The sequence below is a fragment of the Lissotriton helveticus genome, chromosome 6 (assembly GCF_964261635.1).
Source record: "Lissotriton helveticus chromosome 6, aLisHel1.1, whole genome shotgun sequence".
Taxonomy (NCBI): Eukaryota; Metazoa; Chordata; class Amphibia; order Caudata; family Salamandridae; genus Lissotriton; species Lissotriton helveticus.
Window position 1 is genome coordinate 957,265,565 of NC_136067.1, and position 72,089 is coordinate 957,337,653.

Below are 72,089 nucleotides of genomic sequence, written 5' to 3' on the forward strand. Positions count from 1 at the left end.
ATCCAGCCCCCTATGGGGTAGACAATGCTGGGGGTAGTGATAGGCATTCAGACCCCTATGGGGTGGACAATGCTGGGGGTAGTGATAGGCATCCAGCCCTCAATTGGGTGGACAATGCTGGGGGGTAGTGATAGGGATCCAGCCACCTATGGGATGGACAATGCAGGTAGTGATAGGCATCCACCCACCATGGGGTAGACAATGCTGGGGGTAGTTATAGGCATCCAGCCCCCTATGGGGTGGACAATTCTGGGGGTAGTGATAGGCATCCGGCCCCCTTTGGGTGGACAATGCTGGGGGGTAATGATAGGCATTCAGCCACATATGGGATGGACAATGCTGGTAGTGATAGGCAACAACCCACCATGGGGTGGACAATGCTGGGGGTAGTTATAGGCATCCAGCCCCCTATGGGGTGGACAATGCTGGGGGTAGTGATAGGCATCCAGCCCCCTATTGGGTGGACAATGCTGGGAGGTAGTGATAGGCATCCAGCCACCAATGGGTTGGACAATGCTGGTAGTGATAGGCAACAACCCACCATGGGGTGAACAATGTTGGGGTAGTGATAGGCATCCAGCCCCCCATGGGGTGGACAAGGCTGGGGGTAGTGATAGGCATCGACCCACCATGGGGTGGACAATGCTGGGAGTAGTGATAGGCATCCAGCCCCCTATAGGGTTGACAATGCTGGTAGTGATAGGCATCCACCCCCCTATGGGGTGAGCAATGCTGGGGGTAGTGATAGGCATCCAGCCCCATATGGAGTGGACAATGCTGGTAGTGATAGGCTTCCACCCACCACGAGGTGGACAATGCTGGGGGTAGTGATAGGCACCCAGCCCCCTATGGGGTGGACAATGCTGGGGTAGTGATAGGCATTCACCCACCGTGGGGTAGATAATGCTGTGGGTAGTGATAGACATCCAGCCCCCGATGGGGTGGACAATGCTGGTAGTGATCGGCATCCAGCCCCCTATGGGGTAGACAATGCTAGGGGTAGTGCTAGGCATTCAGCCCTCTTTAGGGTGGACAATGCTGTGGGTAGTGATAGGCATCCCGCCCCCTATTGGGTGGACAATGCTGGGGGGTAGTGATAGGGATCCAGCCACCTATGGGATGGACAATGCTGGTAGTGATAGGCATCCACCCAATATGGGGTAGACAATGCTGGGGGTAGTTATAGGCATCCAGCCCCCTATGGGGTGGACAATGCTGGGGGTAGTGATAGGCATCCAGCCACCTATGGGATGGACAATGCTGGTAGTGATAGGCAACAACCCACCATGGGGTGGACAATGTTGGGGTAGTGATAGGCATCCAGCCCCCTATGGGGTGGACAAGGCTGGGGGTAGTGATAGGCATCCACCCACCATTGGGTGGACCATGCTGGGGTTAGTGATAGGCATCCAGTCCCCTATGGGGTGGACAATGCTGGGGCTAGTGATAGGCATCCAGACCCCTATGGGGTGGACAATGCTGGTCGTGATAGTCATCCACCCCCCTATGGGGTGGACAATGCTGGGGGTAGTGATAGGCATCCAGCCCCATATGGAGTGGACAATGCTGGTAGTGATAGGCTTCCACCCACCATGAGGTGGACAATGCTGGGGTAGGTATAGGCATCCAGCCCCCTATGGGGTGGAAAATGATGGGGTTGTGATAGGCATTCACCCACCATGGGGTAGATAATGCTGGGGGTAGTGATAGGTGTCCAGCCCCCGATGGGGTGGACGACAATGCTGGTAGTTATCGGCATCCAGCCCCCTATGGGGTAGACAATACTGGGGGTAGTGATAGGCATTCAGCCCCCTATGGGGTGGAAATGCTGGGGGTAGTGATAGGCATCCAGCCCTCAATTGGGTGGACAATGCTGGGGAGTAGTGATAGGGATCCAGCCACATATGGGATGGACAATGCTGGTAGTGATAGGCAACAACCCACCATGGGGTGGACAATGCTGGGGCTAGTTATAGGCATCCAGCCCCCTATGGGGTGGACAATGCTAGGGGTAGTGATAGGCATCCAGCCCCCTATTGGGTGGACAATGCTGGGGGGTAGTGATAGGCATCCAGCCACCAATGGGATGGAGAATGCTGGTAGTGATAGGCAACAACCCACCATGGGGTGAACAATGTTGGGGTAGTGATAGGCATCCAGCCCCCTATGGGGTGGACAAGGAGGGGGGTAGTGATAGGCATCGACCCACCATGGGGTGGACAATGCTGGGGGTAGTTATAGGCATCCAGACCCCTATTGGGTTGACAATGCTGGTAGTGATAGGCATCCACCCCCTATGGGGTGAGCAATGCTGGGGTTAGTGATAGGCATCCAGCCCCATATGGAGTGGACAATGCTGGTAGTGATAGGCTTCCACCCACCACGAGGTGGACAATGCTGGGGGTAGTGATAGGCACCCAGCCCCCTATGGAGTGGACAATGCTGGGGTAGTGATAGGCATTCACCCACCATGGGGTAGATAATGCTGTGGGTAGTGATAGGCATCCAGCCCCCGATGGGGTGGACAATGCTGGTAGTGATCGGCATCCAGCCCCCTATGGGGTAGACAATGCTAGGGGTAGTGATAGGCATTCAGCCCTCTTTAGGGTGGACAATGCTGGGGGTAGTGATAGGCATCCCGCCCCCTATTGGGTGGACAATGCTGGGGGGTAGTGATAGGGATCCAGCCACCTATGGGATGGACAATGCTGGTAGTGATAGGCATCCACCCACCATGGGGTAGACAATGCTGGGGGTAGTGATAGGCATCAACCCACCATGGGGTGGACAATGCTGGGAGTAGTGATAGGCATCCAGCCCCCTATAGGGTTGACAATGCTGGTAGTGATAGGCATCCACCCCCCTATGGGGTGAGCAATGCTGGGGGTAGTGATAGGCATCCAGCCCCATATGGAGTGGACAATGCTGGTAGTGATAGGCTTCCACCCACCACGAGGTGGACAATGCTGGGGGTAGTGATAGGCACCCAGCCCCCTATGGGGTGGACAATGCTGGGGTAGTGATAGGCATTCACCCACCGTGGGGTAGATAATGCTGTGGGTAGTGATAGACATCCAGCCCCCGATGGGGTGGACAATGCTGGTAGTGATCGGCATCCAGCCCCCTATGGGGTAGACAATGCTAGGGGTAGTGCTAGGCATTCAGCCCTCTTTAGGGTGGACAATGCTGTGGGTAGTGATAGGCATCCCGCCCCCTATTGGGTGGACAATGCTGGGGGGTAGTGATAGGGATCCAGCCACCTATGGGATGGACAATGCTGGTAGTGATAGGCATCCACCCACCATGGGGTAGACAATGCTGGGGGTAGTTATAGGCATCCAGCCCCCTATGGGGTGGACAATGCTGGGGGTAGTGATAGGCATCCAGCCACCTATGGGATGGACAATGCTGGTAGTGATAGGCAACAACCCACCATGGGGTGGACAATGTTGGGGTAGTGATAGGCATCCAGCCCCCTATGGGGTGGACAAGGCTGGGGGTAGTGATAGGCATCCACCCACCATTGGGTGGACCATGCTGGGGTTAGTGATAGGCATCCAGTCCCCTATGGGGTGGACAATGCTGGGGCTAGTGATAGGCATCCAGACCCCTATGGGGTGGACAATGCTGGTCGTGATAGTCATCCACCCCCCTATGGGGTGGACAATGCTGGGGGTAGTGATAGGCATCCAGCCCCATATGGAGTGGACAATGCTGGTAGTGATAGGCTTCCACCCACCATGAGGTGGACAATGCTGGGGTAGGTATAGGCATCCAGCCCCCTATGGGGTGGAAAATGATGGGGTTGTGATAGGCATTCACCCACCATGGGGTAGATAATGCTGGGGGTAGTGATAGGTGTCCAGCCCCCGATGGGGTGGACGACAATGCTGGTAGTGATCGGCATCCAGCCCCCTATGGGGTAGACAATACTGGGGGTAGTGATAGGCATTCAGCCCCCTATGGGGTGGAAATGCTGGGGGTAGTGATAGGCATCCAGCCCTCAATTGGGTGGACAATGCTGGGGAGTAGTGATAGGGATCCAGCCACATATGGGATGGACAATGCTGGTAGTGATAGGCAACAACCCACCATGGGGTGGACACTGCTGGGGCTAGTTATAGGCATCCAGCCCCCTATGGGGTGGACAATGCTAGGGGTAGTGATAGGCATCCAGCCCCCTATTGGGTGGACAATGCTGGGGGGTAGTGATAGGCATCCAGCCACCAATGGGATGGAGAATGCTGGTAGTGATAGGCAACAACCCACCATGGGGTGAACAATGTTGGGGTAGTGATAGGCATCCAGCCCCCTATGGGGTGGACAAGGCTGGGGGTAGTGATAGGCATCGACCCACCATGGGGTGGACAATGCTGGGGGTAGTTATAGGCATCCAGACCCCTATTGGGTTGACAATGCTGGTAGTGATAGGCATCCACCCCCCTATGGGGTGAGCAATGCTGGGGTTAGTGATAGGCATCCAGCCCCATATGGAGTGGACAATGCTGGTAGTGATAGGCTTCCACCCACCACGAGGTGGACAATGCTGGGGGTAGTGATAGGCACCCAGCCCCCTATGGGGTGGACAATGCTGGGGTAGTGATAGGCATTCACCCACCATGGGGTAGATAATGCTGTGGGTAGTGATAGGCATCCAGCCCCCGATGGGGTGGACAATGCTGGTAGTGATCGGCATCCAGCCCCCTATGGGGTAGACAATGCTAGGGGTAGTGATAGGCATTCAGCCCTCTTTAGGGTGGACAATGCTGGGGGTAGTGATAGGCATCCCGCCCCCTATTGGGTGGACAATGCTGGGGGGTAGTGATAGGGATCCAGCCACCTATGGGATGGACAATGCTGGTAGTGATAGGCATCCACCCACCATGGGGTAGACAATGCTGGGGGTAGTTATAGGCATCCAGCCCCCTATGGGATGGACAATGCTGGGGGTAGTGATAGGCACCCAGCCCCCTATTTGGTGGACAATGCTGGGGGGTAGTGATAGGCATTCAGCCACCTATTGGATGGACAATGCTGGTAGTGATAGGCAACAACCCACCATGGGGTGGACAATGTTGGGGTAGTGATAGGCATCCAGCCCCCTATGGGGTGGACAGTGCTGGGGGTAGTGATAGGCATCCACCCACCGTGGGGTGGACCATGCTGAGGGTAGTGATAGGCATCCAGCCCCCTATGGGGTGGACAATGCTGGGGTAGTGACAGGCATCCAGCCCCCTATGGAGTGGACAATGCTGGTAGTAATAGGCATCCACCCCCCTTTGGGGTGGACAATGCTGGGGGTAGTATTAGGCATCCAGCCCCATGTGGAGTGGACAATGCTGGTAGTGATAGTCTTCCACCCACCATGAGGTGGACAATGCTGGGGGTAGTGATAGGCATCCAGCCCCCTATGGGGTGGACAATGCTGGGGTAGTGATAAGCATTCACCCACCATGGGGTAGACAATGCTGGGGGTAGTGATTTGCATCCAGCCCCCGATGGGGTGGACAATGCTGGTAGGGATAGGCATCCACCTCCCTATGGGCTGGAAAATGCTGGGGGTAGTGATAGGCATTCAGCCACCTATGGGATATACAATGCTGGTAGTGATAGGCAACAACCCACCATGGGGTGGACAATGCTGGGGGTAGTTATAGGCATCCAGCCCCCTATGGGGTGGACAATGCTGGGGGTAGTGATAGGCATCCAGCCACCAATGGGATGGACAATGCTGGTAGTGATAGGCAACAACCCACCATGGGGTAGACAATGTTGGGGTAGTGATAGGCGTCCAGCCCCCTATAGGGTGGACAATGCTGGGGGTAGTGATAGGCATCCACCCACCATGGGGTGGACAATGCTGGGGGTAGTGATAGGCGTCCAGCCCCCTATAGGGTGGACAATGCTGGTAGTGATAGGCATCCACCCCCCTATGGGGTGGACAATGCTGGGGGTAGTGATAGGCGTCCAGCCCCCTATAGGGTGGACAATGCTGGTAGAGATAGGCATCCACCCCCCTATGGGGTGGACAATGCTGGGGGTAGTGATAGGCATCCAGACCCATATGGAGTGGACAATGCTGGTAGTGATAGGCTTCCACCCACCATGAGGTGGACAATGCTTGGGGTAGTGATAGGCACCCAGCCCCCTATGGGGTGGACAATGCTCGGGTAGTGATAGACATTCACCCACCATGGGGTAGATAATGCTGGGGGTAGTGATAGGCATCCCGCCCCCTATTGGGTGGACAATGCTGGGGGGTAGTGATAGGGATCCAGCCACCTATGGGATGGACAATGCTGGTAGTGATAGGCATCCAGCCCCCTATGGGGTGGACAATGCTGGGGGTAGTGATAGGCACCCAGCCCCCTATTTGGTGGACAATGCTGGGGGGTAGTGATAGGCATTCCGCCACCTATTGGATGGACAATGCTGGTAGTGATAGGCAACAACCCACCATGGGGTGGACAATGTTGGGGTAGTAATAGGCATCCAGCCCCCTATGGGGTGGACAGTGCTGGGGGTAGTGATAGACATCCACCCACCGTGGGGTGGACCATGCTGAGGGTAGTGATAGGCATCCAGCCCCCCATGGGGTGGACAATGCTGGGGGTTGTGATAGGCATCTAGCCCCCTATGGGGTGGACAATGCTGGTAGTGATAGGCAACCAGACCCCTATGGGGTGGTCAATGCTGGGGTAGTGACAGGCATCCAGCCCCTTATGGAGTGGACAATGCTGGTAGTGATAGGCATCCACCCCCCTATGGGGTGGACAATGCTGGGGGTAGTATTAGGCATCCAGCCCCATGTGGAGTGGACAATGCTGGTAGTGATAGGCTTCCACCCACCATGAGGTGGACAATGCTGGGGGTAGTGATAGGCATCCAGCCCCCTATGCGGTGGACAATGCTGGGGTAGTGATAGGCATTCACCCACCATGGGATAGACAATGCTGGGGGTAGTGATTGGCATCCAGCCCCCGATGGGGTGGACAATGCTGGTAGTGATCGGCATCCAGCCCCCTATGGGGTAGTAGACAATGCTGGGGGTAGTGATAGGCATTCAGCCCCCTATGGGGTGGACAATGTTGGTAGTGATAGGCATCCAACCCCCCTATGGGCTGGAAAATGCTGGGGGTAGTGATAGGCATCCACCCACCATGGGGTGGACAATGCTGGGGGTAATGATAGGCATCCAGCCCCCTATGGGGTGGACAATGCTGGTAGTGATAAGCATCCACTCACCATGGGGTGCATAATTCTTGGGGTAGTGATAGGCATCCAGCCCCCTATGGGGTAGACAATACTGGGGGTAGTGATAGGCATCCTCCCACCATGTGGTGGACAATGCTGGGGGTAGTTATAGGCATCCAGCCCCCTATGGGGTGGACAATGCTGGTAGTGATAAGCATCCACCCACCATGGGGTGGATAATTCTTGGGGTAGTGATAGGCATCCAGCCCCCTATGGGGTAGACAATACTGGGGGTAGTGATAGGCATCCCCCCACCATGTGATGGACAATGCTGGGGGTAGTGATAGGCATCCAAACCCCTATGGGGTAGACAATGCTGGTAGTGATAGGCATCCAGCCCCAATGGGGTGGACAATGCTGGGGGTTGTGATAGGCATCTAGCCCCCTATGGGGTGGACAATGCTGGTAGTGATAGGCATCCAGACCCCTATGGGGTGGTCAATGCTGGGGATAGTGATAGGCTTCCAGCCCCCTATGGGGGCGACAATGCTGGGGGTAGTGATAGGCATCCAGCCCCCTATGAGTGGGGGTAGTTGTAGTGGTAGGCATGAGGCCCCTATGGGTATGTATTGTACTGTTGATAGCCATCCCGCCCCTATGGATCAGCTGTTGATAGTGTACATTATTTCTGCATCCTTATGTGTGTGCGACATGTGGCGGGTACGTGTTGTTTGTTTGTGCGGTGGGTATCTGACTTACCGTCTGCGCCGTACTTGTCTGTTTCTGATCCGGTGATAGATGTAGAGTACTGGGAGGACCAGTGCGGAGGGATTCATGGTTGCTTCGTCTCAAATGTGTTGATTGTTGCTTCAACTCGTACTGGGTTCTGGCTCGCCCGTTTCGTAGCCGTGGATCATGTTGTGGGGTCATTCGTACCCGAAATGCAGCTCTTCCGGATGCTTTGACGCACTGCACGTGTCAACCTGCTCAGCGCAGGAAGTACGCAATGTACTTGTCCTGCCGGAAACTGCTGTGTATTTACGCCTGTGTGACTCGAATCGGTGTCTCCGATCCGCCTTGGCCGGGTAACTGCAGCTGTAATCGGAGCGTACGGCTCAGTCGGGATTTTTGCACTGATACGCATCGCACTGCTTCACCCGGACGGACCGGCTCCAGGACGGAGTCGGTCGTAAGGTAAGTCTCCAGCCAACTCTTTCAGGGCACTTTGGCCGAGATCGGACTCGGCCCCTTTGAGTCATGAGCGTGTTGGTGTACACATTGAAGGGAATTCACTGGCTGATGAAGCCGCCAAGGCGACAGTGCGAACTGCTGCCATTGCTGCAATCACTCGTTCTAGCACGAGGATAGACAGAGACATACTGATAGCTGTCAGCGTCTCAAAGAATGGCTCTGCCATTCTGAAAGGTTTTCCACTCAAATATTCCTATAAATTAGATGCGCAAAACACACATTATGCTCAAATTCCAGGGGTGGGGGATAGAGTTATACCAAACATGGATTGCAGATTAGGTTTAATCCTAGCTGCACACAAGGGTCTGGGCTCAGCACATGCAGGAGTCATTGCTACAATTTTATTACCAAAGTGGCGATTCTGGTGGCCGAGTTTGTCTAAACAAACAAAGCCTTATGTCTTAAAGTGCGACATCTGCCAGCAGATGAAAGCTTCCACCGTAGCACGGCCACCACAAACACCCTTACTCATTTCAGACATACCTCTCGCATGTGTCTATTTGGATCACTGTGGCCCCTTAAATTCAGACAGGGCTTACTAGTACATCTTGGTGACAGTGGATTTTTTCTCTAGATTCTTGTGAGTTTGGCCTCAGCTCTCGGCTGATGCTCATACTGTTATAAAGTATTGATGAGTCTTCATCAGGACCTACGCAGTTTGCACGTTACTTTCTGACCGTGGCCTGCGTTTAGCTAGCGGGCTTACAAGGAAGCCATGGAAAGTATGGGCGTTGCCTTGTGGTGCTTCTCCCTCTACCCTCCCGCGGGAAATTCATTGGTGGAGAGGACAAACCGGGGCCTAAAGCAATCCAGAGAGCACTAAACAATATGCCAAGAAAATCCTTGGGAGGACATACCCCCTATGAGATCCTGTTTGGGACAAGAATGTGGGTACCTGCCCTCGATTGTGCTAGCACAGTGGCGGATGTAAAACCATTTGAATTGAATGGTCGTTTGGCTGTTTTACAGGAACTCAATGAATTCCTGGCATTACAAAGCAATGTCTAAGTATAATGCACCACCATTAGGGAAGTAAAACCAGTTCCAGCAAGACCTGTCTGGGTCCCGAAGATTGGGGACCTGGTCAGGGAAATTATTGTTGAAAAGATGGAGTTTGGGTCATCCTACCGAACACCTGTACCTGTCACGGTGGTTCAAGGAACAAGAACAGTACTTCTTCCTCCTTGTGCCGGCAAATAAGATAAGGTATTTTGTCCTACTGAACATTTGAAAATTCCACACATATTTAAAATTTCAATGAATGATTTCATTACCCCGAGTACATTCTCTGATTATTGGGAAATTGAGACTGTAAACATTATGCTCTCAGATTTAGAACAATCTGTTGCATTTTCTTTCAGGGAATTGTATGAAGATACTGACTTTGACAGTATGATTTCTTACCAGCATTTTGGTCATCATTTTTTGCACAGAGCTAGTGTTCCTTGCACTGTCAACACTTATCATCAATGGGAACATTGCCCGACAACACTGAAAGGTAGTTCTGTCACATTTGCATGGAAATTTGCATACTTTTCATGGTTTAATACATGAGACCCAATGTCACACTACTATAAGCAAGTACTGACGAATGCACTGCGAAGAAAATGATGCTGACAAGCACCAAGCTCATATATTCAGCGCCTTTTATCTCCCAAATGTCCATACCATGGTTCGACTATTAGAGGGACACAATAGACACAAAGTCTATCGGGGGGCCAATGAATGGCAAGTTCAGAGATCTGAGGCTTTATTTAGAACTTGCCTCATACCATTACAGATAATTGTCCAGAACAGAACAGTAAAACAGAGTACCTGCTTCAGGTTTGCAAAAATAACAGACTTGAAAACATCAGGCATCCCCTTCCCCACACCTATTGAAGGTTTATTTCATGACACACTGATGAGTGAGGAGGTACTGGGTGCAATAATACAGAATGGTACATGCAATTAATCAGCTCCCAATTGGAAGTGATGGTTGGTTTGGCCTATTGACACAAATAGGTGTCAGTCAAGATTCAAGGGTACCACCGGAGGAATTAGTATCCATAGGCCTGACCCATGCTATGTACTCACTGACGACCCAGGGGTAGTGATTTCTTATAGTGTTGAAAAGTTGTGCCTAAAATGGCTAAACACCTCAACACTACAACAGGTGAAACAACACTTGTCCCTTCTGTCAGGCAACATGCCAGGTCCCAAGAATCCTCATAAAAAACGCTTCTTATATGCCATCTATAATGAACTGTGGAAAGTCTCCCAACAGGATGCTGCTGAGAGATTACTTGAGATTGAGAGGATTAACCTAGAAAAGGCATTGGCTGTGATAGACAATGGTATGACCACACTTTCTTTGCGTATTGCGTCCTCGGCAATTAACATAATGGAACAAGATTTGTCTATTTTACAACACAGGCAATCTCAATTGCGCTCCATTATGAAATTAAGCTGGACGCTACAATCAGTGCATTCTGGCAAAGTGCCATGGTGGTATATTAACAGCTCAAATCTGTTTTCCGCTTATAATCTGACCAACAGAGAGTTGACCATGGCACGCAGAGAATCAAAGTACACCATGCTGCTCATTGAAAGATTAGACGTTACCTTTTACAGTAGCAGAGTCACCTTTTACGGAATGGTTAATTTATGGCTCTATCATACTGCCAAACATGACATTCCAGTTCCAATTCTGCCTTAGATACATCCAAGCAGGCAGGTAAGAAGCATTGGGTGAAGAGTACACACAGGAAACCTGGGAGCTACCGCATTGATATAGGTGCAGAAATAAGGACACTGAAGTTTTCTTAAGTGGTACAGACTGTGGGAAGGCTTAACAGAGCTTGTAATGCTTTGAGCATATAATGCTTTGATGGCAAACTTATCTTGCTATTTGAAAGGCTCCCCAGCTGCCGTAATTCATCCAGTTTTCGAGTTGCTTTCAAATGGGAATTATTTAATACTGAATGATCAAGGCTATTGTTGGATGGCTCCAGGCATTGCATATCTAGTCACAGTAACCCTCAGGGTTGTTTGATACAAACAAGTATTGTTTCCCCCGGCTCGCACAGTTAGGGAGGCACCACTGTGGCCTTCATTGAATGTTTCCAGTATACGGTTTGATTCGCTGAGCAGACTGAAATCCATGTTGTTTTAACAAAATGTGGCCTTAACTTCAGCCAGAGAGACTTTTGATCTCCAGGTTGCAAGGTCTTCAGCAGAGATGCAGGCCCTGGTCCGTACAAACTTCCCGATCAATTTCTGAGAAATGGTTCATCACATCTTTAACATGTCTGATACTAGTGGGATCGTACACTTACTGAAGCGCCTTGGATCAGGTCTCTTAACCACCTTTCAGACCATCTTCGGAGTATTTCCAGCTTTCATACACTCCATACTTGGAAAATGTTTTTGGAGGTCTTCCTTTGGTCCTGCTATCAGTAGTGGGCATCCTGGTTTTAATCCTTTTGCTTTGCAATGGACATCTCAATCCCTCAAGAAATGGAGAGAATGCTGCTGGAACGACGTTGTTGTGAGTGTATGGTATTCTACCTGACTATGCCTCGGCTTCGAGAGCTGAGTGAGCATTGGTTTCTGTCTTTCAGACTGGCCTGGCTAGACTGTGGTCTGTCTATGTTCCGTTGCCTCTTCTGTGGATTTGGCTGCGTGTTACACCTGTAGCTTACACTTCCATAGGTTGCGCCACTGGACATAGATGTGCTACTGGAGCCCTTGCAAGCCCACGTATAAAGTTGTCCACAGCGTATTCCCATGTTGATGACGGTATTTCTAGAGCCTCCAGGGGATGCTTCCGCACTTGTTAGAAGGAAAATCATCTCTGCTCCAAAGGTACAGGCATTGGTTCCAGGAGTGCAGGCATTAAATTATTCCCCTGCAGCTGCAGTGGGATTCAGAGATGACCATCTTTTCTCACTAGATATTATTTTAGAAGTACTGGAGGGATTTCCACCTGCGGATGCAATATTCAGGGACGTTGAGTCTTCGACACAGGATTCATAAACTATCTGGCCTTTCCTGTGCTGGGAACTATTCAGCATTTTTTAAACATTTTCAAAATTGAAGGTCGAAACTGACTTTGTTTTATTTTTCCTTCTCTGCTCAGACTGAGCAATTAGCCTGATTCATCAAGCTAAATTGCACTTGCAAAGGGCAAGATTCTCAGAATATTGCCTTTTGCGAGTGCAATTTTTGCATTTGGGATTCCTCATCCCAAATGCAAAATTCGCTATTAAAGAATTCGCACATTTGCGAAGAATTCCATTTAAGGAATCTCTATTTGAGATTCCTTAAATGCAATTCATGAATCATTTTAAAATTGCGAAATTGCAATTTTGGGCCGCTATTTACCGAGAGGTCAGACCTCGTGGTAAATAGCAAAAACTTAGAAAAATGCATTTAAATGCATTTTTCTAAGTTTCATGTTACACACACACATGTCCTTTGGACATGTGTGTGCGCAACACCAATGTAGATTACATTTCAGGGGTGCTACAGGGTGTCCTTTGGACACCCCTGCACCCTTGAAATCGCATCCTTATTTGAGATTAGCTAATTGCTAATCGCAAATAAGGAATAACTCCCCATTCATTCCTATGGGCCTGTAGGCCCATAGGAATGCATGGGGAGTTATTCCTTATTTGCGATTAGCAATTTGCTAATCGCAAATAAGGAACATGTAGGAATCGCAAAAATGTTTGCAATTCCTACATGAATCCCGTTTTGCAAGTCCTTAATAGCGATTCCTTATGAATCGCTATTAGGGGCTCGCAAAACGGGAGAATGATGAATCAGGCTGATAGTGTCTTTCAAGGTGCTCAGTGTAACAATGACCACTCATACAAGTTTAGCTTTATCATTATTTAGCTGACCCTGTTGGCCATTTGATGAGGAATGGGTGTCATGTCATTTAGGCTAGTTCTGTCATGTAGACCCCTATTACATACATCCACACGACACTAATGATTCTAAACAGGTGACTTATTACCTAGTAGCTTTCTCCTGTCTCTTTGACACCAGGCTCTTGGTATTCTATCATAATCCCAGTACATGACATACCTAAACAAGTCTTCAGGCACGGTATAATTATTCTGTATAAGGGTCACCACTTTTTCATCCTTGGCCAACAGCCAGCTGTGAATGATTGCATTTGTTTTGAAAACATTTATGATTGTTTTCAAAACATGTATGATTGTTTTCAAAACACATTGATTCTAGTGGAATGACACCGGCCAGAATCAGAAAAAAGGTGGCTGTTTCAAGATAGAGCGCTCGCAAAGCTCTCATTCTGGAAAGTCCCTTTCCTCAAGAGAGCTGATCGGCCTCCCAACTCACGGGGCTCTCCCGTCACGCACACCCAACTTCGGATTTGGGATGGAGTGGCCACCCGGAGGGGACTGGCTTCTTTCCCCTCGCCTATGACGCCCCTGATAGAGAATCGGGAATTCACACCAGGAATGGATGAACGGGCGTTCTCGGGGTGGAAGGGAACTGAATGCAAAGCGGCGGGTTACCTCTTCCAGTGGGACAGAATTGTTTCCTTCCCGGACCTTAAAACGAGCTTTGGACTCCCCGAATCGGAATGGGTCCACTACATACAGTTGCGACACTGGCTTCTCCAGTCGGGGGTGTGACAAAAGGTTGGAAGGAAGTTGACCAAATATGAAAAGTGGTTAGTGACCAAAACTTCCGATAAAAAAATGATTTCTGAATTATTCGATATGATACGCCCACAACCCCCTGAGACCCCAACAGCCAGTCAGAAGCACTGGTCATCTGAGCTGGGTAGAACCCTTTCCCTGAAGGAATGGTAAGATATTTATTACAGATCCAACCACACAGCACAGAACACAGCTAGCAGGGATATGGCAGTTAAGCTGGCCACATACTGGTATCTGACACCAGTTCGCCTCAACAAAAGGAATCCTGACCGTAGGCCCACCTGTTGTAGAGGGTGCAGGAAAATGGGTACACTGAAACATCTACTATGGGAGTGTAAAGAAGTGGAGGGCTTTTGGCAAGCAATTTTAGACGAAGTGGACAGACGGTTTGAGACACAAAGCCTGAGATTTCCGGCTTATGTAATACTTGGGCGACCTAAGCCCCTAACATACCCCTTGAGATCTAGTCGGGGAGCACAGATGGGCCTGGTGTTGGGAGCAGCCCTTCAAAACGTCTTCTTGCATTGAGGCACACAGATCAATCCGACATACCTAGGGTGGTTACGTAGGGTATGGTATATTCTGGGGATGGAAATGATTCAAGCCTCTCTCACTAATTCCGTGTCCACTTTTAAGAATGTTTGGCAGCCCGTAGTGTCTCTGTTGGCCACTGAGATGAACGAGATCACATGTCCAAGATACCTTCACCTCCTCCGCCTTACCGAGCCGACCACGCCACTATCAGGCTCTTGAATCCCACCCTAGCCCCTGTCCACAGGAAGGTTTTGCTCCTTTGTAGGCCTAAACCGAACCAGTTCATGGGAGGGAGGGGAGGAGGAGGGTTCGCTGTTCCTGTTTGTTCTTTTTGTCTTGTCCTTTCTTGACATGGCTGCTTTTCTAAGATGGAACACGCTGTTGACACCCACTGAGATTTCAAGGACATCAGTCATAAGTGAAGTTGGACCTGACTCCAGGGACATTGATGTTTCAAATAATGAACCTGAGATAATTGAGCTCCGTGGGGCAGATATGCTGGGGTATGGTCACAGATCTGTTATACTTGCTTTTTTCTTGATGCAGAATGTCTATATAAATAAAGTTAAACCTAAGACACATTGATTCTAGAAGAAACCCTGGAGTGACCACTCTAGTATATAAGACTCTTATTCCCTGTTGCAAATTAGAGGAAATTCCTTCCAAGCTGACATGGGGTCCTGCATGCTGAATCTTCGACATGCAGCAGTCTGACATCCGTTGCGGGCTGTCATCCTCGAAGCAGAGATGGGGTCCTTCATTCTCAACCATTAGGTGAGGGGGCTGGTTCTTCCCTTGGGGTTTTCTTGGCTACATACATATATAGCTACACCCATATACATGCTGCACATACAGATCTAGGCTAGGTACATTTAGGCAAATTACTTATGGAGCGCATTTTACTACTGTTTTTATCTGAAGTGCTTATGTTCATCTGATTAGCACTATGGTAGAAATGTATCTACTATTTACCGTCTTGGTACTTGCAATCTCTTTAGCATGCTTCTGTCTTCTGATTGTCGCAGCACATATGTTTTACACAAGACTGTCGCTGGACCAATAAATACTTATTGAAACATCCTAATCGCCATCCTGTGTATTTTCTGAGCGTGAGCAAGCACAAGTGTCTGAGTGAAAAATACTGTACTGTTTTCCACGATTCCTGAGAAATCAGCGTTGTCATGTTCAGTGGTTGCCAGAAACTACATACACCACTGTAAGATACAGGAGTGTGGTATTGGTACTGTAGAGCTAGCTGGTCTAATGGCTGACATATCCTTTGGGGGTATCCAGAAGCGATTGGGACACCAAACCCTCAGTTTAGGTCATCCAAAATGCGCAGGTCCTGAGGATTCCTAGGAACTACACGACAGTATCTCAGACGAGGACCTTGCAACCTGGAGTTCAAACGTCTCTGGATGAAGTTGTGGCCACATATTTGTGCAAGAGCATGGTTTGCTTAGGGAATCAAATTTTATGTTGGAAACATTTATTGAAGGCCATGGGGCTGCCTCCCTAACTGTGCGGGTAGGTGGAAACAGAACTTGTGTACAAGTGACTCTGGAATCAACCGTCACTAGATAAGCGATGCCCGGTTCCATTCCACAGCAACCTTGATCATTAAGCACCAAATAGCTCCCATATGTGAACAGCCTGAACACAGGATGAATCACAGCAGCGGGGGAACCCTTCAGATAACAAGACAAGTTTGCCACTGAAGCATTGCATGCTCCGTGGAGAGAAATGTCCTTGCAAACCAAGGAGCCATTAACCCCTTGTATGCCCATGACGAGCTGGACTCGTCATGGGACACAGTGCTCCTGTGCCCACGACGAGTCCAGCTCGTCATGGAATATTCCCTGGGAAATCCCTCTGGTGTGGGCACCAGAGGGATTCCCTTTTTACCAAAATAGCCTCGGGATCTGGGGAAGAGCTTCCCCAGCTCCTGAGGCCCCCCCCCTGGTTTCCCTGAAATGATGATCAGCGCACACGTCGCGCTGAAGTCATTTCAGTGAAACCGATACTGAAATGAGCCAAGAGGCTCATTTCAGTTTCCCTTTCAATGTGCTCAGAGGGCTATCTCAGCCCCCTGTGCACGCAGAAAGACAGGAGAGGTATTGTTGGAAAGGGGAGAATCTCCTCTTTCCCATGGTACCCCTGCCCAGTGAATCACTGCTTGGGGATCGCCACAGGAGGGCGATCCCCAAGCAGGGATCCACCCACTAGACACCAGGGAGGGGGAGCGGCCCCTTGGGCAAGGGCCTTTGCTCCCCCCAATTCTATTTGGCACAATGTAGTCTTTTTGCCCCCCCTGGGGGCAGATGGGGGCAGTAACCCCCAATCTGCCCCCCCGGGGTGCAAAAAGCCCACTAGACACAAAGCATTTTTAAAGAAATTTAAAATAAGGGTGGGGGCTGCCCAAAACGGGCATGCCCATGCCCCCACCCCCCCACAATCGTTACAGTCTTTCTGCCCCCCGAGGGAAAGATGGGGTATTGGCCCCTAATCTGCCCCTTCGGGGGGGGGAGCCCACTAGACACCAGGTTTGTTTTTTAGAAAGTTAAAATAAGGGTGGGGCTGCCCAAAATGGGCATGCCCATGCCCCCACCCCCCGCAATTATTACAGCCTGGGGGCAGTAACCCCCAATCTGCCCCCCCCCCCAGGGAGGCAAAAAGCCCACTAGACACAAAGGATTTTGAAATAAATTTAAAATAAGGGTGGGGGCTGCCCAAAACGGGCATGCCCATGCCCCCCCCCCCACAATCGTTACAGTCTTTCTGCCCCCCCGGGGGGAAGATGGGGCATTGGCCCCTAATCTGCCCCTTAGGGGGGCAGAAAGCCCACTAGACACCAGGGATTTTTTTGGGCACATTTTTATTAGGGTGGGGGTCGCCCTAAATGGGCATGTCAATGCCCTCACCCTTCACCCGCAACAATTACAGCCTTTCTGCACCCCTGGACTGAATATGGGGGCAGTAGCCCCCAATCTGCCCTCCCGGGGGGGGGGGCAAAAAGCCCACTTGACGCCAACAATTAAGTTGGCTTTTTTATGTGTGGGGGTGGGGGCTGCCCAGAATGGGAATACCAACACCCCCACCCCCCCAAAAAAATAGCCACAGTGTTTCTGACCCCCTTGGGGGCATATCGGGGCAACCCCACCCCCCCCCCAGGGCAGCAGAAAGCCGACAAGGCAATGATTTGTTTTTAGCAATATGCCTACCTGTGGATTTTGGGCCCTAGCGCAGCCGGCACATACCTAGCAAACCTGTACATTTTTTAAAACTAGACACACAGGTAAATCCACAACAGGGTGACTTGACTGGCTCTCACCAGGTTCTGTTACCCTGAGTCCCTTGCAAACCTAAAACATTTGCCAAAAAAACACATTTTCCTCACATTTCTGTGTTGGAAAGTTCTGGAATCTGCGTGGATCCACAAAATTCCACCCACCCCATGTTCACCAAAGCCTTCCGAGAAAAATGGTAACTCACTTGTGTGGGTAGGCCTAGTGCCCGCGACTGGCAAGGGCCAAAAACCTATTGAGGCGACATCACAATTACCTAACACAAAACAACCTGGTTTTGCAAGGGGGGTCCCATGAGTTTTTGGCCCGGGGCTTGGCGGCCATCTAGGGAAACCTACCAAACCCATATATTTCTGAAAACTAGATACGCTGGGGAATCCAGCGAGGTATGGCTTGCGTGGGTCCCCTAACGTTTTCCTACCCAGATTCCTCTGCAAACTCAAATTTAGCTGAAAAAAATCACTTTTTTCTCAAATTTCTGTGTGGGAAAGTTCTGAAATCTACATGGATCCACGAATTTCATCCCACCCAGCATTCCCCCAGGTCTCCCGATAAAAATGATACCTCACTTGCGTGGGTGGGTCAAGTACCCGCGACATGCAAGGGCCCAAACCCTATTGAGGCAACATCAAAATTACCTATCACAAAACCACCTGGTTTTGCAAGGGGGGGTCACCTGGGTTTTTGTCCCCGGGCTCGGTGGCCATCTTGGGAAACTACCAAATACAAAAATTTTTGAAAACTAGACAGCCGGGTGAGTCCAGCGAGGTATGTCATGCGTGGGTCCCCCAACTTTTTCCTACCCAGAAATCCCTGCAAACCTCAAATTTAGCTAAAACATTTTTTTCCATACATTGTTGCATGGGAACACCATGTCAGCACAAATGTTTTACCACCCAGCGTTCCCCTTGTTCTCCCGAGTAAAATGATACCTCACTTGTGTGGGTGGGCCAAAGGCCTGTGACTAGGAAGAGCCCAAAACATAGGGATTTAGAGTATAGCACCGAGAATTCTAAGCGCTACATTGTTAAAAAAAATATGTTTTTAGCCAGTTCTGCTTTGGACACCCACAAAAGTGAGGTATCATTTTACTCGGGACACTAAGGGGAACGTTGTGGGGTTGGAAATTTGTGCCGGCACGGTGATTCCACACACAAATATGTGGAAAATGTGTTTTTTTCAGCTACATTTGAGGTTTGCATGGCATTCTAGGTAGGAAAATTTTGAGGGATCCATGCAAGCCACACCTCATTGGACTCCCTCGAGTGTGTAGTTTTAAAAAATGTTTGTGTTTGATACTTTCCCAAGATGGCCGCCGAGCCCGGGGCCAAAATCTCTCGTCTCCCCCCCCAAAGCCAGGTAGTTTTGCTATAGGTGATTTTGAAGTCTCCACAGTACAATTTGGGCCATTTCCTGTTGCGGCCACTATGCCTACCCACACAAGTGAGGTACCATTTTTATCGGGAGACCTGGGAGAACGCTGGGTGGGAGGAAATTTGTGGATCCATGCAGATTCCAGAACTTTACCACACAGAAATGTGGGGAAAAAAGTGAATTTTTGGGCGATATTTGAGGTTTGCAGTGGATTCTGGGTAGGAGAATGATGGGGGATCCATGCAAGCCATACCTCGCTGGACTTCCCTGGGTGTCTAGTTTCCAAAAATGTGTGGGTTAGGTAGGTTTCCCTAGATGGCCGCCGAGCCCCTAGCCAAAAACTCCCCTTGCAAAACCAGGTTGGTTTGTGATAGGTAATTTTGATGTCGCCTCAATAGCTTTTTGGGCCCTTGCATGTCATCGGTCCTTGACCCACCCACGCAAGTGAGGTACCATTTTTATTGAGAGACCCGGGGGAACGCTGGGTGGGAGGAAATTTGTGGATCCACGCAGATTCCAGAACTTTCCACGACAAAAATGTTGGGAAAATGTGTTTTTTTGGACAATGTTTTAGGTTTGCAAGGGATTCTGGGTAATAGAACGTGGTGGGAGGCTGTCAAGTCACCCCATCCTGGGTTCCCCTGGGAGTCTAATTTTTCAAAAATGTATAGGTTTGCTAGGTTTCTCTAGGTGCCGGCAGAGCTATGGTTCAAAGACTACAGCTAGGCACTTTGCCCAAAAAGGGTCATTTTTCACTGCGAAATTGAGGTGTGTCCATGTTGCGTTTTGTGCCATATCCTGTCGCAGGCACTAAGCCGACCGAGACAAGTGAGGTACCATTTTTCTCTGAAGACTTTGGGTAATGCAGGGTGGGTGGACATTTGTGGATCCATGCAGATTCCAGAACTTTCCACCACAGAAATGTGGGGAAAATGTGTTTTTTTTACAAGGTTTTATGTTTGCAAGGGATTCTGGGTAACAGAACCTGGTGGCAGGCAGTCAAGTCACCCCATGCTGGATTCCCCTGGGTGTCTAGTTGTTGAAAATGTATAGGTTTGCTAGGTTGCCCTTGGTGCCGGCAGAGCTAGGGTTAAAAAACGACATCTAGGCACTTTGCCAAAAAAGGGTCATTTTTCACTACGAAATTGAGGTGTGACCATGTTGCGTTTCGTGCCATTTCCTGTCACAGGCACTAGGCCGACCCACACAAGTGGGGTACCATTTTTCTTGGCAGACTTTGGGGGACGCGGGGTGGAAATTTGTGGATACACGCAGATTTCAGAACTTTCCACCACAGAAATGTGGAGAAAATTAGTTTTTGGGGACAATTTGTTAGGTTTGCAAGGGTTTCTGGGTAACAGAACCTGGTGGGAGGCAGTCAAGTCACCCCATCCTGCATTTCCCTGGGTGTCTAGTTTTTGAAAATGTATAGGTTTGCTAGGTTTCCCTAGGTGCCGGCAAAGCTAGGGTTCAAAAACTACATCTAGGCACTTTGCAAAAAAAGGGTCATTTTTCACTGCGAAATTGAGGTGCGACCACGTTGCGTTTTGCGCCGTTTCCTGTCGCAGGCACTAGGGCGACCCACACAAGTGAGGTACCATTTTTCTCAAAAGACTTTGGGAAACACGGGGTGGGTGGAAATTTGTGGATCCACGCAGATTCCAGAACTTTCCACCACAGAAGTGTGGGAAAATGTGTTTTTTTGGACAATTTTTTAGGTTTGTAAGGGATTCTGAGTAACACAGCCTGGTGGGAGGCAAACAAGTCACCCCATCCTAGATTTCCCTGGGTATCTAGTTTTAAAAAATGTATGGGTTTGCTAGGTTTCCCTAGGTGCCGGCAGGGCTAGGGTTCAAAAACGACAGCTACACACTACGTAAAAAAAGGGTACATTTTCATTTTGAAAATGTGGTGTGTTCACGTTGGGTTTTGAGCCCTTTCCGGTCGTGGACACTATGCCTACCCACACAAGTGAGGTACCATTTTTATCGGGAGACTTGGGGTAATTCAGATTTGTAAAGCAACTGTTGTTACCTATTGAGTTGTGATCCATTTCTGCCTTCCAAATGAAAGACATTATGTAAAAAATAAGTCATTTTGAAAAATGACCAATTATTCTCATGCCAGTATGAGTATTCCCAATTTTGAAAATGTGCAAATATGTACTATTTCTAAACTCTATAATTTGTACCCATTTCAGAAATACATAGGTGTCTTTCATACCGGTTTTCCATGTATACATTTTTGCACAATAATTGCTATATACCCGATACATAATAAAAAGCAATTGCAAATTGCTACTCAGTTTTTAACTCTGGGTTCGTCTTCTTCTTGGTAAACCTACAAGTCCTATATATCCCCACAACTAGGAAGGTCCAGCAGATATAACAGCATATTGATTTTAAAGAGCTGTCATAATTACAAGAAGTTACAGGTGAAAACATTGACATAAAAGGCTGTTTCTTTCAACTAATTTTTAATTTTTCCAATATTTAACTGTTAGGTTCTATGAGGAAACCTTGATGGATCTACACAAATGACCCCTTTCTGAATTCAAAATGTTGTCTACTTTCCTAAATGAATAGCTTTCCAGGATCCAATACTGCTTTCATACTCAATTTTACCATTAACTGGAAGGAGGTTGAAAGCACTAACAATAGCAAAAGTAGGCTATGTCCCAGAAAAATGGCAAAACTGGGAAAAAAATATGTTTGTTCTCTGACAAAAGACTGTCATTCCCTAAAAGCTGGGAAAATGGTGATTTCAGCCCCACAAACCCTTATTTGAAAACATTGCAGGGAAAAACCCAGAGGCTTTCATTTGTAGCCCGTTTTTCCCATTTTTCTGAAAAAAAACCAAAAATGTTACTGTATTTTGGCTAATTTCTGGGACCCCTTCAAGGGAATCCACAAACCCTGGGTATATTTAGAATCCCCATGATGTTGGAAGAAAAGGACGCAAATTTGGCGTGGATACCTTATGTGGTCAAAAAGTTACAGGGGCCTCAGCACGCACTACCCCAAATAGCCAAAAAAAGGCGTGGCCCAGGAGGGGGAAAAGGCCTGGCAGCGAAGGTGTTAAAGCAATTGAGGCACTAAGAAAATCCTCTGTTTCCACATTCCTGCCTCTAAACCTGAACAGTAATTCCCAATACTCGTGCACATATTTATACCCTAGCGATTCATAACTGCCTCCCTGTTGGTATTGGATATAATAGTGGAATTGGAAAGCTGGGACTGGTAGGGTGATGTAACCATGGAATATCCAGGCAGTGGATGGTGTCTCAGCCACAGTGAAAGGTAATTGATAGTTTTCGCTCCCCTAAGGCCATACCCTCGCATTACGTGTTCTGGGTATGCCCAGACGTGGGTTCCAGGCGTACTGTGCCACTGGATTCAAGCTGGCCTGGCTGATGAGGGGTGAAACCCTGAAACCAATCCCAGGATGCTTGTTTCTGGTCTAGGGAGGACCTGGCTGGGCAGTTCAGGCTGGACTATTCCCATGAGGAACAGGTTCAAGACTGATTTGCATATGGCTGGGTCTAGAACAAGGGTGGCCTGGTGAGCAAAAGAAGGATAGATTTAACCCATATCGCTTGACTGTGGATGAATGCTTTGATTTGTTCCACATTCTGCAGATTATTTGTGTCACTTTTGCTTTCTCACCCTAAGTGCGCCGGGTAAGCCCAGATGTGGTTCCCAGGCTCACTGTGCCACTGGATTCAAGCTAGCCTGGCTGATGAGGGGTAAAACCCTGAAACCGGTCCCAGGATGCTAGTTTCTAGCCCAGGGAGGACCTGACTTGGCAGTTCGGGCTGGACTGTTCCCATGAGGAGCAAGGTCAAGACTGATTTGCATATGGCTGGTTCTAAACTGGGGTGGCACAGTGAGCAAAAGGAGGATGGATTCAACCCAGATCTCTTGACTGTGGGTGAATGTTTTGATTTGTTCCACATTCTGCCCATTATGTGTGTGTTTTTGGCTTTCTCACCCTAAGACAGAGGTCTTCAAACTTTTGGATGCCGAGACCGCCCCTGTCAACATTTTGAGGCAAAAGGACCCCTCCTTACAAAAATTTCTAAACCTGTAGGCAGGGCTATTAAAATTATGAGGCAATTGAGGACCAAATTTTGCTACAGGCTTGACTAAATTGTGTGGGAAGAAAATATAAGTGATGTTATGTGATCCACTGTATTTTGGGATTCCATTGCTTCATTATTTTGACATTTTTTACACACAGTAACACTGAGGAAAGATTTCACCCAATCAGTACCAGTTTATGACCAAAATACAGCAATTAACATCAGAAAGATTTCTAGTCAACCTTTGAGAAGGGCCTTCCACTCCGCAGGAATACGCGCTGCCACATTGGAAGCTCACCTGGCCCTGGCCAGGAGAGGCAGGAGTCCCTTAAAAACCTGGTGGTTTTGTGCAGAGTTAAGCAGTTTACCCATGCAGCTTTCCTCTCACCCCCTTCCTTCCATCTCTCTCTCCTCTCCTAACTCCGGATCCTTCTCTCACTTTGCAGGCCATTTTCTTTCACTCTTTTTTACAACATCTGAACTCTCCCCATTCAACCTCTCACTTTAACAATGCACCTCATCTCTCTATAGCACCTTTCTGACAAACATTTCATTTTTTTATAGAGCTACTCATAGTTTACTCACACTCAGTTCTGTGACCTGCATGGTACACGTTCTTTGTAGCAGACACATTAACCCTCTGCGGGAAACAAACTTTACAACGCAACTTTTACAACGCACTTCCATTATAATGCAGTCATTACATCGCAATATCCCTTACATCGCATGCCATTACAACGCAAACATTACATCGCATGACACTAAAACGCATACCATTACAACGCATACCATTACAACGCATGTCATTACAATGCAGTCATTACAACGCATACCATTACAACGCATAGTACCCTTACACTATCCAAAACTTACCCCAATGTTGCACCCCCTGGAGTTAGAATAGTAATTTTTACTCCTACACTATCCAACACTTACCCTACTGTTGCACCCCCTGGAATGTAATGGCATGCGTTGTAATGGTATGCGTTGTAAAGGTAGTATGTGTTGTAATGGAATACGTTGTAAAGGTAGTTTTGGACAATTCGTTGTAATGGCATGTGTTGTAATGGAATGCGTTATAAAGGACGTTGCGTTGTGAAAAATGAGTTGTAAAGGCATGCGTTGTAAAAGTATGCGTTGTAACGTCATACAACCGGGTAAGAGGAGTGACTGCAGGGTGAGTGAGGTGGCGTATGAATTTGGGTGCAGATGCAAGTTCAGAATGGGACGAATGAATGTTATGTTATGTTATGTTTAAAGGATTTTTACCGCGCACGGTCACCAGTCGGTTTCATGGCGCTCATAGACAAAGCAGGGAGGATAGGCAGTGAGGATTAATCGTAGGCAAGCTGGAAGAGATCGGTTTTAAGCAGTTTACGGAAGCAGGTGTAATCAGGGCAGAATGTATGATTGCTGATGGGCTTGTTTGAGTGAGTTGCCTATTGAGCAGTGAGGGGGTCAGGTGACTGAAGTGTCACATGAGTGCAGGATGAGTAGTGTACTTGTTATGACTGCAGAGTGAGGTATAGGGTGAACAGCGCAAGTGCATTGTGAGTGCAGAGTGATCACTATGAGTGCAGGGTGACCCGGTGAGTGGTGTGAATGCATGGTGATCAGTGTGAGTGCATTGTGATTACTGTGAGTGCAGGGTGAATGGTGTGAGTGCATGGTGATCAGTGTAAGTGCAGGGTGAGCGTGAAAGTGAAGGGCGAGAATGAGGAGCGAGTTGTCTGAATGCAGCAAACTTACAGTCCTATGGTTAGGGTTGCCAGCAGATTATTTTGATGGCCCAGTCGGTAAAAAAATAAGCAGACACCTAAAGCTGTATTTTAAGCACTTATCTGTGCATACTTAGAACAACAAATATAAATGGAAAGCACTTTTAATTGTGTTCTAGGGCTGCCTCAATGATCACTGACTGACAAAGAGAGAAAGACAGAAAAGTCACATAACTAATGCATAGATACTTTTGTATTTAAAAGTCTATTTAGTGTCAAGAGGAGGTCTTTGCAGGCTCTTTAAACAAAAGAGGCAGGCATTTTTCTTTTGGCAACCCTACTTTATATTTCTTTTCATTAAATGCATTCTCACACTACAGCAGTAATTGTAAAGTACAAATGTAAGGAACAGGCACAGTGGGGGCCCAGGGGGTACTGAAACCAGGAAAAAAACTAAGCCTCTGTAATCAGTTTACAAAGGCATGTAAATATGCAAATGGTGTTTAAAGACCTGTGAAAACTTGGGCGTGCTGGAGATGACTCCAGACACTGCCCAGCCGAGCCTAAAGCAGATCGAGTTACACTGCAGCAGCAGCCGGGCTGAGAGACACGAAGAGGGAGGAGGGGGGCTGATGCCCTTGGGCCTGGGAAGAAGTATGACTGTGAAGGCGCGACCCCCTTGGCATCACTCCACGGCCCCCCTGGGGGTCGTGCCCCACAGTTTGAAGACCCCAGCCCTAAGAGCACCAGGTATGCCTAGACGTGGGTCCCAGGCTCACTTTGCCACTGGATTCAAGGTAGCCTGGCTGATGAAGAGTGTTAACCTGAAACCGGTCCCAGTATGCTTGTTTCCGGTCCAGGGAAGACCTGGCTTGGCAGTTCGGGCTAGACTGTTCCTATGAGGCACAGGGCCAAGTCTGATTTGCATATAGCTGGGTTTGAACTGGGTTGGTGACATGAGCTAAAGAACGATGATGGATTCCACCCAGATCTTTGAATGGGGTGAGTGTCTGAAAAGTTTCAGCGCTCCGTCTGTCACCTCCCTGTGTTTGCTTTAAAATGTGGAACCAGCATTTACTGCGCAAAGTACTGAATGTTTAGTATTTATTTATGAGCATTTTCTAATGATACAATGTAACTTTTTTTGTGGGTAAATTGTGCATTATAGGTATTGATACACAAATCAGAATCCAATTGGTGCACAAACTTTTATTTGAACTCTGATCGAAATAAAGAACACAACTTGGAATCATGGAATGAGTAAAGTCTGTTAAGTTGTAGAAGGTAGGGATATTCCTTGATGGATCGGGCCATCCTGTTCAAGATGATGATTCTTACGTGCTCCAGAACACCCCTATAGAATCCCGCCTAACGTCTTCCAGTCGATTGACTCTGAACTTTGAACCTTGCTTTGGGAGGGAGGAATCCAGCAAATAGCATTGCGGAAGCTCCGAGGAGTATACGATGGTGGACTGGCAGTTCCAGATATCAGGTGTTACTACGTCATCCCAACTTATAAACATAAATGTCTGGGTGTTTTCAGACTCCTCGGTGCCGGCATACTAGCTGGATTGGCGTGCAATGGGATCAATGGGCTATCTAGGGGTATTCTATTGGAAGAGCCGCAAAAGGTAATTCCCAGCACACACTCAGGTGGTAGTGAAAGCTTGGCAGGAAGCAACAAAACTGTTGGGTTGGGAGGGCAAGTTGACAGCTCAAACTCCCTTATGGACCAGTGATAGACTGAGGGAAGTGGGACGCCAACAAGGCTTCACCCAAGGGAGTCTCAATGGGATTGATCATTTGGGGGACATCTGGCTGGAGGGGGCAATGAGCTTGTTTGAAGATTTGTAGTCCGAATATCAAATGGCTGACACTGAGCGCTTTTGGTATCTACAGTTGCAACATCCCTGAGTTGCTGCCTACCTGTGGGCAAGCGGATTCCTGAGAGCTCTCCCACTGAGGAACAGCTCCTCCTTGATCCGATGGAGGAAAAGGCCATTTTCTGCGCCTACCGCGAAGTTTTTCATAATTTTCCAGAACCTCTGGCCCACTGAGGGACGTGTGGGAGACAGACTGGGGCTTTTAGAGGATGATGACTGGGCAGAGGCATTGCAGTGCCCTAGAGAGATAGCCATTTGTCTGCGCTTCCGCTTGGTACAGATCCATATTCTTCATAGATCATATTTCTCCAAGACATTACATCATAGATGGGGCCGGTGCAACTCCGACCATTGCTCTATAGGGGGGAAACACCTATCACAAAGCATGTGTTACATCGCATGCGTTTACATCGCAAGCATTACAACGCAAGCGACGTTCCGACGTGGGCCATTACTACGCGGCCCCTTACATCGCACAGGCTTTTTCAACGCATTCATTTAAAACGCATGTGCTGTCATTGTTGTGGAACGTGTGCTTTCGGCTTAAGGGTCGGGTCGGGGGTCATTAGAAGAGACTTCCCTTCAAAGGAGGATGCTCTGTTTTGTTCTGTTTTTAAAACGCATGTGCTGTAATTATTTCAGTCTGCCGTAGCTCCTTTCTTTTCTGTATAAACGAAATATATAAAAACTAACATCTTTTTACACCACAATTTGTTGTAGTTTTTTATTGTATGGGCACTCGGAAACGGGGGGGGGGGGGGGGGGCAGCATGTAATAGTGTCATGAGGGCCGCACTTTGAGGAACATCGCTTCTGATAGAACTATGGAAAAACGCACGGATTTCCAAATGTCAACAAATAATGCAAACTAAAAACAAACACGGAAAGAGTCGCTATATAAGCTCTGACACAAGGCCCTTATAGGATGCTGTGAGGCCAATAAAAACAGTGTCATTTCGTGTCTGCGCCGTCCCATAATAATGACAGCAAAACACAGAGAAAGAAAAATGGAAATGCAAAAATGACAACAATATTGAAGTTGCTTGTGTGAAGGTGAATTTATTTGATAATTTACCGGAAAATTCCAATCTGCATAGCTCCTTTCTTTTCTATAAAATGGTTTAATTTCAAGTCGGATGTCACTGGAGTGCAGGGCCTATTTCTTTTCTTGCCCTTACAAGGCCCTTATAGGATGCTGTGTGGCCAAGTGTTATAAACTAGGCCAGACATGCACGTGATGCCTTCCACCTTATTCTTTGAGATTACATTATAGACTACGCTCGTCATGCGGTGTCATTATTGTATATTGTTCCATTAAGGGGAAGCTTGTTTTATGTTTTTGAATTGATGGCCCGCGCTCCCCAGCCTGTGTCTGTGTGTTTCACCCCCTCCTCTCAGGCTCAGAATGTCTGAGTCCTAACAGCTGATGGATATCAGGGGCTGTCCCGGCGCTACCTTATCGCGCCTGTGATCCTGGTCACATTTCACCTCGGACATCGCCTGTTACAACAAGTTATGCCCTGCTCCAGACCCGGTGTCTGGCTGAAGGCCTCTTGTACTCTGCGCCGCTCGCACGAGGACAGTTCCAAGGAGAGGCAGCATCCCCCATTTATACGTTTGTTTGTTTTTCAAGTTGAATTGCAAATTTGGATCCCCGTCTTAAAACGTGACACTAAAACATGTGCCCTCACGGCCCCTTTAAAGTGCTTCCTTTGTGACCCTTAAACACCTTCTCCCTGACTCTTGAACATGCCCCTCTGACCCTGGGAGAACGAAAAGGAAAAGCACGCGTTGTCGTGACATGCGATCTAGGCTCCTGCGATGTTTTAGCCTTGCCAATAGGAAATAATGCATTGCCGTTGTAAATGCGTGCGATGTAACAGAGGGCGAAGTGTTGCCCTTTGCGATGTAATGCCGCGATGTGTTGGTGCGCGATGTGTTGATGCGCGATGTAGAATTATACATCCCTCTATAGGGTGCAGGAAGGAGGGGTCCTTCTTACATATCATATAGATGTGCCCCGATGTTTGCCACTATTGGAAGGGAGTGACTATGGTCATTGCTGCGACAACGAGTCTTCGGGTCTCACCGGAAGCAAGGTGACATATACTGGGCATTGTGGGGGAGGAGCGGTGGCCTAAACATCTCTGCACTTGGCTCATGCTGACCTTGGCGATTGCAAAGAGGTATATCGCTCACACATGGGGGGCGGTGACACCACCGGGTGTGGGAGACTAAGAGCGTGCTATGGACTGGTGCCAGCTGGCAGATATCGCTGTTTATGAATGTAGAGGCTGCCCCCAAAAATGGGATTAGATTTGGCCCCACTTGGGGGAGTATAGGCAGGACTACAGCCAGGTGATGAGTGTTCTGATGGACCTGAACGGCAGGGCTGGGAAGTAATGACTGGAGAAGGGAGGACTCGCTGGGGAAACTGCCCCACTTTCCAACTATGTGTACTATTGATTGGGTATAACTCTATATATGTGTCAATTGTATTGAAGTCTCCTGCAACTGTTTAATAAAAAAGAGTTAAAAAGAAATGCAAATTACATGTTAGGTTTTAACGTGAGCATAAACTGAACTGGTTTCTCGAGGCCCCTTCTAGTCAACTTTAATAGTGCAGGGGGTTACAGAATACATACACATTTCTACACACACAAGAAATGCAGTTTCTTAAGTCATGTATATATTGTAAAGAATTACAGGATGTCATTCTAAATGCACCGTCATGAAAATAATTCTTGTTACACATATAAGTGTTTAAACATGCACATTCTCATTTAGTCACCTTACAATCGGACACATTTTATGTTAACTTTTCCTGCCACATTAACATATAAATGTTACATAACACTTTATTAATCACATTCTATACACTAATTCCTCAGGTGGAATACTTTAAATATGCAATACTCCACTCTCCTTAGTAAAATGAATCACACTGAATATATTCAAGTGTTGACTACTCGTGATTATGATGCACTTCTACGTTGTCTCAGATGGGAACCAGATTGAACTTCTCCAATCCCCCTGCTGATGGTGAATCAAGCCATCATTCAATCCGGTAATCTTATATCTTGATTTTATCAGATTAACTAAGCTAAACCTCTGTCATGTCTATTGCTGTCCCCTTTAACTCCTCCAAACGCTTCATCTCATTGCAATATTTATTCTGTTTCTTTTCTATCTTCAAATCTTCCCTTTTTCAAGAGACCCCTTTCTCCGTCTTGTATCTCCTGCACACCTTCACACCCACAATCAAGATTACTGCAAAAAGAGCATTAATCAACAATGATCTCAAAATAGAATGAACTATACCACTTCCCAAATCTGCAAACCATCTACCTACAGCCCTGTATCCACGTCCAACTGAATCCCAAACACCTTCTGTTACCAATACACTCACTTAATTATGTAAGTCCGTAAAATTCTTTATGGCCTTCTGTAGGTCCTTACTGTTGTCTGGGACGTAAGTGCAACACTGTTGGACTTTCAACATCTGACAGACTCTGCCCTCTTTCACAAGCAAAATATCTAACGCTAGACAGTTATGTAAAACCATAGCCGTAATAGCAACCAACTCAGTATTTACAAGCAGTGCCTAACATGTTAATCAGGGCAAACTATCTGCTAACAGTTTCTGTAACTTGAGCATAGGCATGTCAGTTCAAATGTTTGAACAGCGGTACTTCTGAAAAGGATATGTCATAATTAGGATAGTAATTTTGAAAATGACCCCGACCATAGAAAATAATCAACAGTAAGCTATATGTAATGCCATATTGTAGTGTAGTTCCTATATCCCTAATAGGCTCTGCGCATTGGAATAATATACACTATCGTTTTGACATAGGACTGAGGTCAGTATGTCTCTATCGAGTATATTAAACTTCATCTTCTTTGTAGAAGTGAAACATATGTGTTACTGGATTTGATTCAGGGAATACTATCCATGAATAGAATATCTCTGTCTGGTGATATTCATGTGCCTCTATCATAAAAACTGCTCTACCACCTCTCGATGTTAGACCATGTTTTATAAGTTTTAGAGTGATGGCTCTCCTTAAATTTGGAAGAATGTTTATAGCATTCTGATCGATTTCTTGGAAACCTGTTAAGTTAAAAGCTGATACGGCGTTGTCGCCTGTAGCACCACCACTTTTGGTGTGGTTAGCCTGGTCGGCCATTGTTTACTGAAAGTTTGCAGAAGAAGTTTCAATGAAACAAAGATAAGGTGCACAATATTATGGAACACTGTATCCTTTAACGTTGAACAAACCAAAAAGCTAATACATAGGATTTTTTTGTCCTACTCAGCTATGGTGGATATTATCCCTTACCCACTCCAGACGTCTACTGGAGTATTACGAGTAAAGGGGTCTCTGAGAAAAGCACAACTGAGTTACTTCACTATCTAGTGTTAAATCAGTGCCTTACCAAACCGTTGGGCGCCATGTAGTGTAGTTCCTATATCCCTAATAGGCTCTGCACATTGGAATAATATTGACTATAGTTTTGACATAGGATTAAGGTCAGTATGTCTCTATCGAGTATATTAAAATTAATTACTTGTGTGTGCCAGCTAACTCAGAGGTCACTAGAAACTTTCTCGAATGAACAAGAAGGGATTAGTTTCTGACAACCGCATAAACATGACAACTTTGTTTTCCTTAGAGTCGGAACAATATCTTCAGAGTGGTGGAAACAATAGATAACCATTTCACTCAGTCAATCGTGCATGCCTTGTTTCTACAGAGTTGCTTAGAAATAAATAGACGGGGCGTTTCAATAAAAAGGGTTTATTGAACAGTCTTATTTCTCATGCAAGAGATATGAACTGCTACAATCGCAAGACAGAATGCGGAGTATAATGCGTACAGTGTAAACAGTAATATAAAATAATACTGTACTAGCATGGTCTGTATCTATGACATATATAAAAATACATACATAAATAACACAGGCTAAAATACTCAACTGGTGCTTCTAAAAAAATCCTACCCCAGTGTACCTAACCTAAGTCTAGTACGAGGGAAGAAGTAGGTGCTGTTTTAGCTATAGTTTAGTTTAGTTGTGTCAAGAATTGCCAAAGGTTTCTCTAGGTTCTAATCAGCTCCATACCTTAGAATGGGAGAGGTTGGTATCTCTTTCCCGGGACTCGATCTCTAACACCCCGCAAGGGGAGTCAGAAACACTGGAGCTGGATTCTCGTTGAGGAGGATGACAGCGTCTGGTCAGTGCGTCAGTTGGGGAGTTGACTTCCTTTGGGACTTGCTGTGGCGAGCCGCGTCGTGCAAGTAGGTAGCTGAACCGCTCCAAACCATGCCTTGTCATAGCAAGTGAAGGTATATTTATACCTTTCAGGTGTTTAGGAATGCCAGTATTGACATAAAAGTTGGGCATAAGAACGTCATGAATGAACCCCTAAGGAATAGATGTTCATGCATAATAAATGAGTTCTTGGAGAAATCAATATCCAAGCAAGGGGAAGTCCTAAAGGCTTAAGAGTCTGGTTTTCCAAGAACTTGTTGTGACGTAGATGAACAGATGTAAGTAGCCATGCCTGTATTTGGGTAGCATCGACTATGCCTAAATAAGTGCTGGATTTCTATGCCTAAATAAGGGCAATGTGAATTGTATCTATATAAGGGCATGAATCTGGAAATTCAAACGGAATCTAAATCGATACCCAGCACTCACTCCACTTTCGTATGTACGACGTTACTATATTCTAAACATGTTGAACATACCTAAAACATATCTACACATGAAAAATGCATTGGTACTGTACACAGAAAGCAATGTTTCATTCTAAGCATATGTTGACATTTGAAATGCAAATTTAATGAATCATGAAAATATACATTTATAAAATGGCTCGTAAATACAGAAGAAAAAAAAGGCCAAAACTATTTCATGTCAGATTACATAAAATTGTTTGTTTATGGACAAGGTCACATATTGTCTCTGGAATTATTCAAAGTATTCTTGTTCTCTATGAATAGTTCTACTATAAGCAGATTACTAGTGCCCAAAAATAAAAAAATACTAATTTGGAAAAATAAAATAATCATAGGAAAAAGTTCCAAAGTTAGTACCTTGTTTTGAAAAAGGAAGGTCAAATTCAAAGTCTCTCAGAACACTGTGTGTCAAAATCAAAAGTCAGTGATAGGTCTGGGAGAAAACATGAACTCTTCTATGTCTGTAAAAAAAAGGTTGTCTGCCATTGTAGATGAAAGTTGGATTATCTTGTTTAGAAGATTAACCGCACATAGATGAGAAGCATTGCCTTCAGCATTGGTCGCATCAGCAATGTTCGTCCCGGATGTTACCTGCACGCCTGATGTTTCCTCTCGTACCTTAGCAGTTGCATTTTGCGTCTGTGAGATCTCAATGAATGCCGTCATCAAAATTGGTAGCCGCTGGGGGCAACATAGAGCATGGGCCATTACAGGGTGCAGCAGAGTATCGATATCCGTTGGCATGACTGATGGGAGTGTTAGACAGATATCTAGCACGAATTCTTCACCGCAAAGCAGGCAGCGTATAACAAAGTAAGATGCAATCTTGCCAGATTGATCTGAATGACAGAAAACATGTGGTATTTAATTCTCGTAGACGAGGTAACCCCAGAATTTGGACGATGCGCTGACGACACTTCATCTCCTGCAGAGTTCTCTCCACGGTGAATTGGGTGTCTCTGGTGATTTGGCTTGCCATATTATAGCAGTAGGAGCAAAAATAGTATCCCTGCAACGAGTCCCAAAAGGAGGGGCAGTCCGCCAAACACAGAGTGCCCGAAGTTTGGAATGATTCCTAGGACTGCTTGAAAAGGTGCTAAAAGTCCGGCAAACACGGTTTTAAAAACATGTACAATACCGCTCTTATCAGACATGTTTAAGATACGACTTAACCTTTCTGAGAAATGTATAGGGCAGTTTGTATTCAAAAGGGCATGGTATTCAAAGGTGACAGGATAAGTTGTTAGGAGAACCATCGCAGGCCCCATGTAAATTAATACCCTGGCAAAGGAGAGAACTGCTTAGTGTGTTTTCACCGTTAGTACTGCTAAAAAACACTTCACGCCCCCCACTCCAACATCTGTGTGTGTATGGTAAGTCCCAGGATGTCTTGATGTATTCTTTATCCAACATTTCATATTTGCCTGCTGGTTTGTGTGTTAGGTAATAGATAAGTGTTGTTTTACATCTTGTAGTGTAGCTTTCTGTAGCCAATCAAGGCATAGCTTCCCTACACTGTATGTTGTTATTACCCCAGGATGCTGTCTTTATGGAATCACATGCCCATTATATGCTCCAGTATTTAAGATCAGGAGTCATAGCATTGGGTTTGAGAGTACCTAATGTACCAGCACTCTTTGTGGAAGTTCGTAAGTTCCTGGAGCACTGGTCGCTTATTGCTAACCGCTGCTCCAGGGACTGGATGGTCCTCATAATAGAAACAGTTAAGGAAATGATGGAGGCGCTGAGTCAGGAAATGACATCACTAGAGGAAAAACTTAATACCTCAACCGCTTTAGAAGAAGCCAAAGCGAGGTTAGATAAAATCAACACAGATATGAAAGACTTTGAGATTTACCTGACTAACAAAAAAACAGAAAAATTGAAAAAGGATATCAGATGGTTTTCCCAGGAGAGGGCTTAGCCCTACCTTAATGCTACATACTATCAGGAATCAAATTAAAATCAGGGATACCAAGGTAATACAAATAACTATCGCAGGCGAGTCGTACATTTTTCTGATACTTTTTCATCAGACTCAGATAATAACACAGCACAGGAGATGAATGATCCCCAATATGATACCCGTCCCTTTTGGGGTAGACAAATTGGTCAACAATCGGCTAGAGGCCAACCTCATTTTTTAGCGAGGGGCCAATACCGAGGAAGGAACAGGAGATGGGCACCAGGCAGAGGAGAGCCACAACAGATGGCCCCTCAACATCAGCAGCCGTACCTGAAAACCAGGAATCACCAATACTGGCGCTAGATGTAATTCATAGAACAAATGAGGAAAGAATAGATGCGTTACCCATTTTTAATCTATCGTCATCTATTTTAGAGCCAGAAGAATGCTCGGTCCTCAGCCGAGGCCTATCATTCGCTCCGAGTACTCGCCCCAACTTGTTTAAACTGCATGAGGATTTATTTTCATTTTTCAGAAAGGTTAGATAAAAAAAAAATAAGGATAGATCCCCTCCTATTGAAGAGGTGAATCGTTCGAACTGCAGGCCTCCATCTCAGTTTACTCCAACTTTAGAGATGGTGGGCCCAGAAGTTCATATTTTTTAACAGAATGTCCTGAAAGAAATAACTAGGGTTGTCAAACATCTCCCCTTGGTACGCAATAATCTGACATTGACTGAATATAGTGCGTTACAGGACATCAAACATAATAAAGATGTGATTGTAAAACCGTGTGATAAGGGTGGTGGCGTAGTAGTTATGAGCAGACTTGATTATGATGAAAAGATCAATCAGATGTTGGCAGTCCCACAGCATTACAAAAAATCCCACCCAAGAGAACTGGGCAAACTAAGAGATAACATTGAAGCAATAACAACGAGAGCGTTAGAGCGAGGTGACATCTGCCAACATGAATATAACTTCTTGAATAAATCTTGTCCAACTATACCAGCATTATATGGACTGCCCAAAACGCATAAAGATGTGGTTAATCCACCAATGTGCCCTATCATAACGACCATAGGTTCAAGTACGGAACCACTGTCAAAATATGTCGATGCATTTCTTTGCCCTCTTACTCAAACATACACCTCATATATTCGTGACAGTGGCGATATTATTGGCAAGCTGGAGGGCATGCCGTTCAATCATGACACCGATATACTAGTGACGCTTGACATTGAGGCGTTGTACACCAACATTCCTCAATGTCAAGCGTTACAGGCAGTGGCGGCACTGCTACAGAGAACCCTGGGTGACAGGCCTGACAGCTTTGGGCTTGAGTGTTTGGAGATTGCCTTAATGAACAACTATTTTGAATTCAATGAGACCCTACATCAACAAATCAAGGGTATGAGCATGGGGGCTTCTTGTGCCCCCAGTGTTGCTAATATCTACATGGGAAAGTGGGAAAGGAAAAATGTCTTCAATGAGGCGGCTCCATTTTTCGACAGTGTCGTAACGGGAAGACGCTTCATTGACGACATTTTCTTTATCTGGAAAGGAGATAGTGACTCTCTAGATGAATATATCCTGTGGCTTAACGCAAGCGATCAAAATCTGAAGTTTACATCCAAAAGCAGCGCCCAATGTGTAGAATTTTTGGAAATCCTTATTTCTGGTTCCAATTCAGTCTTAGAAGTCAGTCTCTTTCGTAAACCGACTGCTAAAAATACCATTCTGCAATATCAAAGCTATCATCCCACAATACAGAAAGACTCAATTCCGTTTGGTGAGTTTTTACGTATTAAAAGAAATTGCACTAACCTGACTGAATTTCACAAACGTGGGGATGCACTCAAATTGAGATTGTTAGCTAGGGGCTATCCAAAAAGATTAGTTAGCCATGCATACAAGCAGGCCAAATACTATAATAGCGACGCCCTCTTGGAAGGCACACATCGTGCCCCTAAAGAACAGATGGTCAGTGTAGTCAACCAATAAAAAACATCATTCAGAAAAGTTGGAAAATTCTGAATACAAATGAGGTGTGTACTAGATTGGAGGAACCCTTGGTGGCCTTTTGGAGAAACCGTAATTTACAAGATATTCTTGTACATTCCAGATCACAAGTTACGAAGGAGATGCGCCAGTCTACCATCACAGGCCTACCCATGGTGATAGGAAACCATAGATGTGGATGCTGCCTGCCTGTGGTCTATATTGGCGAAACGTCTCATGAATTTAGGGTAAGATTCAGCGAGCACAAATCAGCGATACGGAATGGCAGGATTGAAGCCCCCCTTGTCCAACACTGTCTCACTAAACAACACTCGGAAAAAGATGTTAAGTGGTGTATAGTGGAAAAAGTGAAGGGACAGGCAGGGAAGCCCATGGAAATAGTACGTAAGAGAAAAGAATGTTTCTGGATTTTCTCTATGGACAGTGTTAGAAAGGGGTTAAATGAGGAAATCCAATGGAATGTTACAAAACCTTGGTAGTTGTCCTCACTTTAACAAACCTATGATATATAATTGTACAGTCGGGAGGTGATGGCTGCGTTTTTCTGCAGTTGTGATGTTAAGCAGGTGGCTGTATATCTGTTATATAGGGCCATGTGGGTTGGATCTTCAGCCACTGCTTTTTTTCTTAAATATTTTGTAAGATCTTGTGTTTTATCTTTTTAGGAATGACATCAATACAGATAGAACTCAGTTACAGTTATGTCCCTATAGACTACTCTGGGCAATGGTTGAACTCTTAGCTGGATTTGTATTGATCTGCTTGTCGGATTATATTGACAAATTGGTACTTATGCAGGACTTTCCAAAGGATATGTGAATCTGAAATTATGTACCACAAACGTTTTTATTGGAGGTGCATCGTTTCCTTTTTTTTTGCATAGGAACATATATTCTCCTGTATTTAAGATATTCAGAACTGCACGTCATCATCCCGAAATATGATGCACAGATAATAGCAACATTGGGGGAAGAAAATGGTATTCAAGGTGTTTGTAGTGACCCTGGTTGGGCCTTTAGACTAGAACCAACGAAACGCGACAACATGCACAGATAATTTGTGGTGTGAATGTGTGTGAAGTATGTATGTATGGTTTGTGTGTTAGCTGTTCTCTTCCTGGTCATGTTGTGTTTAATATATGAATTTATGAAGTAATTTTCATGTTGCTAAAATTGTGTACATAGGTAATATCTTTTTGTATCTTTTAATAATTATAATGTGTTATAAAAAAAGAATTTCACAAAGGAAAAAGTAATTCAAATGATAAATAAAGAGAATGGAAATGAGTAACAGCTATATGTGTGTTCTGTTATGCCCATGATTATTTGTAAGAGGCTAAAACCCTTAAATAAATAGAGAGGTAATGAGGGAGAGTATATTCGGAGTAGTTGCTACATGTTATCCTTTTCCCCTCTTCTCCCTGACCTGTGAATTAGCACTTTAGAGGGGGTCCCATTACTTTCACAGAGTGCTGTCTTTGAACATATCTTGGGTCTGGCCTATTGACTTTGAAACCTTGAGTTTTGTTCAGGAATCTATCGTGACAGTTATTTGTGTCTATGGGCCAGAGCAACCATTTGTTCCAATCTGGATCTGATCTGTTGTGATGCAAAATATTATGTACGTCGACCTCCCCCCGTGTAGAGCTATTACTCGCAGGTATTGGTATGGTCGGTGTGTTCAAGTCCTTGATCTTGGCTGACCCAAGGCAAGACGTTTGTTGGACAGTGTCATTCAAAAACATAATTTGCTCAGGGATGATACAGGCTCTAAACAAAGCTTCTACCCCCTGCACTAGTCAATCTTCTGAACCCCAAACAGTTTTTGTCTCAATGTTGTCTTTCCAAAAGTCGAAACCCTGTCTAGACAGTTGGGCATAAAAGGCTGCAGAATAAATCTGTTTTGTATTGGTCAACATATTTTTCATTCCTGTTCTGTTTACATTTCTAAAGGAAAACGATTCTGCATTGGATATATCGAACCCTGAAAAATATGGAATGGAATTCGCAAACGTTTTTGAGCTACCCTTTGGAGGTGTAGGACAGTGTTCCCATTGGTTATACATATATACATTTCTAGGCATTGTAGATTTGTACAAGAAATGATGACCATAATGGTTATAACAATACATTTGTTCATAGTCAGATGAACCTTCTAAATATTCATGATTTGTGAATACTGCAGACATCTCTAAATCAGACATCATATTATTAACAGTCTCGAAGTCCTGTTATAAATTAAATTGCGGCCCTAACATAGGTGCTCTGTTTCAGAGGCACAACTCCTTCGTGCCACAGAGACAGGCAGGCCCTTTCATCTAGATTAGCCCTCCCTTTACAATAACGAGCAACAGTGGGCTGTCCCTTATCTGACGTGTGCTCTGGGTGCAGAAGACGGTCCATCCTAAATACGTCATCTCCATGTCCAACAGTGACTAACCTACGTCACAACAAATTCTTGGAAACAGGCCCTTTCTCCAAGAACACTAATTCTTGGAAACAGACCCTTTCTCCAAGAACTCATCTTCCTCTGACCAACTTTACGTCAATCCAAGGCACCTATCCGGTATAAGTATACCTCCCTTTGCCCAAGCAAAGCAGAGGAGACCGTGACTTCCATGGCAACAATCTGCCTGAGACACTGCAACCTGCATCATGCCGCAGCTCCAGCTGGCAGAGGTCCATCACCCATCTTTGGGTGTCCAGCTCGAGATCAGGATGAAGTCCCACTAAGGTAATGGGGTTAGACTAAATCCTAGGGGTATCCTTGGCTCTCTAAGACCTACAGACATGCTAGGTACACTTAGGTACATCTAGTTAGGCATCCTAGGGGTAAAGGCTTTATCTTAATGCATTCTGTATTTCATGTATGTGTTCATTACTATTGCAAAATGATAGAACTATACAATGCCTTTTTATTTAACTGCACTGCTGGCCATAATTCTCTGCTACTGTCCAACAGTTGTCGCAGCACATATAACCAGTACTAGAATAACAACTGTGCAATAAATTTTATTGTAAACACACCAAATGTTTCTTCTATGTACTTCTCTGAGATGAGTGACTGAATGAAAAGTAGTATATTGTTTCCACGATCCTGAGGGATGTGGGTTTTATGTTATGTGGTTGCCAGAAGCTATTCCCTTCTTGTTTTCAAGAAGTTTCTAGTGGCCTCTGAGCTAGCTGGTACACCGTAATTAAGTTTAATATACATAATAGGGGCATACTGACCTCAGTCCTATGCCAAGCCTATCGTGTATGTTATTCCAATGCGCAGAACCTATAAGGGAAATAGGAACTACACTACATGGCCCCCAACCGTGATTGTGGCACTTATTTAACAGTACAATCTGAGTAGTTCAGTCATGCTTATTCTCAGAGACCCCTACTCACAAAACGCCAGAGACGTCTGGAGTGGGTAGGCACAAAATTCTGCCACTGCTAAGTAGGCAAACTTCCTATGTATTGGCTGTTGGTTAATCAAGCTTGCAGGAACAAGTTCCAGAACAATTGTGCCTTTTTAAAACCTTATCTGAAAACCCTTTTTTAGGACATTTTGTTTTCACAACACAATGTCTGCTGAGGCAGCTGCTTCTGTCACTGGGACACAGGTCCCAAACGACGAAGAGGAAGCAAATGCAATACATTTTGCACCCAAAGTTAGGCATACACTCACACAAAAACCCCTCAGACATGGTTTACCAGACCGAGGAGGTACAGTAATATTTATAGAGGCACATTCAGATTATCAAACAGATGTGTTCTATTCTTGGGTTACATTCCCAGCAGTAAATGCAACAACTCAGACTTTTCATTCTTATATACATGAAAAAGTCCCAGCGGTCTACACTCCTTGTGAGGAGATTAAGATTCCGCTCACTAACCTGTTGTAAACATATCTAGGACCCTATTTAAATATTCCCGATTAATGCCCCTATGTGGTTATAACAAATCATATCCTTACAAAGGCATAAGAATCATATCCATATTTAGTCATAGCCAATGCAGTCCAAATACGGCAAGGCTACTCCCATAGACTCCTAGAAAGCACAGTGCGTTCTTAAACAAACCAAGCCTCCAGCAGCCCGGTAATTCCCCCTGCTTCTGTATTGATTTGTCCTAGAACTTCTGGAGTCCTAAAAAGAACTGCAAGTTCTTAGTGAGGTCTTATGTCCAACCTTACGTCAAACTCTGCACCTTCCAGGTATAAATATACGAACAGCTGCCCTAGCAAAACACATGGTGGTTTGGAGCAGATCAGCTATCTACTTGCCCGATGCCCTGCTGTGGCAAGTGCCGAAGGAAGCCGACACTCCCTTTGACGCACTGAGAGAGACGCTGTCTTTTCTCCTGCCGAGAAATACAGCTCCAGTGTTTCCAGTCACCCTTGTGGGTTGCTGGGAGATTGAGTCCTGAGAAAGAGATACAAGACCTCCTTCATTCTATAACCAAGGTACGGAGCTGATTAGATCCTTAGAGAATTCTTGATTCAGATTCTTGGCAAAAACTATCTTAACTTAAACTGCAGCTCACTTACTCCTTCCCACGTACTAGGCTTAGGTTAGGTACACCGGGGTAGGCGTATCTTAGAAGCACCAGTTGAGTACGTTTAGTCATGATTTTATATATGTATATATTTTATCTATTTTAAACACTGTATGGCTTAGTAACCATACCATGCTTTTACAGTATTATTTCATAATACTCCTTTTACTGTACGCACTTTACTTTATGACAAGTATTGCAATTGTGGCAACTCACTTCTCTTGCATGAGAAAGAAGATTGTTCAATAAATAACCACTTTTATTGAAAACGCCCGACTCTCTATTTCTCTGTGCTTCTGGTGAAACTAAGCATGCACGATTGACTGAGTAAAATAGTTATCTATTGTTTCTGTGACTCTGGAGATATACTCCTTATTCTGGAGGGAGCAAAGTTGCCATGTTTATGTGGCTGTCAGAAACTAATGCCTTCTTGTCTATTCAGGAAAGTTAACACCTTCTTGTTTACTCGAGAAAGTTTCTAGTGACCTCTGAGCTAGCTGACATTCACAATTAAGTCTAACATAATTAACAGAGACCTAGTCGACCTCAGTCCTACGTCTAAACTATCGTTTATGTTATTCCAATGCGCAGAGCCTATTGGGAATATAGGGCGCTACATGGCGCCCAACGTTTGCTAAGGCGATAATTTAACGCTAGATACTAGAGTAACTCAGTCGTGCTTTTCACACAGACCCCTTTTTCCCGTAAATACTCCAATAGACGTCTGGAGTGGGTGAAAGGTTAATATCCGCCAAAACTTAGTAGGATGAGAATCCTATGTATTAGTTCTTGGTTTAGTCAACGTTGAAGGATACAGTGTTCCAAAATATTGTGCACCTAATCTTTGTTTCCTTGAAATTTGCTCTGCAAACTTTCTGTCAGCAAAATGTCGGAAGGTGAAGAGGATAAAGAAAGAGATGCTTTAACAGCTCAACTTTTAGCAGAAAACACAAGTCTCCGGCAAGATGACCCGGAGGCTATAATAATACCAGTCAATGTAAGGAATAGTGTAACTTACAAACTTATAAAAAATGGAGTATCACCAAGAGGTGGCACAGTCATATTTGTGGTAGAGGCCCATGAAAATCGGCAGACTGAGGTATTCTATTCCTGGATACATCTTCCAGCAGCACATGCTGTGACACGCGATTTTCACTAATACAAAATAGATGAATCTCCAAAGGAATACGTTCCTTTTGAGGACATTGAAATTCCACTAACATACCAAGAGCACCAGCTCTGGTTTAATGGCGCCCTAAAACATCAAAATCACTTCACCAGGCTCGGTCCACTAGGAAGACCAGGAGCCACATGGCCAGTTCTAGCCGGCTACACACCACATCCTGACATTGAAAAAATGTCAAGCAGAGAACTTTTAGTTAAACTAAAAGAATTAACAAAAGCATATAGACAATTAGTTCAATTGACACTTGAAGGTACAACATGCCGCCAAAAATTGAAAGAAACAGATATAGCAGAACAAACTTGCCAGAATAATTGAAAAATCCTATGAAGAATTAGGTAGAGATAGCTTGGGTGGGAAACCACTAAAGCCACAACTAACTGAAAATCGTGAAAAAACTTTTATTAAGAATAATCTCATTACTCCAAAAAAGAAGTAGGAGGGTAATAAACACACCACTCCCAGAGAAAAACAGTTTCAGTCCAGAGGAAGGTCTCCCCAATGGAGAAATAGATCTCCAGAACGGGGGGGCAAGTCTCCACAACGGGAGCCCTCTGAAAAAAGATACAACCTTAGAGATAGGGATAAATTAAGAAAACCTGACAGATATCAAGATGATGATACACGTCCCTCTCGATCTTTTCAGACTTCCTCACAGAAATCGGAAAGAAGAGGATGGTCAGAACATAAAGAAGAGCGCGTCAAGTCCAAAGACAAGCAACCTGCTCATCAAAGTAAAAAATTACAATTTCCAAAAAAGAAGGTAGCCAGTATTAAAATAAGACATGCCGAGGATTCTGAGGACATAACTGAAGAACGGAGAATGGGCCCAGACAATGCTAGACAGCGCAGCAGAAGTGACCATAGCTCACAAGACCCTGATGAATCTTCTGGAGACAGTGCACACGAATGAATACATTCAGGTGGAAACTGCAGACACCAGAGTTAGTGTACCCCATAAATTATCTGAAATAACATTACGTATAGAAGGGGACAAAACTAGGAAAATAAGAGGTCTCTTTTGGGAGAACCTATCTAAAGGCTATGATATCCTGCTAGCAGAGAAAGACTGGCCACCAGAGTTTGTCAGGGAGTGCCCACATGGCGAAGAAATGATTTTGCCTGCCTTCTCAAATCACATTCCAATTCATAAAAAATACACATATGCTAGAAAATGGGCAGTGGCCCAAGCCCCTGCATTATATAAAAATCATGTAGGGTGGGATGAGGATTCTCCTCACAATAAAATTCAGGGTAGAAGTATTTGACTATCTAGGCATCCGCCTGTCGCATAACATGCAGTGGGCCCCTCACCAAGACAAAATGCTGTTAGCACACAAGAGGGTAACAGGAGCTCTCTTGAAAGAACAGCGCTCCTGTGCAATTAGACCTATAGCCCCTGTCATTGAAATCTATACAGCAAAGGGGGTTAGTTCGGCTCTCTATGGGGCAGAACTATGGGGCTCATGTATTACCAACGAATTGCCAAGATCTGAGAGGAAGTTTTGGAGGGCGATCATGTCACTTCCTCAAGGTACTCCCATGGTTCCACTAATGCTTGATCTAGGATGCCGACCCATTGAAGATCTTGCTAAGTTTCGGCCCCTTCTGCTTTGGGCCCGCTTGTGGCGAGTTCCGGAGCTTGCCAAATATGCGCAAGGGCTTTCAGAAATAATGGCATCACCAGGATGGCATAGAATTAAATGGCTAAGAGACACAAAATCCCTCCTGTTCAACTTGGGTCTAAGCGAAGCCTGGGCAAACAGATCTTCTCCCCCAAAGGCAACGCTCAAGAAGCTCTATTGGAACTGGATCCTGTCCAAACGAAGCACAAATTGCTCTCTGGGTAGACACACGGAGGACTTTTTGAAATTTAAGGACCTACCACTTCGGGAACTCTATTTAGACACCATTGAGAAACCATTTGATAGGGCCCTTTATTTCAAATTTAGAACAGGTACTCTCCCATTGCATGCCTTTACATCCCGGTGGAAATCGCCAGCTCAAACGACAGAGTGCTGTCTAGCGTGTACACACAGACCAGAGACAGTGGCGCATTTCCTGTTCGAATGTCGGGAGTATGCCCTACCGAGGAATAAATGGCTTAAGCATCTGTGCCGCCTTTTGGGGACCAGGCGCCATGAGGAGGCACTACGCATATTAATGTCAGACTGTCGCACCTTGTATGTTTGCACTCTTTCCAAATTTTTATCATGGGCATGGTCCATCAGAAGCAAAAGGCTAAAAGCAACTGTTTAATCTCTTTTTAACCATCTATCCATGAAATGCTTCTTTTAAATGAAGTCGAAACTTTTTAATATCATCTCTAAATTGTTGTATTTTCTCTCACATATGTTAATTGTAATCAAATGAATTAATGTATTTTTATTGTGAAGCTTTTATGATACATTTTATCGAAATAAAGCCTTTTTGACTTGACTTGACTTGACTTGCTAGCAGAGAAAGACTGGCCACCAGAGTTTGTCAGGGAGTGCCCACATGGTGAAGAAATGATTATGCCTGCCTTCTCAAATCACATTCCAATTCATAAAAAATACACATATGCTAGAAAATGGGGTAGTGGCCCAAGCCCCTGCATTATATAAAAATCATGTAGGATGGGATGAGGATTCTCCTCACCAAAAAATTCAGTTAAAAAGTCAACCTACTGTACAGAGGCAGTATCCTGTTAAGCAACAAGCTAAAAAACAAGTCAGGGAGGTCTTAGATCAACTTGAATATCAGGGGGTGATTGAAACATGCACCTCACAAATGAACAATCCTTTGTTTCCTGTCTCCAAGCCAGATGATTCATATCGTCTAGTTTTGGACTACAGACACCTAAACTCTTGTTGCAAAACCTTTGCAGTACAAAACTCACACAGTGCAGCACTAATGAATAACATAGTGCGCAAAAAATAGAAAACGACATTAGATATTTCAAATGGTTTCTTCTGCCAAAACATTGCACCAGAAAGCAGGTATTTGACCGCTTTCTCCTGTATGGGGGCGCAAAAGCAATTTTGTCATCTCCCTCAGGGATTCAAGAACAGCCCAGGATTATTTTCAGCCAGAGTAACAGAATTACTACAAATGTATGATGATGAGGCATTATCTTATGTCGATGACATCTATCTTACAGACGATGACCTGGAGACACACTTGAAAAGAGTGAACACCATTTTACTTGGGTTCGCAGCTGAAGGGTACAAATTCAACTTTAAGAAGTCACGAATTGCCCACCTCACTGTCCTATTTTTGGGATATGAGTTATCAAGTGAAGGCAAAAGCCTAGCGGACAACTTCCTAGAGAAGTGTGCGGTACTCCAAGCTCCAAAAACGCTGAAAAACTTACAATTAATTCTAGGTTTCCTGAATTTCGGAAGAACATACATTCTAAACTATGCAGAGAGGGTTAAACCTCTCTACGAATTAATAAAACCTGATTTCAAACCAATCAATTGGACTCAGAAAAACACAAAAATATTAGGATCAATACAAACAGACATGTTAACTAAAACAAAACTGCAAACACGCGCAAACGAACGCAAACTTGTAATCCGAGTCATCCCAGGAAGATGCGGATTTGCATACCAGACCTCTAATGAGGGATAAACGGTACCAATAGCTTATAAATCACACTTGTACACACAAGCTGAAATGAAATTCAGTTCTACTGAAAAAATTCTGACTGCGGTTCAAACTGCTGTAGCAAAAGAAAGATCCCTAGCCAAAGGGAAGAGCATATCTGTTTTAACAGCAGTATCAGCCCTTGAAGCAGTAACAAGACCAAGCATTCCAAAGGCTAAAGCTTTAGATCCAAAATGGATACAATGGGAAAATTCTCTTGCTGCAACAGACGTTAAACACGCATTTGATCCGAAAATGAAAAAACTAGAAGATCTGGAAAATGAAAATGAATGTCCTCTGTCAATCGAAATTCTGCCTCTCGAACAGTACACCTGTGTAATATACACGGACAGATTTGCACAACACTATGTTGTGGAAAAACAAGTTTACAATGCAGCATGCGCGATTGTTAAAGGTCGCTGGCACTTAGGTAAATTTAGACCGATGGTCACTAAAACTGAATCACTCAGAAACTGTACAGCTCAGTGAGCTGAAATAAGATCTTTAAAGATGGCGCTTGAGAATGCCGATCGCGAATTCCCCACACTAATAGTGTGCAATTCGTATTATTGCGTCCACTCTTACAATAATTTCATGCAGACGTGGATTGAAAACAGTTACAAAGATGAGACAGGTGTCACAATAAAGCATAAAAAACTATGGGAACAAGTAGTTCTTTTACAGAAAGAACTACGAAAGACTCACGTGATACATACACAGAGTCTTCAACGTGATGGCGTTCACGTTGCAGGGAATTCATTGGCTAACAGAGCCAGAACGGCAGCTGTTCAACCGGCTTCCGTAGCTACAAAAAAGCGTTCTGAAAAACAAATAGATGGAGAAACCATGCTGGCAGTAAAAGCCTCATTAAAAGGCGACTATGCAGCATTACCTCTCAACTATCCACTCGACAATACATACATAATTGATGCGAACTCCGTTCCTTTTGCTCGAATCCCTGGAGTGGGGGACAGAGTAATTCCAAACACGAGCAGGAGGGCTTACTTGATTCAAGAAGCACACACGGGAATGGGTCTGAGGCACCAAGAGATCTTGAAATCTCTAATAGAATTGCAATCACAATACTGGTGGCTGAGGATGAGCGTGCAAATTTATAACTTTGCAATGGATTGTAAGGACTGCAACAGAGATCGCAGTTGTGAACCGGACCAGATACCAGCCCAGACACCTCTATTAGACAGCATTAGGCTATCTACACGCAGACATCCATACGGAAAAATGCGATCCCATAAATATTAAGACGAGATTCATTTAGATGTGGCCCCAGCGCTCGGCTGACGCCAGAACTGTTATAAAAGATTTGCGAGTCTTTATCGGCACATACGCAATTGGCATGCTACATTTTGACCAGGGTCCTGCGTTTAGCTCTCGAGCTTACAAAGAGGCCATGGCCAGCTTGAGCATTGCATTGCGGTACTCTAGTCCATTCCATCCTGAGGGAAATGCGGTAGTGGAGAGAAAAAAAACGTGACATAAAGCAATCTATAACAGCGAGGGTATTAGGTTCGGGTGACGGGTGGGTCAAACATCTAACAAGTGTCCAACGTAGTCTTAATAATCTGCCAAGAAATTCTCTGGAGGGAATCAGTCCGTATGAACTTTTGTTTGGTACTAGAATGATAATCGAACATCTCGATTGTCAGACTTCAGTGGTAGAACAAAAAACCTTTGATATCAAAGATTGTTTGGCTGTTTTACAGGACTTAAATGAAACAAGAAGAAGTCTAAGTAGCACAAAACTAAAGCCAACGGCCACTGAAGAAAAACCACCTGTCCCAGTAAGACCTGTCTGGATTCCAAAGATTGGGGATCTGGTCAGAGAAAAGATAGCGGTGAAGAAGGAATTTAGGCCTTCTTACAGAAAAGCAGTACCTGTCTTAGCTGTCACAAGATCAGTAGTAGTACCGCCCCTTGCTGGTAAAAAGGAGAACAGAGTTGTATCAATCGACCTGGTAAAACCACAATCATGTGGCGAAAAATAAGTAGTAGGCCCAGTGGACTCCCAAGAAGTAGCAGAAGACCAAACCTTGCTACAATTCAAGAGGTTCAAACTGAGAGACTAATCACATTTGATAAACCTGCAGTGAATAAAAAAGGACTATGCAACAAAGCCATGGAACTTGTGCCTCTTGAAACCCAAATTGCAATAGCTCGTCAAGAAACACCAATCTACAATGATGTAGCCTCTGACTACACAAATGCAAAGATTAATTAAAATCCGGAAGCAATTCCAACAATTGACAGAACTGCATCTGGCTACTTCATCAATTTCTATGACTTTTCTGAAGATCCAAGTGAACATGAAGAAAAGCCAGCAAATAAAACTTTCAAAGGAAAAATAACTGAACTATTTCATCAACTTGGAGAAACATCTCTGAATTCACTATGGATTGAATTGTGGATTGTGTTAGGTGTACTTTTCCTCCTACTCTGGCTCATTTTGGTTCTAAGCTTGGGAAGATTTATTGATGGAAAATATAGCACAATGGACACAGCAAGTCAGAACATCAACTTGGTTCTCAAACCTCACAGATCTTCTCATATCGAAAAATGAGAACTGTCATCAGTGAACATCACAGCCATTCCTATACCTGGGGGTGTAGCATAGGACATAACTGACTACGAAATGTATGGCCCGGTTGAACTCCTGAAATATCCACATCAGTTCTAGGTTTCATTAAGTGACTTTGTATCATCTAGTACTTTCTCTGACGATTGGGACTTTGAAAATATTAATAATATGATGTCAGATTTAGAAATGTCAGCAAAATTTACAGAACATGATTATTTAGAAGGATCATCAAATTATGAAGAAATGTATTGTTTTAATCATTATGAGCATCACTATTTGCATAAATCTGCTAATCCTAGAAATGTTTTTACTTATAATCAATGGGAACATTGTCCAACACCGCCAAAAGGCAGTTCGAAAACATTTTATGAGAAATTTCCATACTTCTCAGGATTTGATAACACTGATCCAGAAAAGTTTTATTTTAAGATTTTAAATAAGCCAGGAATGAAAAACATGTTGACAAATACTAAACTGATTTATTCTGAAAAATCTTATGAAAAAATTTCTACATTTGGTTTTGAATTTTGGAGAAACAACATTGAAAAAAAAATCATTTGGGGTACAAAAGACTGGCAGGTACAAGGTCTAGAATCATTATTTAGAGCCTGCATGATCCCAGAACATATAATATTCCTGAATGACACAATTCAACAAACAACCTGTCTTGGCCTAGCCAAGATAAAAGACTTAAAAAATCCTGTCTATTCCAAACCCCATACCTGATAATAATAGCACTTCAGATGTGGAGATAGACGTATCTCATATTTTACACCAAAACAGAACAAATCCTGATTGGAAAAAATTGTAAAACTGGCCCACAGACACTAATAACTGTCAAGATAGATTCTTGAATAGAACACAGGAGTTCAAACAGAACAGGCCAGACCCAAGATATTCTCAGAGACAACATCCAGGGATAGTTACAACATACAGTGTAGGAAAGCTTTGCCTCGAATGGCTACAGAAATCCACACTACCTGAAATTAAGCAACACTTGACTTTACTTAAAGAAGGTGCTGACTTGCGAGATTTCATATTGGGACCTCGCAAACAGCGTCAACAACGTTTCATACACGCCGGTATATACGCTGCTTACAACGAAGCTTGGAAAGTAACGCAAATTGAAACTGCTGAAAAAATACGAGAAATTGATCGTATTCATTTGGAAAAATCTCTGTCTGTAGTGGACAATGGGTTAACGACTCTGTCCTCCAGAATTTATTCACTGGACAGCATTGTATCATCTGCTATTGATATAATAGAACAGGATATGCTAATGTTACAACATGGCCAGTCCCAATTACGTTCTATTGTACAGTTAGGCTGGACGTTACAAAACCTCCGTTCAGGCTACGTGCCATGGTGTCTAATCAACACAACGTCATTATTTTCTATCTTTAACCTTACAGATAAACAAATCTCTTTGGCACAAAAAGGAGCAGACTACACGGTGCTGAGCATTAAAAAACTAGGAAAATTACCATTAACAATGTCAGAACGACCTGTCATTCAATGGATAATACATGGTAAAATTACAATTCCGATAACGACTTTTCAGTTTCAATATTGCCAAAAGCATATACCAGCAGGTTTGTATGAAAGGTTGGGTAAAGGTTACATCAAGACAACATGGAATCTACCTTATACACATAGATGTTACAGTGAAGGGACAAAAGAGGTATTTCTTAATGGTTAAAAATGTAAAAATTCTCTAAGCAGTACACTTCTGTGTCAAGGTATTAATTTGTATGGAGCCTGCGAAGGATCCTCAAATAACCTTTCATGCTACCTGCACGGCACCCCTGCTACACAGATAGAGTCTTTTTTCAGACAACTTTCCAATGGCAGTTACGTTATAATAAGTGACCACAGCTGTTGTGGCATGGTGCCAGGAACGGCCTATCTCGTGAGCGTTACTTCCAGGGTCATTTGCTGTATGCAAGTATTGTATCAACACAGCAAACCAGACCAGGAGCCAGCAATATGGCCTTCTCTGAATATCTCGTCTATAAGAATTAATACTTTAAGCAGAATGAAGTCTATTCTTTTACAAACAACTGTGCCTTTAACCTCGTCTAAAGAAACGTATGATCTGCAAGTTGCAAGGACAGCGGCAGAGATACATGCATTATTATCAACAAATTGCCCCGTGCATTTCATAGAAATGTTAGGTCAAATTTTAAACATGTCTGATACCAGTGGCATCGCACATGTATTTAAGACAATTTTTTCGGGACTATTAGCACCCTTTGAAGCAGTCCTGAGCATCTTCCCGAATTTCGTGCACTCTGTGTTTGGCGGCCTGCCTCCCATCTTGGGACTCGTAGCAGGAATTTTATTTTTGTTCCTTCTGCTCCGATATGGCAAATCCAGCCACAAACAAAACTAAGGCAACCATGGAAGAAACGATCCTAGCGATGAGATACCGAGAAAGAATAACTAAAGTACTCGGCTTAGCTCGGCTAAGAGATCTGAATACTACTTGGTTTCTTTCATTCAGACCAATCTGGCAAGATTGCATCCTACCTGTTCTACGATGCCTGCTATGCGGAGAAGAATGCGTGTTGGACGTCTGTCTCACACTACCATCAGCAGTACCTATGGATATCGATGCTTTGCTTGGTTCGGTAACGGCTCATGCAACGTGTTGTCCCCAGCGGCTACCTATTCTGATGACGGCATTCTTTGAGACCTCACAATTACGATTAGGTGACGGTGAGGTACGAGATGAAAGCTGCACACAGGTACAACCTTCTGTGACCATTGCTGATCTAAACACCGATGATGGCTATGCTTCTCATATATGCACTATTTCTACTTTTTCGGACTTGGTCCAACTTTCACCTACTGTTGTAGATGAATTCTTTGCCAGCCTATCTGAGTTGATGTTCTCTCTTAACAACGAGAATAACTTTTGAGCACATAGCGTTCCCTGAACTCTGAATTCGACCTTCAATTTTGAAAAACAGAAACTTCTGAAAAATTGTGGAACTATTTTTTGGCCTAAAAGTGAAATTATTTTTCCGCGTTCCCAAAATATTTACCCTTTTTTGGCACAAGATACTCTGCTTAAAGTAGAACTATTCTTAGAAAACAAGATTTCTATTTTAGAAACTCTAGACACAATATTTTGACTTAGCCTCTAGCACATGTACAATCTTGTCTAAATATGTGATGAAATGGTCTCGACCTTCTCTTCTGTATTAAGAGCCCTTTCATAAATGGAATTTTAGTGATTCATTCAGCCAATATTTCCACATACTATATATGCATTATCTGAATGATACCACTGCTTGAAAACGTACAGTATATTACTAATTTTTCGTGTATACACCATTTCAAATGCATTTTATGTATGTTGGGGTGAGCTGGAAAACACATGCATCGTTATATGTTTAATATTGCTTAGTATTTAGTAATGATGGACATTATACGTGGAGTGGGTGTTGTAAATATATCTAGGACCCTATTTAAATATTCCCGATTTATGCCCTTATGTGGTTATAATAAATCATATCCTTATAAAGGCATAAGAATCATATCCATATTTAGTCATAGCCAATGCAGTCCAAATACAGCAAGGCTACTCCCATAGACTCCTAGAAAGCACAACGCATTCTTAAACAAACCAAGCCTCCAGCAGCCCGGTAATTCCCCCTGCTTCTGTATTGATTTGTCCTAGAACTTCTGGAGTCCTAAAAAGAACTGCAAGTTCTTAGTGAGGTCTTATGTCCACCCTTACGTCAAACTCGGCACCTTCCAGGTATAAATATACCAACAGCTGCCCTAGCAAAACACACGGTGGTTTGGAGCAGATCAGCTATCTACTTGCCCGATGCCCTGCTGTGGCAAGTGCCGAAGGAAGCCGACACTCCCTTTGACGCACTGAGAGAGACGTTGTCTTTTCTCCTGCCGAGAAATCCAGCTCCAGTGTTTCCAGTCACCCTTGCGGGTTGCTGGGAGATCGAGTCCTGAGAAAGAGATACAAGACCTCCTTCATTCTATAACCAAGGTACGGAGCTGATTAGATCCTTAGAGAATTCTTGATTCAGATTCTTGGCAAAAACTATCTTAACTTAAACTGCAGCTCACTTACTCCTTCCCACGCACTAGGCTTAGGTTAGGTACACCGGAGTAGGCGTATCTTAGAAGCACCAGTTCAGTACGTTTAGTCATGGTTTTATATATGTATATATTTTATCTATTTTAAACACTGTATGGCTTAGAAACCATACCATGCTTTTACAGTATTATTTCATAATACTCCTTTTACTGTACGCACTTTACTTTATGACAAGTATTGCAATTGTGGCAACTCACTTCTCTTGCATGAGAAAGAAGACTGTTCAATAAATAACCACTTTTATTGAAAACGCCCGACTCTCTATTTCTCTGTGCTTCTGGTGAAACTAAGCATGCACGATTGACTGAGTAAAATAGTTATCTATTGTTTCCGTGACTCTGGAGATATACTCCTTATTCTGGAGGGAGCAAAGTTGTCATGTTTATGCGGTTGTCAGAAACTAATGCCTTCTTGTCTATTCAGGAAAGTTAACACCTTCTTGTTTACTCTAGAACGTTTCTAGTGACCTCTGAGCTAGCTGGCATTCACAATTAAGTCTAACATATTCAATAGAGACCTAGTCGACCTCAGTCCTACGTCTAAACTATCGTTTATGTTATTCCAATGCGCAGAGCCTATTGGGAATATAGGAACTACACTACATGGCGCCCAACGTTTGGTAAGGCAATAATTTAACGCTAGATACTAGAGTAGCTCAGTCGTGCTTTTCACACAGACCCCTTTTTACCCGTAAATACTCCAATATTCGTCTGGAGTGGGTGAAAGGTTAATATCCGCCAAAACTTAGTAGGATGAGAATCCTATGTATTAGTTCTTGGTTTAGTCAACGTTGAAGGATACAGCGTTCCAAAATATTGTGCACCTAATCTTTGTTTCCTTGAATTTTGCTCTGCAAACTTTCTGTCAGCAAAATGTCGGAAGGTGAAGAGGATAAAGAAAGAGATGCTTTAACAGCTCAACTTTTAGCGGAAGACACAAGTCTCTGGCAAGATGACCCGGAGGCTATAATAATACCAGTCAATGTAAGGAAGAGTGTAACTTACAAACTTGAGAGATATACTCCTTATTATGGAGGGAGCAACGTTGTCATGTTTATGCGGTTGTCAGAAACTACTCCCTTCTTGTCATTTCAGGAAAGTTAACACCTTCTTGTTTACTCGAGAAAGTTTCTAGTGACCTCTAGCTGGCATTCACAATTAAGTCTAACATATTCAATAGAGACCTAGTCGACCTCAGTCCTACGTTTAAACTATCGTTTATGTTATTCCAACGCGCAGAGCCTATTGGGAATATAGGAACTACACTACAAACTAGGATCACAATTTCTGGTTTAATGGCGCCCTACAACAAATAAATAAAACCAGGCTCGGTCCACTAGGTAGACCAGGAGCTACATGGCCGACATTACCCGGCTACACACCACATCCTGACATTGATATAATGCCACATGATGCACTGCTATTATAACACAAAGAGTTGTTAAACTCTTAGAGCCATGACGCAACTCGTCATGAGGACACTTGGCGTCCAGCCCACAGTAGCGACAAATAATACAGCTCCTACACAGAGCACCGCTACTAAAATCACTCCACAACACTCACACACAGTAATGGGTAAACTGCCCAAGAAACGTGAACAGATTCCTTTCTGGGTAACTCAGAAAATTACCCAGTTAGAAGCAGTATTTCTAAATACCACACCATTTGAAAGCATATACTCACTTGTTATTTCTGCTGCTGTTTGGACCTGCGAGGGACTGGGAGTCCTGACTTCACTGCTGTTGGGGCTGTAAGGACGCTACACAAGCGCCATACCGGCATTATTGGAGTGCCGCTGACATCTCCTTTACCGCTGCGGGACTGCGAGGCGATTCAAACAGCTGTAGCCTCTTCCCGCAGCGGCCACGCCCCCTTGCCTGCCGAAGGTATAACCTTTCGCAGCACCCGCTCCGCGGGTGCTACTCACTTGTTATTTCTACTGCTGTTTGGACCTGCAAGGGACTGGGAGTCCTGACTTCACTGCTGTTGGGGCTGTAAGGATGCTACACAAGCGCCATACCGGCATTATTGGAGTGCCGCTGACATCTCCTTTACCGCTGCGGGACTGCGAGGCGATTCAAACAGCTGTAGCCTCTTCCCGCAGCGGCCACGCCCCCTTGCCTGCCGAAGGTATAACCTTTCGCAGCACCCGCTCCGCGGGTGCTACTCACTTGTTATTTCTGCTGCTGTTTGGACCTGCGAGGGACTGGGAGTCCTGACTTCACTGCTGTTGGGGCTGTAAGGACGCTACACAAGCGCCATACCAGCATTATTGGAGTGCCGCTGACATCTCCTTTACCGCTGCGGGACTGCGAGGCGATTCAAACAGCTGTAGCCTCTTCCCGCAGCGGCCACGCCCCCTTGCCTGCCGAAGGTATAACCTTTCGCAGCACCCGCTCCGCGGGTGCTACTCACTTGTTATTTCTGCTGCTGTTTGGACCTGCGAGGGACTGGGAGTCCTGACTTCACTGCTGTTGGGGCTGTAAGGATGCTACACAAGCGCCATACCGGCATTATTGGAGTGCCGCTGACATCTCCTTTACCGCTGCGGGACTGCGAGGCGATTCAAACAGCTGTAGCCTCTTCCCGCAGCTGCCATGCCCCTTTGCCTGCTGAGGGCTATAATAGCAGTCTAGGCTCTCCGCAAAGCGGGACGCACGCGGGAGCGCCCGGGGCTAAGCCCGGGCAAAGGGCGGGCCCTCTGAGGCCCTCAGAGACCGAGTGAGGCCGGGCAGGGCCTACCCTCTTTCTCTCCAGGATATTATAGTTAAGTGCTCTTCGATGGCTCAAAGTCCGGGCCATTTGCCGCTAGAGAAGGCTGGGTGTAGCTTCAGTGGTCCTCTTGATAATTATTTTTCAAAGGCTCTCATTGATCAGGACAGAGAGAATACTTTGGCAGATCGTAGGGCTGAGCGTCGTCGCTCTGTAGAAAACATAAAGAACAAGGGTTCTGCCGGTTCTCCACCCAAAGCCCTTACGCTTACACTCGGATGTACTCCTCCCAATGAAGATCCTCTAGCCTTGGAAAGTTTCCCACTTTTGCTACGAGACTGTACTCCTACACCAATTTGCCATACTGACCAGCCTGTGAATACTATTCTTTTCCCTAGTTCGTCACTGCCTGTTGTTGATTTGCCTATTCGTACCCTGGCCCAGCCTAAACATGCTTCAAATAAACAGAGCAAATTTGTGAAGGCTAAGAGCCATGGCCCACCACCTGCAAAAAGAAGACATAAAGGGGGTTCAGCAAAAGCCAAAGTTAAGCCACTCGGACTTTGGAAAACCTTCTAAAGTTAACACTATAACTGCTAAGCACTCTGTTGTTCCCCAATCTGATACATCAACTTTGGCTCCCTTGTTACCCTTGGCATCAGTTGTACAACCTATGGATAATATTACTCCAATTGTTATACCGGATGATTCATCCCATATGGATGTTTCCACTATTGCTTCACTGAACAATATGGAACATTTAATTAGGTCCTTTATACTACCTATTATAGAGAGGCTGAGGAGGGTGGAGAAGAAGCTTGAAGCAATAGAGGCTGCAGCTAGTAGCAATCAGGGATTATCTACGGTAGTGGTGAGTGAGGGTCCAGCACCTCTAGCCACGGTGTTGACGTGTACTTCCGGCGCCTTAAAGGATTCTGATCAACCTACTAAACCAACAAATTCTAAGCTGCAGAAGGTTCCCTTACATAAACAGAACATAAGCTCAGTCCCAACAACAGCAAATGTAGTAGCAAGGGGTCCCTCAAAACTTCACGTGGGGACCTCACAACAGCCTATAAGGGGTCGCAACGGCAATAACAGGCTTTCGCCTCGTAGAATTCCCCAAGCTGAATTGCCGCCTGAAGCAGCCCCATATGTGGTTGTTCTCACGGGGGTACCTAGCTTGCCAACTAATAAGAGAGAGGGTTTCTTCCAGCTTAAAAACAAAATCATGCATTGGCTAGCTCAATTCAGACCGTTAGCACCCAACATCAATGGTGATATTGTGCACGTTAGACGTCTCCCATGGTTGGGTAGTAGGGCCAAGGATATTGATGGTGATTTAGTAGTTATAAACTTTAGAGACCCTCGAGCAGTTACTTACATATTAAATTGGCCTCAGGGTGAAGGCATTAACTCTATTGCACCGCGTCCTCTTACCTACTTTTATCCGAGATCTTTGGTGTTTCCCCCAAACCACATTGGTGCTCAGATACCCAATCAGATTGCCCCCTTGATGTCCCTTAACACTGGGCTCCCACTAGAACTTTCATATTACCATCATGTTGCTGATCCCCTTGGGTGGAATATGGTACCCCCCAGGTCTTCCAGATACCCTAATAGGAGAATGGAAAACCTGAGACCATTTACACCCTTGGAGACAGCAAATAGGTTCGATATTTTCTCTGGTTTGGATAACTGCGATTGAAGATCACAGAATGACCACTGTTTGGTTGGTCATGCAAATATAATTCAAACGGAGAAAACTGATGGTGGCTGTAAACTGGATGGAAATATACAACAACAAGTGGTGGGGAGCCTAGGATCTGTAAGTCTAAGTACTCCAGTAGCTATTACACAGAGAGCTGAGTGTGATCCAATTCTGAAGTCCATTACTATTGTAGATCAAGCGGTCCATGACCTGATGCCATCTAGGTCTTATCAAGGGGGTGTCGATATTGATTTAGGAGGTGTCCTGAATTTAGGGCAAGTGACTATAGCCCCTGTCTCCCCAGTAACAAGCCCTATAATAGGGGCTAGTAATAGTGTGGTTTTGAAAATGGGGGCATTACTAGTAGGGGACAGTCCAATGCTAGCTAGGGAAAAAATATCTATACAACAAAAAATTACCTTGATATCATGGAACATCGCTGGTTTGAAAAAAAATCTTTCGGACCCTGATTGGTCTAATTATATAGACGCCAGTGATTTTTGCTTGTTCCAAGAAACCTGGCCCTTCGAAATACCACATAGGGTGGGTTATAGGACATTTAATATTGAGGCAGTTCCTTCAGCTAGAGGTAGACCATCGGGGGGGGGTTCACGGTGTGGGTTAGTGTGTCATTAGAGGTAAAAATAACACAACTAAACACTGATTCAGCAGATATACTAGGTCTTGTAGCTAACACGAAGGATGGCAGGCGCATTGTTGTGTTTAATATTTACAACCGTCCATGTGGGCTATCAAATGAATCTGTTATTTTTGATAAACTGGAAAAACTCTTTACAGACTATGTAGATGTGACTAGCAGTGTAATAGTTTGTGGTGATTTTAACTGTAACTTCGAACCGATTATAGGGTTTGGAGATGTTTTTATTGACGAGGATAGGGCTAATAACATTCCCTCTCTATCTTATATGAAGGTTGTGCGCTGCACTACCTTAGCCACCCAGATAATGAGATTGGTATCTGTACATGGTCTGAGGGCCTGTAATGGCCGATTTCCATCAGATTCTCCAAAAGCACCAACCTTTGTTAAAAATGACTCCCAAAGCAGTATTGATTATATTTTGGTATCTTTTGATATCTGGTCCTTCCTATCTGACTTTGTAATTGACCCTAGGTATGAAAGTGACCATCGACCATTGCACTTGACTATAGATCACAGATTAATCTCTAGTACTAGTAGTCCAATGGATTACACTATGCTGGATAATCCAACTATTAATGGCCCTTTGATGAGTAACAATAGGCGCTCGCTCAAATGGGCTAGCCTATTGAGCAATAAAGAGGCATTATCCAGCATTTATTTACTTTTTGCTGATACTTTTGTTAACTATTCGCTCCAACCAGTAGAGGGTAAGGTTTTTATTGACCTACATACTGAATTATTTAAAGCCTTGGTACCTTTTGTGTCGAAAATGCCAAACAAAAAACAACTGAAATAAACTAGCTCTATTGGCATTAAACCCTGGTACAACAAGGAATGTCGTAATTGCAAGGGTTTGCTCCTAGAGGCAATCAAGAGCAAAAAACCATGTGTAATCAGGACCTTAAGACAAGAATATAGGAGGGTGCAGAAAAAGGCTAGAATCAACTGGGACGAGGAATGCTGGGAGATCATGTTAACAGCTGTTAAAGCAAAGGATAATGTGGGTTTTTGGAAACTAGTTGCTAACGAGAATATTGGAGAAAGGTCACGGATGATGTGTTTATTGATGAGCAAACTTGGGTTAACCATTTTACTCATCTGTATGAAGCACCAGGTAGTGAGGTGACTGTTGATGGAAACAGCTCATGGCTGGCCTCACTTGTCAACACTATAGAGTTCAGCCTGGAGGAAACAGAGTTGGCAATTAACGCTGTAAAAAACGGTAAAGCCCCGGGACTAGATAAAATACCGGGGGACTTGTACAAGCATGAGATCAGTGTATGGGCGCCTTACATAAACAAGCTTTTTTATATGCTAGTGGCCGGAGGAAATCTACCAGATAGCTGGCGGGGAGCAGAAATTATTTTAGTTTTTAAGAAGGGAGATAGATATGATCCTTCTAACTTTCGTCCCATTTGTCAATTAGACATTTTACAAAAAATCTTCTTAAGGCATCTTTTAAATCGAATGGATCTGTGGATCGATGAGAACGAGATCTTTACGAAGTTCCAAGCAGGTTTTAGACGAAACACAAGCACGATAGACCAAGTATTTAGGTTTTGTTGCATTTGTTGGAAATATGTTTCTCTACTTAAAGGACATATTTATGTATCTTTTGTTGACCTTAGGGCAGCTTTTGATTTAGTTTTGCGGGATCGTTTATGGGATTGTTTGTTTGCACTGGGCTTACCACCATGTATACTCCAGCAGATTAGACGATTACATGATAATAACTTTGCAAGAGTACGTTGGGGCCCGAAAGGGGAATTAACAGAACCCATACCTATCAGACGGGGAGTCCGTCAAGGATGTGTGTTGGCCCCTACACTTTTTTCTTTATTCGTCAACGACATCCCAAATATTTAGACAAATGCAATAATGATTCCCCAAAACTGAATGGTGTGAGGGTTCCCTCACTCTTATTTGCGGACGATACAATATTGATTTCGCAAACGCCTATGGGTCTTCAAACACTTTTAAATTCCTTTAAAATGTATTGTGATTCAAAAGGCCTAGAAATAAACACAAAAAAAACTAAATGTATGTCCATAAATCCCCATAAATCATTCAAAGGGCAATTCTTTTTAAACAACCAGAGGCTTGAACTGGCTCCAAACTTCTCGTACTTGGGGGTTTCCCTAGATTCAACAACCTCATGGAAAACGCAAATTGAAAAAAGTAAAACTATTTTTAATCAGAGTACTTTTCCTATTATCAAGCGCCATGGGGCAAGTTCAAGCAAGACCATTTCACAAGCACTAGAAGTTTTTAAATTCAAGGCCCAATCTGGTGCTTTATATGGAGCAGAACTCTGGGGTGTAAAGGCAGGTAACATCTTTAGGATTAGTGAAAACACTTTTTATAGAAGGCTTTTGAGATTGCCTAAATGTGCTCCACTTTTACCACTATTTATGGATTTAAACATGAAAAGGACAGACCACATTGCATTACTTAGGCCACTTTTATTCTGGGTTAGACTCTGGAGTATACTGGATCTTGAAGACTATAGACATGGAATCTTGGAAATCAAGAACCTTGATGTTTACACTACTAACCCCTGGCTTAAGTATGTTAAAAATTGGTTTTATCGGCTAGGCCTTGCCCATTTTTGGGATGATCCAACGTGTTTGAGACAAAGATGTAAGACTTTGGTCAAGGAAAGGTTTTGGTCTTATATAACACACAATTTCCAAAATGGTGATTCATGTGGATCCATTACACGAAATTTTCTTGATTTTAAGGACTCTCCATTCTTTGAAGACTTTTTAGATGAGATCCAACCACCCCTAGCAAAAAGCCTGTATTTAAAATTTAGATATGGTATATTAAGAACAAAATCTGAACTAGCAAGATGGGATAAGTCTTCAGGGCAACCAGGAAATGTAACTTGCACATGCTGCGAGTTAAACCAGAGAGAGGATGACAGCCATATATTGTTTTTCTGTACAGTCTACAAACTAGCGAGGAGAAAATGGATCAAACCCTTGTGTAAAGCCTTAGGTATACGTTCATATCTTGAAGCATATAGGATTGTTAAAACAAACACTGGATGTCTGACAGTGTTTTGTCTTAGCAGATTCCTATTAAGTGCTAGTTATACCCGTAAAAATGTGGCTCTTGATCTGTAGACACTAAATGTGTGCAAATTGCATGCAAGGTAGATTGCCCTGACATTGGCTAGTGGTGGTTTTTGTAAAAACATCTGTATATATGCCTATTTTTTATATTTGTATATTTATTGTATTAGCTGATGAATTGTATATTTTCTGCTTCCCATTGATATATTGAATTGACTGTATGTGTATCCTCCGTGCCAAATGTATTGTTGATGCTTATGTATCTTTTATGGCCGAATGAGCCGAAATAAAGATTAAATGAATGAATGAATGAATGAAAGCATATAATGCTAACACTCTGCTTGTCCATAGGGATAACACCACAGTTAGAGGACTGCACCAATTGGGGTATAGTCTTTGCTGCCATATATACCAGAACTCATGGTATTCCTTCCTTAGCTGTATTTCCAGATGTCTTACGACAGATACGGAACAAGTATGGAGCTGAACCAGCTCTGACCTTAGGTATGAAATTACTAGGTAATTTCATCCAGGTATCAACAATAATACTAGCTAACATTAAAGGGGAAGCATCTTCAGTGGCGATCCACCAATACCTACCTACCAACCACAAGAACTTCCCAAAATAACTAAAACTGCATATGCATATGCAGAACTGGGAAGGGACATTTTGGGTGGGAAGCTTTTAAAACCCATAGCTAATGGGCAGTCCTGAGAAGGACACTTCGAAGCAGGCACCTACTTCTTCTAAAAAGAAGTGGGATAATAATAAATAAAACAATATTTTTCAGAAAAGATTCTCAGTCCCGAGGTAGGTCTCCTCAACAGGAGCCCTCTGCAAAGAGGTATAACCTTTGGAATAGGGATAATATTAGGAAACATGCAGTGCTTAATTTGTAAAAAACGTAGTACCGGGGCTCTCGACAGGAGGACACTAGAGCTTGCACCATCCATTGCCCCTGGCATCACTGCCACTGACAACTCCAACACAATGCTAATCATCACACTCTTAAAAGTGTGACAATTCATACTATAGCAGGCCCCCATAGCTATAAGAATGGATTTGGAGGCAAATACTACTAATTGGAAATTTTAAATTTAAATAATGAACAGAAGTTGTTGTGCTCGTACCAAAATTGGCAGACATCACTACCATGTGGCAGACAGTCATAAGCCCCGGCTCAAATTAAGCACTGGGAACCTGACAGGTATCAGGATACTGATACACATTCCTCTCAACAAACAACACAGGGAGAGAAGGAAATTCAGAACACAAAGAAGAGCGCAAGCAGTCCAGGGACAAGCACTCTCAGGACTCTTCTAAAACAGAAGACAAGCGACACATAAATTAAAAAAAGAAAAATAAATGTTTTAAAAAGAAGAAAGTTGCAGGTCTCAAAGTTAGACTTGCACAGAATCCTAAGGACTTCTGAACGGGGATTGGGCTCAGACAATGCTAAGGCAGAGCGGCAGAAGTAACAATAGCTCACCAGAACCTGAAGGAATTTCTGGACAGCAAAATTGAATGATTACATAACGGTGGAAACACCAAACAAAAAGGTGAGCATCCCACACAAGTTATATGAAATAACACTCCACATGGAGGATGACGAACACAGGAAAGTAAAAGGTCTCTTTGCAAAGAACCTATAGTCTGGTTTTGACATACAGTTAGCAAAATAAGATTAGCCACCAGCATTCGTTAGGGAGCGCCCAAAGGGAGAAAGTATATTTTTCCTGCATTTTCCAACCATGTTCCCATTCACCTCATACGTACGTGTGCATGGGAGTGGGCAGTAGCCCAAGCTCCAGCATTGTATAAAAATCGCGCTGGATGGGATGAGGACTCAACCCACCATGTGATCCCGTTAATAGTTTCACCACATGTTCAAAGACAATATCGTATTAAGCAAGAAGCTAAAACACAGGTCAGTTAGATCTTAGATCAACTTGAATCCAAGCGGATCGTTTGAAATGCACTTCACAAATGAACAATCCCTTGCATAACTTATCAAAACCTGATAATACATTTAGTCTAGTTTTCATTTACAGACACTTGAACACTTGCAAAAAGACATATGCTGTCCAACATGCAGATAGTGCCCCATTAATTAATAACATTATGCGGGAGAAAATACAGATCAACACTTGTTGTCTCAAATGGATGTTTCTGTCAAACTATGGCACCTGAAAACAGGCACCTAACAGCATTTAGTATATTAGAATCCCAGCGACAATTTTGTGTCATCTCCCCTGTGGGTATAAGAACAGCTAAGGGGTATTTCCTGAAAGAATTACTGAATTGCTAAAGCACTTTGATGAAGAAGTGTTGTCCTATATTTTGTGATATTTATCTAACGGACAACCTTTTGGGGAAACACTTGACCAGGGTGAGCACCATTATTATGGGATTGACCTCTGGGGGCTACAAATTTAGTTTTGAGAAATCAGAAATTGCCCACCTCAGTATTCTATTTTGGGGATATGAGCTTTCAAGTGAAGGCAAAAGCCTGGCAGATAACTTTTTTAGAAAAGTGTGCGCTGCTCCAGCCTCCAAAGACATTAAACAACTTCCAATCAGTACTGGGATTCCTAGATTTTGGCAGAATATACATTTTTGATTTCACAGAGAGAGTAAAACCTTTCTACGACGTTTTTCAAACATGACTTTTCAGTCAAACACTTGACATAAGAACACACCAATATTCTTTGTTCACTCCAGGAAGATATTATTGCTTCCAAATACTTACACCCATGTGTAAACTGGCACCACTTGGTACTCAGTATCATTTTGGGTCAATGTGGGTACACTTATTTTATCTTTTAATAAAGGTGAAACTGTACCAATCATATACGATTCTCATCTGTACACAAACACAGGAATGAGTTTTAATTCAACAGAATAAAAAATTCTGACAACCATTCAGACTGCTCTAGCAAAAAGAAAGAGAACTGGCTCATGGGAAGAGTCATTATTGTCGTCACCCCAGTACCAGGGCTAGCATTCCTAATGCCAAAGCCTTAAGTCCAGAATGGATACAAAGGGCTATCTCTTTTGCTGCATCAGACTTTGAATGCAGACTTGATCCAAGTTTAAAAACACAGGCATTCCTGCAATATGAAAAAGAACACCATCTACCAAATTAAATCTTGCCTTTAGATCAGTATGAATTTTAATTTACACTGATGGGTCTGCCCCACCGGCCGCCTTTGTTAACCACTTGGCTGCTAAGGGTGTTCGATGAGCTCCATTGACTTTCCATTGAAATCAATGGAAAGTCCATGACGAGTTACCCTTGTCATTAGCGCTGAAGGGGTTAAAGATCAGATGCTGGACGGCAAGTTCCGTCCTCATTGCACCAACAAACTACCTCTAGGTAATAGCACGGCTTGGTTGGCAGCTTTAAAAGCCCTGATACTTGCACCTTTAAACATGGATCGATAATTCCCCACACTCATTGTGTGTGATTCCTTTTACTGTGTGCAATGATATAATAAATATTTACACCATTGGGAACAAAATGGGGTTAAAGATGAAACAAGGTGGCATAATTAAACACAAAAATTATGGGAAAAGGTAGTGGAGTTGAAAAACGACCTACCAAAAACTCAGGTGATTAACACGCTGAGTCATCAACGTGATGGCGTGCACGTTGAAGAGAATTCAGTGGCAGTTGAAGCCACAAAGGGGGGCTGTTCACACAACTTCCATAGCTGCGCACACTCGTCCAACAATGAGAATAGACGGTTAGAATATGGTGGCTGTAATTGCTTCACGCAAAGGCAGCAGAGCAGTGCCTAAGAAATTTCCACTCATATACTCCTAAAAGTTAGGTGCAAACAACATTCCATATGCTCAGATTCCTGGAGTGGGGGATAGAGTATTTCCAAATATTTATAGTAGGCAGGAATTAATAATTTAAAGCACACAAGGGCTTGGGCTCAGCGCATTCAGGGGTAATAGCTACTATTTCTTCATTGCAACAGTGCTATTGGTGGCCTGGGATCAGGAGTCAGACTATTGGCTTTGTCTTGAACTGCAACATCTGCAAACGAATGCCAGGCTACACCATCACAAGACCCGCGCAGGTCCCATTGCTAGACAGCATCAGACTGTCCACTTGATCATATCGTGTAAAGGACCACTGCGGCCCCTCAAATTTTGAGGTGGCTTAAAAATATATCTTAGTGGCAGCGGGTCCTTGCTCAAGTTTCCTATAAGTATGGCTTCAACACTTGGCTGACGCTCAAAACTGTTATAAAAATATTTGCGAGTCCAAACAGGAGATACGCAATCAACATTACACCCTGACTGTGGCCCCACACTTGGCTCTCGAGCCAACTAAGAGGCCATAGATGGACGTAGTATTTCGTTACTCCTCTCCAATGCCAACCTGAGGGAATTAAGGTAGAGGAGAGGAAGGACTGGGGCATAGAGCAATCCTCAACAGCTAGGGTATTGTGCGGGGCATTAGTGGGGTCAAACACTTATATATGGATTAAGGGGGCAATACACACTCAGCCAAGAAGCTCTCTAGGAGGTGTCACTCCATTTACAAATGTGGGAACCTGATCATACATGTGAAGGCACAGTGGTGGATGAAAACCATTCTGTATCTATGATCGTTTGGCTGTTTTACAGGAACTGAAGGAAACAAAGATACAAACAAAGATTCTGTCAAAGTGAAACAGGCCACCACTGGGAAGTGGAGGTAATCACGGCAAGTCCTGTCTGAATCCCAAAAGTCGTGGATCTGGGCAGAGAGAGAAAAAGATCGCGGACACAAAGGAATTTTGGCTCTCATACAGAAATACATGAGCCAGTCCTAAAAGTGAAAGGAACAAGAACTGTACTTTTGCTGCATCCTGCCATGATAAAAGCACCAGATTAATTTCAAATGAAAGAATCAACCAAAACCTATGTGGCCAATACTGAGCAGTAGGCCTCGTGAATTTCGCATTAGTTGACGTCCCTCTCACTACTATTCAAGAAATTCAAACTGAAAGGCTCATCAGGTTTGAGAAATCAAATCCATGGAGTGGGGGACTTTGCAACAATGCAATGGAACCAGTTGTCCTTGAATCAACCTTTCAAATTCAAAATAAAAGTCAAGACAACATTCAAGTTGCAATTTGGCCAAAAACAAATGTGTACACCAACGTTTTTTCAACAAAAACATCAAATAATAAATGCTTCAACGTTTTTCAACAGAAGCATCAATTAATAAAAGCTTCAACGTTTTTTCAACAAAACCATCAAATAATAAATGCTTCAACGTTTTTCAACAAAAGCATCAATTAATAAAAGCTTCAACGTTTTTTCAACAAAAACATCAAATAATAAATGTTTCAACGTTTTTCAACAACAGCATCAAATAATAAAAGCTTCAAAGTTTTTCAACAAAAACATCAAATAATAAAAGCTTCAAAGTTTTTCAACAAAAACATCAAATAATATCTTCAACATCTGAACATTTTTCAGCAAAGACGTCAACTATTAACTTCAACATTTCAATGTTTTTCAACAAAAACAGCAGAAATAACTTCAACTAAATACGATGCAATTTCAACAATTGATCTTACAGCTACTGGCTATTTCATTAACTGTGGTACGTTTTCCATGGCTCCACGTGAACAGGAAGCGACAGCCAGACCAAAAACAAACAATAAACATGCAAGTACAAACTTTTGAACCTTTTCCTTTCCAAAAGATAGAGACCTGGCTTCAACATGAGTAGAACTATGGGGTATTTCTGGGTTCATCCTTTTCTGTTCTGGCTATGCTTAGAGCTAGCTTTTAGTATGACTCTTAGTGGACACTTTCTACAACACAGGATCAACATAAAACTGAAGCCACGTCCATTCTCAATTCAAATGCAAAAGAGACTTATAAATGTATTCGACCTGAACAAGCCATTATATTCTAAATGATGTACTTAATCATCCAGTTTTTAATTCTGATTAATGTATTTTAAACTTTCATTCATTTTTCATTCATTTTATCATTCATTCAGTGATGTCATTACCATTAGTAAATTTTTCTGAAAATTGGGTAACTGATACAGTGAATATTAGGCTGTCTGTTTTAGGAATAATTGCTACATTTTCAGATCCTGAAATGTTAGAGATTTATTCATATTGCACTGCTTTATACCTGTTACCTTCATTAAGGTTATCTACTCCTACAGAATTGAAATGCATCTAGAAATGTGATTGTTTAAACACCAGTATGAATGTTGCCAAACACCACCAAACACCATTGCACGGGGGTGGAATAGTTCACATACATCAACAGGGGTAACATTAGATGATATTTACAAAACAACATTAGAACCCAGTTAGGAAAGTATGGGTGGTTTCACCTTTTTGACACAAATACCTGTCACAAAAATGATTCCTGAACGTCACCAAGGGACTCAGTATATATAGGCCAGACCAATGTTATGTACAGATAACATCCAGAGGTAGTAAAATTCTACAGTATAGGGAAGTTGAGCCACTGACAGTAGTGAAACGAAGGTTTCCTTTGTAAAATTCGATGCTTAAGGCAATCTGAAAACCATGCTTGTGCAGCACTTTTTATTTTTCATTTCACACCAGCTAAAGAAATATTTTTTCTTTTTTGCAAAATAGCACTCTTAAACACAGACTGCCCCTCTTTCCTTTTTGATACATTTTGTCTTTCACATACAAGAAGTGTGATACACCTTGGGAATACCTCGAACAGGAACTATGCTTCTCATGGTTTCTAATATTTAAAAGACCAGTCTGAAAAAGACTGCAACGTACCTGTTCTCTGATGTCTGTTTTTTTTGCAATGAAAAATGCGTGGTCATCATATGTCTGACACTTCCAAAGGAAAACGCCAGTGGCATTTAACAGCTGGGTCTGCTGAAGTCCCATGCTTGGTTGTGTCCCAAGCGTATTCCCATCAAACCAAAGCATTCCTTGCAAATCCAGTGAGTGCCTTTTGCTTCCTTTAGCAGCACCAAAGTATCAATTACAGCACCGGCTACCTCAGAACCAGCGACTGGCAGCACTGTTCTTTCTGTACTCCCACAACGACTCTGCGAGGTATTAAAAAGGTCTGTTCCCTACAGCAACTAGAAATGAAAATGTTGTGTCTCCCAGCCAGCACTTTGTATCTCTATTTTTTCAAACCAAGTCCTGAAACACATTTTTTCTCTTATTGTTTAAACTTTCACCGAGTGCTTGCAGCTTTCCCTCTAAATTGACCTTTTGTTTTTTCTAAAGAAAGCATGGCCTTTCCAAACACCATGTGCGAGTTTTCAATTATATAAATAGAAACTTTTATAAGTAACTACTGACTCTAATTTTTTTAATTTTTAAATGACACTATAGATTTTTCCTGTCTCCACAGAGTCTATAGTAATTTTACATATTTTAACAGCTGCTATTTTTTCAGCTCATAAACAACTCTCATGCATCTACCTGCCAATTATATGCAAATGCCTATTTTAGTCATGGGTTATTCACGATTATCCATAGATTGGAGTGGGTGTTATAAACTAAATTGCGGCCCTAACCTAGGTGCTCTGTTTCAGAAGCACAAATCCTTCATGCCACAGAGACAGGCAGGCCCTTTCACCTAGATTAGCCCTCCCTTTACAATAACGGGCAAGAGTGGGCTTATCTGACGTGTGCTCTGGGTGCAGAAGATGGTCCATCCTAATTACGTCATCTCCATGTCCAACATTGACTAACCTACGTCACAGCAAATTCTTGGAAACAGGCCCTTTCTCCAAGAACACTAATTCTTAGAAACAGACCCTTTCTCCAAGAACTCATCTTCCTCTGACCAACTTTACGTCAATCCAAGGCACCTATCCGGTATAAGTATACCTCCCTTGCCCAAGCAAAGCAGAGGAGACCGATACTTCCATGGCGACACTCTGCCTGAGACACTGCAAGCTGCATCATGCCACAGCTCCAGATGGCAGAGGTCCATCACCCATCTTTGGGTGTCCAGCTCTAGGTCAGGATGAGGTCCCACTAAGGTAATGGGGTTAGACTAAATCCTAGGGGGATTCTTGGCTCTCCAAGACCTACAGACATGCTAGGTACACTTAGGTACATCTAGTTAGGCATCATAGGGGTATAGGCTTTATCTTAATGCATTCTGTATTTCATGTATGTGTTCATTACTATTGCAAAATGGTAGAACTATACTATGCCTTTTTATTTAACTGCACTGCTGGCCATAATTCTCTGCTACTGTCCAACAGTTGTCGCATCACATATAACCAGTACTAGAATAACAACTGTGCAATCAATTTTACTGTAAACACAACCAACTGTTTCTTCTATGTACTTCTCTGAGATGAGTGACTGAATGAAAAGTAGTATATTGTTTCCACGATCCTGAGGGATCAAGGTTTTATGTTATGTAGTTGCCAGAAGCTAGTCCCTTCTTGTCTTCAAGAAGTATCTAGTGGCCTCTGAGCTAGTTGGTACACAGTAATTAAGTTTAATATACATATTAGGGGCATACTAACCTCAGTCCTATGCCAAGCTTTTTGTGTATGTCATTCCAATGCGCAGAACCTATAAGCGAAATAGGAAGTACACTACAGTCCTAATCACCTGAAAAGGTACTAGAGGTAATAAAGTCACTTAATGAAATCTTGAATAAGTGTGGAATCTTCAACAGCTCCAACGGGCCAAAAATGTAATATTCTGTTTTGTCCCAAGCTATACCATCGGGTATAGGAACGGCTGTGATGTTTACTGCTGACAAGTATCTTTGTTTACGATGGGATGATTTGTGTGACTTGAGGAGTAATTCGACTTTCTTACTTGCTGTGTCCATTTTGACATATCTTTCATTTATCAGCATATCCAGAGTTATTACCAGAGTTAACCAAAGTAGAAGAAAAAATATTCCCAACACAATCCATAGTGAATTCCATGGTGAAACCAGATACATTTTTTTCCAGGTGATGAAAAAAGTCAGTTGCTTGTTCTTTGAATGTTCTTTTTGCTGGGGTCGTTTCAGGTTTGCTGGGATCCTCAGAAAACGTATCAAAGTTAATGAAATAGCCTGAGGCAGTTCTGTCAATGGTTGGAATTGAATCCGGATTTGTTGAAATTTCTGGAACCACTTGATCACTTGTTACTTCATTGTAGAAAGGTGTTTCAGGACGAACTGTTATTTGGGTCTCAAGAGAAACGATCCATAGCTTTGTTCCATAGTCCTTCTTTTCTCACTGCAGATTATTCAATGGTGATGAGTCTCTCAGTTTGAACTTCTTGGATTGTAGCTAGAGGAGTGCGTCTGCTACATTGGCGGAGTTCACATGGCCTACTGCTTAGTATCGGCCACATAGTGTGGTTTGATCAGGTCGATGGACACAAACCTATTCCCTTTTTTACCAGCAAGGGGCGGCAGTAAAACTGTTCTTGATCCGTGGATTGCTGGGACAGGTACTGGTTGACTGTAAGAAGGCCCAAATTCCATCTTTTCCGCGATTTTTTTCTCTGACTAGATCACCAAGCTTTGGGATCCAGACAGGCCTTGCTGGGACAGTTGGTTTTTTCCCAGTGGTGGTTAGCTTCAGGAACACATTGCTTTGTTTCGTTCTTAGTTCATTTAAGTCCTGTAAAACAGCCAAACGATCTTTGATGTCAAATTTCTTAGTTTCCACCACTGATGTATGACAATCAAGGTCCGGAATCAACATTCTTGTCCCAAATAGGACCTCATTTGGAGTGATACCCCCTAGAGAACTTCTTGGCAAGTTGTTAAGGCCACGTTAAGCCCCAATTAGATGTTTGACCCACCCATCTCCCGAACCTAATACCCTAGCTGTTATAGACTGCTTTATGTCCCGTTTTTTTCTTTCCACAACAGAATATCCCTCAGGATGGAATGGAGAAGAGTACCACAATTCAACGCCAAAACTGGCCATGGCTTCTTTATAAGCTTGAGAGCTAAACGCAGTGCCCTAGACAGAATGTAGTGTGCCTATTGCGTATGTGCCGATAAAGACCCACAAATCTTTTATAACAGTTCGAGCGTCAGACGAGTGCTGTGCCCACATCCAAAGGAATCTAGAACACGAGTCGACTGCGACCATGATATATTTATACTTACCATCCCTTTGCAAGGGACCGCAGTGGTCCAGGTAAACGCAAGCAAATGGTTTATCTGAAATTAACAGGGGTGTCTGCGCAGGACGTTTCACAGTAGAGACTTTCATCTTCTGGCATATTTCACAGTCCAAGACATAGGTTCTGGTCTGTTTTCTAATTCTGGGCCACCAGTATCGCATTGTTTTAATAATGACACTGTGGTGGAAACACCTGCATGAGCAGAGGTGAGCCCTTCATGTGCTGCTAGGATTAGTCATAATCTATATTCCATGTTTGGAATTACCCTATCCCCACTCTAGGGATTCAAGCAAACGGAACATTATTTGTATCAGTTATATATGAGTATTTGAGTGGAAACCCTTTATATAACGTTGCACCGCTGCCTTTGCTTGTAGCATTGACAGCCAGCAATATTTCACTGTCTATTTTTGTTTTTGAACGAGTGATTGCAGCTACGGAAGCCGATTGCACAGCCCCCTTCACGGCTTCATCATCCAATGAATTTCCTTCAATGTGAACGCCATCACGTTGATGACTCAGCGTGTGTATCACGTAAGTGTTTTTTAGTCCGTTTTGCAACTGAACTACTTGTTCCCAATGCGTTTTATGCTTGATTGTGCCACCTTTTGTATCTTTGAAACCGTTTTGAAGCCAATTCTGTAAATATTCATTGTATGATTGAACACAGTAGAAAGAATCGCACACTATGAGTGTGGGGAATTCGCAATCCTTATTTTCAAGTGCCATTCTGAATGCTTGTAGTTCTCCTAGAGATTGCGTTTTTGTGACCATAGGTCTGAATTTGCCATCGCGCATACGACCTTTAATGATCGTGCATGCAGCACTATAAGCTTGTTTTCCCCCGTAGTAGGTTGTGCTGATCCGTCAGTATGAATTATACATTCATACTGGTCTAGAGGCCGAATTTCAGTAGGCAGAGGACATTCTTGTTCGTATTGCAGGAATGCCTGTGTTTTCAAATAAGGATCAAAAACGTATTCAACATCAGTTGCAGTAAGAGAATTAATCCATTGTATCCATCTCCGATGTGAAGC